The sequence below is a fragment of the Cryptomeria japonica genome, chromosome 3 (assembly GCF_030272615.1).
Source record: "Cryptomeria japonica chromosome 3, Sugi_1.0, whole genome shotgun sequence".
In the NCBI taxonomy this organism is placed as follows: Eukaryota; Viridiplantae; Streptophyta; class Pinopsida; order Cupressales; family Cupressaceae; genus Cryptomeria; species Cryptomeria japonica.
The window spans coordinates 90947570-91019658 of NC_081407.1; the positions used below are offsets into that span (position 1 = coordinate 90947570).

The 72089-nt window shown below is 36.7% G+C and overlaps 1 protein-coding gene across 1 annotated transcript; it reads right to left on the reverse strand.

Moving 5' to 3' along the window:
• Positions 1-17915: 17915 nt before the first annotated feature.
• On the reverse strand, positions 17916-41262 carry LOC131078577 (pentatricopeptide repeat-containing protein At2g30780). Its single transcript, XM_058016311.2, has 2 exons — positions 39970-41262; positions 17916-19316 (listed from the first exon to the last, which is right to left on the reverse strand). The coding sequence occupies exons 1-2, from the start codon at positions 40561-40563 to the stop codon at positions 18165-18167; spliced, it is 1746 nt and encodes a 581-aa protein (XP_057872294.2). The 5' UTR covers positions 40564-41262; the 3' UTR covers positions 17916-18164.
• Between the last annotated feature and the right edge of the window lie 30827 nt (positions 41263-72089).

Here is a 72089-nt window from a genome sequence, read left to right on the forward strand (position 1 = left end):
CTGCATCTATATCTAGTACCGCAATTGTTCACAATAATAAACTCTACATTCCTTTGCATATCTGACCAATCTGTTGTCTACTGCATCTCTATTTTGGGATACCCATCATTTGCTGCATCAACTCAACTATTGACATCAATGACAACCTCAATGCCAACAGTTTTGCTTCAATTAAGAAATAAATGGTAATAAATTCTGGAAGTTTTAGATAACTTGGTTGTGAGTGGTAAGCTATGATGAAGACTTGTTACAGATGTGCTTAAGATAACACATGAATAGGTGTCAAGAAAAAAAGCACTTCTCATATTTTATAAAATGTGCCAGCATTAGTATTTCTCATATTTTTTTGTAACAAAGAGGATTTTACGATTCTTATTTTCAAAAGTATTGACTGAAGTTAAATATAGATTCTTATTGTTCCAAATTATATAATACATCACTAATACTGACATCGTATAACAAAAATTTTGTCCATAAACTACTAAATGAAATTTTGTGGTCAACAAACCCTCTCCCATTATGCTTGTAATTTCCTTCTACAACTAGCTTAAACTGCACGACTAATGATAACATTGTACAATAAAAAAAATTGTCCATAAAGTAAACTATAAATGAAATTTTATGGTCAGTGAACCCTGTCCCATTATGCCTGTAATTTCCTTCAGTGACTAGCCAATTGTTATGTGATATAGCCCCTATTAAGGTAAAATTGTATGAAGAAATAAGTAACAGTGTAATTGCCACAGATAATCAACACAAGCTGGAACAAATAAAGAAATAAATTGATAGACAACCTTAAGATGCAAAAACTAATCATTTTTTTGGATTCAAAATTTTATGCAGTATTTGGATTATCAATAAAACTATGCACCAAAATTCCACAGACAATAGCTCTTAAAATAGGTAAATAGATGTTTCCTAGTAAGTAGGTCAAAGATATTAACCTCTACAAATATAATAACATATAATGAAATTTATATAGTGAGACAACGTTCTTGATAGTAAATCCATCCAGTGATTACTTGCTTATGTATGCATATTTGAAGTAACCTCTACACTAGACATAAACTACTATTTGGCAAATGGTAAGCTTTGGTCTAGCCACCAATTAAAGCTTAGCTTCACCATATAAGAACATTCTGAGACACCTCCTGAGACAAAACAAGATTGTTTACAATATTTTTTAGGGGTGCATATTTTGTCAAGACTATTCAAAATATTTTGTTGTGATTTACTTGAAGTGGCTTGTGTATAAAGTTGCAACACTAAAAGACAAATTTCAGAACAAATTCACTCTTCTATTGAATCACGTTAAAATAAACTAGCAACACTATGAAAATGCCAGAAGTCATCAAATGCATTTGATTTTTATTGTTTACATGAGAAAACAAACCACATCAAATATCACAAACTGAAATTCCTTTTCCCTATTGAATTACTGAGAAGATTATGATAACACATACAACACAAAACTTTTTTATACAATTTTACAATTTAGACATCCACTAGAGAATATCAACATGCATTCTTTGTTGGCAGCCTTTACTACTCAATGCTTGTTGTTTTGGTTGCTTCATTAGCAGTTGCAAAAGATTTAGTAATTCTATCATCAACTCGAAGAACTTCAATTGCCTTCTTGACTTTGCTTCTTGCACGTAATGCAGTTTGGGAAGGACTTTGTTGTCATCATATTTGATTATTAGGTTTAGAGTTAATAATGTCATATTTATAGGTGTGGTGTTGAGATTAAATAAACCTAAAACATTATTAATATATGACTTTAAAGTGTTATATGAAGTAGTAGTATAAACATGTACAAGGGTTGTTAAATTATTTATTTTCGCCAAGCAATAAGCAAGTTTCATTTATATTTAAATGCAGAGAAACATATTTGTAAGCATAAGTTAAATTGTTATTGGTATGGATATGTGATGCATAAAAATGGAACCAATTAGCTAGACCTAATCTCACTTGCATGTACACATAGTGGAATACGAAAGAGCCTGGGGAGATAGTTCACTTTGACTACTTCTTATGGTGAAGAGAGAGTCAAGGAATATCTCTTAGGGTTTATATTCCTTTGCTAAATTTGAGGAGTAGATGTGTAAAATGCAATGCAACAATCAACTAAACTAGGAGATGAAAAATAAAGCACACTAAACTGAAAATGTAGATTTGACACAAACTGAAACTGAGAGAGAAAATGAGGCTAGAAAATGAGTTCAAAGGTGCATCTGCTGCTGAAACTGATGTAGAACTGGCAGATCCTAGGGTGTTGGGTGCCTTTGTCCCTCTGTTGATAGAAAGATAATCTTATGGATCTGAGGTCCTAAGGGTCTCATATGCAAATCTGGCACCTAAAGCTGCCAAACCTTGGGGACTAGGGCACCATGCCCTAGTCCTATCTCAGGGCACCATGCCCCTGTCTCTGAGATTAGATTTTGACCCTGAGACTATCTTTGTGTATTCCACCAGTCCTAAAATTCATGTGTCCGTTGGATTCTTGTACCTGCACCTACAACTTGAAAAAGGGTGTCTAGGTGGCTATATAGGGTTTTGGCTTAGTCAAACCCCTTGTTTTGGTGATTTCCACCTCCAGAAATAGCCAATAATGTAATAAAAATGTGTGTGCAAGAATCTTGTGTGTGTGCAAGATCCTAAATGAACAAGACAAAAATCCTAGAGTTCTACCATACACTTTGGAGAGAAAACCCCAAATGATTGTAAATGTAAGTGTAAATGCTTCAAATCACAAATGCTATAATGGATCTAAAGCATGAATGCAAATTTGAAAATGAATGTTATGAAGCTCATACAAAGACATGAAAATAACATGAAACCATACCAAACCCTAAGGGAGAGGTACAAGCTAATCATCAGTTGGTGATCTCCTATTATTCTTCAATATCCTCAAAGCTCTTAAGGGATATTGAAAATGCTTGATGTATAATTGATGGATGCTTGATTTGTTGTTGTAGACTTCATGAAACTTGCACTTTCACTACGTAAGAAGCTCCTTGAATTGCTAGATCTTAGATCTTCAAATGAAGAAAGAAAAAGTTTATGTAGAAGACCCTAAATTTTTTTTGAGTCATAGGCCGACTTAGAAATGATATTTTTTGACAATCTCTTGGATTTGAATATTAAAATACTGCCAAAACATGCTCTCAAAATTCGGGGAGAAAAATTCGGGACCATATTGGTACCCAAAAACCATGTTAGGACCATGTTGGGAAGCAAGATATTGTGATTTTAAAGCTAATTCCAGGAGTTTGTGGAATTTTGCGATGTTTTAATATGCGAAATCAGACCTTGAAGGTCAAAATAGGACATAATTAGAGTATTTGATGAAATGATTAATTGGGAGAATAAAATAAAAAGGGGCACACTAAGGGTAAAGTGCCCAATTTTATGATATGTAGAGGAATAAGAGGAGACTTTAGATTTAATTAGATTAATTAATTAAATACTTAAAGGGGATTTGAAATGCAAGATGCGAACACACTAAGGTGGGTGCTAACCTAAGTGTGGAATTGTAGCACCCAATTAAGGGTGTACAATTTATGATGCTACATTTAGGCCCCACTTTAGCGGTCATATGACACTACGTGCATATTCAAGCTAAAGTACATAAAAGTAAACATTTCATGAAAAAGGATATATCCATAAGGTGTCAGACGAAGCCCCTAGTGGTATCTATAGTACATTGTTAGGAACTGCACCCTACAAAACCACATATTAGATAAAATCACAAAATAACCTAATGCTTACTAGGGATGTGATGAAATTTGTGGGTAGCTATATGCCCCTCTGTTTTAGCTTGCTAATTTAGTGAGGTGAAACAGGGTATCATGTTTACCACAACAAATTTGTGAAAAGAGGTGATGATAAATGGTCACAACAAATCTTGATACAAGATCAAAGCATATCATGGAATATTTGGTAAGGAAGAGAATTGAATCATGATTCCAATGCCACCAATGGTGCAAAAATTGGAGCTCTCTAACTCAAGATATGAGAGATTAAGCAGAAAAGCATAAATTAGGGTTTTGAGGAAAGAGGGAAACACATACCGTATGGATAGTGGAAAATGACACTTGCATTTGTTATTTTCTCATTTTTGCCTTATTTGTAGCAAAGGAGCCCACATAGCACTCATGATGCCTTGAAGATGACTCGAGCAACCTTCCTGGATGGAGATCCTACAACAGTCTGTCCTTATCGATCAACAACTTGACGAGGTGAGTGTACTGAACCACCATTGTACCTTTGGTTGACTTTCTGTTGAGTTGAATTTTGACTTTTTGGTATGAGGGAATGTCTGATTATACATGTGCACCTAGAAGGGTTCCATGGTCCCACTAGGGCGCCATGGTCACACTAGGGTGCCAAGGTCCCAACTGGGTACCTTGGTCCTACCAGGGCGCCATGGTCCAACTAAGGCGCCTTGGTCCTTCTAGAGAAACACCATGTTCCTTTCATTGCATCATGTACCATTCCACTCATGAGGAGACTCATGATAGCTACAATGGGGCTATCCATATACCTAGATGGACGAGGGAGTCACATGCATGGGGGTCTCACTTATGCTATTTGAGCAATGGAGGAGTGATAGACAATGTTCTCGACGGAGCATGTTAGCCCATGTCTGCCACGACTTAGGATATTATGTCTATGGTGATGGATGAAGCTTGATGACATGCACCCTTCTTCAGGTTTGGATGTTCGAGCATATTACATGTACCAGGCCAGTTGGAGTACCTATTGATGTTAGCTTAGATGATCCTAGAGCATATGCATACTCGCTCACTAGACCATGATGGAATGGTGACTTGTTGCATTGGAGGATTGTGATTGATAGAACGAGATCGGATGTCATTAGATGAAGACCATACCGACGCATGGCCACATGGCCAAGCTAGCACAGTCAAATTTGTCTTATATAGAAGAATCATTTCCTCGAGGGGTGCTACAACCACATTGTAGTCCCATTCTATTTTGACCGAGTCAGACGACAATTTGGGCTAGAGTTGTTGGCTTGATGATGATTGTAATGAATAACTTTATATGTTGTCATTGATGAAACACATACACAAACATATGTTCATATTGCCTACCGGTGTGACTTCAAAGTTGTTTATATTGTAACCGATATACTAAAAGTTTATATCTAACCGGTACATGGTGACAACCGATATATACATGGAGACAACTAGTGTGTATTTATATATGGATATACATAACTCGACATCAACCTGAAGATCCAGTGAAGATTATCAAAGGAGCATCGAAGGACAAACGGTCTATATGTTTAACTCAAACTGGTATTGTTGTTCCAACCAGTATTCACTGATTATGTGATGAGTTATCACTGGTTGTGGTGAGTTATCCTAACCAACAAATTTTGGCAGTATTTTTGTGATGAGTTATGATTGTTTGACAAGATACACTGCACCTAGGAAATTGTGATATGATTTCTAAAGGCCGACATGAATACTAAATTTTTATATATTGACATCACAGTGAATTATTTTGCATGAGCAAAGGAGATATGATATGGGATGATTTGATGCGAAGGCAGAAGTGTTAAGTTGCAGAGTATGTTGGTAGTGAATTTTTGAGTGCACAAAAGAGGATCTATTCAAGCAAGTTGTGCTACTACTAGATCACACCACCTGTTGTTTTCTAATCAGTACAACAGCCAAATCACCTAACCAGGTAAGCTCTAACAAGCTTCATTGTACAAATCCTCTAACCAAGTGATCCATTAGTTTGGATTCAGAAATCCTACACCAAGGTTACTCTTAACAGGATACTACCTTTAACAGGGTATATCTTTTAACTAAGCTTTGGGATCTTTAACAGGATTCGCTCCTAGCAGAGCAACTTTTTGTAGACCTTAATTGGTCAGTTATCTATTACTGTAGATAGTTAACTTGTGAGTCCCATCTCACCGTGGTTTTTCCCATTTGGGTTTTCCATGTATAAACACACGTGTTATGGTGGATGTTTTACTTATTGTGGATGCTTTTATATCATTTTGGATTGCATGCATAGTGTTTAACAAACTTGTTAAGTATATCTACTGATTAGTGTTTAAAGTAGTTTTCTTTTTGGTGTCACTGATTCACCCCACCCCCCCTCTCAGTGCTTTACAAGTCCATAAAGAGTAGGATGTTCCAGTTTTTATATGCCACTCTCAAGTGATGGCGAGGCCAAGAGAAGTTCCTAGGCCTTGCAATGATGAGATTGAACTGACAGATTCAAATGATTATGATCGAGATGTCATGGTTCCCTTTAATGATGACATGGGAGATCATCGCAATTATATCACATGGTGGGATAGGACTTTCCCTATAGCCATTTTTCATTTAGACTATCCTAGGGGGAATCCTAGACCATGGAGGCGGTTAGCTAGGGAGGATCACGAGGCATCCGAGGAGCCGAGTGATAGAGACACATCAGATCACAAGGATGAGGGAGAGGAGTAGGGAGAACAACAGGATGGAGATGATGATGAGGATGGGGGATGAGATGGATGGAGATATCAATGGGGAGGGAGGTCAAGATGGGGATGATGATGAGGATGAACAATAGGAGAGGGTAGAGGAGGAAGAGGAAAGAGAGGAGGAAGAGGAGAGAGATGAGGAAGAGGAGAGATAGGTGGCGGAGGTTCCCCATCATTCCAAAGATGATACCATAGCCTTAGATCCATTGGTAGTGTTGGCTAGAGGAGAGGAAGTCGATCTCAGGAGACCAACTTCAATCTTACGATGATCATCTCCTGCAACACCACTCATTGGAGTGCAGAGACACTAGGAGCATGGAGAGGGTAGTGGCTCTAAATGGGAGATTGCCATGACACACAATCCACACTGGCAGGCACGAGATCCCAGTAAAGGATTTTTATTTAATTTAGTTTGTTTAGAATTTTTTTTATTATGATGATCATGTGATTCGATTTTTTTCCCTCTTCTACAGTTGGAGTATAGGAGTGGTGGTCCCTTATCCAACAAACCCTATCAGACATTGTCATTTCTTCACACATACCTCAGTCTTTGTAGATCATGCATAGACCTCAGAGGAGCGTTGGATGACACGAGGATCTATTCGAATCAGTTCGAATAGAACTAGAGATCAGGCGAGAAGAGGGGGAGTGGCTACAACGTGAACTAGCAGAGTCTTGAGCAAAGTCCACCATGTATCGAGGTATATTCATGGATCCAAACCAGAGGAGTTCTTCTAGGAGTCACTCATGGTCTTCATCATGTTATACACCCATAGGACTACCATGACAGGGACCCAAGGGCTCGGGTAGTCACCAACCATAGATAGTGTTGATATAACAAAGACCACATTTTGCATGTAGTGGTCGATTTTGTTTATGATGATGTATTTAAAACTTTTGATGATGATGATAATATATATATATGATGATGATGATGATAATTATCTTGGCCTCAAATGTGTTCTTTTAATTTGCAAAACAATGAATGTATCTATTTCTTTGATTAAAAATAAAAAAATTGGAAATGTACATGTATGTCTAATCTAACTCTCATGTGATTGATTTATCAATACCTCATGGTTAAATTGATACATGTGTGATCTAATTAAATAACTAAGTATTAAATTAAATACAACATTTTTGATGTAAAGAAATGTGTTTTAAGTTATAACTAAGTATTTAATTAAATACAACATTTTTGATGTAAAGAAATGTGTTTTAAGTTAAGGACAACATAACTAATGTGATCTAATTAAAGGTGTAATCAAACACAACATGATGCATCCTAACCCAAAACACATAAAGAAAATTGCATGATTTACTAGCACAAAAAAAGGTAAATTCCTAAAAATTTACATAACGAATTCAAGACAATAAAAAATTTAGAACATGTTTGTCAAGAATGAAGCAATATAGATCAAATGTTGATAATTTAATACTACATGCTTTAAAGAAGAGATGCTATCATAGCATACAATCTTTTTGAAGAAGAAAAGAAAGGAAAAGAAGAGAAAGGAGAAGATTAGGCATAGTATCTACGAAGATGCATAGCGTTTATGGGTTTTTTGAGAGGCGTACCTTCCACATCCACTATTTTTAAGGCACCTGACCATAGACATCAGTGATGATATATGGTCCAAGCCAATTCAGGTTAAACTTTCATCTTTCTTTAGGTGAAGCATTCACGTTACGCTGATTCTCATAGAGCGCAAGGTCACCCACTGACAAGGAACGTTGAATGACCTTATCGTTATAACTTCGCTGCAAGAATTTATGATATGCTTGAATATCCTCCAGAGCGTTTATATGTCGTTCATCAATCATTTCAATTTGTTGAAGGCATTGTTCTTGATAAAAATCATCGTGGACTACACCCTTAAGAGAAATCCTTAGTGAGAGAATCTCTAGCTCTAAAGGCATAATAGAATCAACACCATAAACAAGATTGTAGGGGGTAGTACTCGTAGCTATGTGCACAGTTGTTTGATAAGCCCAAATAGAATAAGTCAACTGGGTGTGTCAGTCCTTGCCATGTTTGTTTACAGTCTTACGAAGAATTTGTTCGAGAATTTTATTAGAGGATTTAGTCTGGCCATTAGATTGAGTGTAATAAGGTATAGAAAAACAATCCTGAATATGGTATTTTTTGAGAAACTTTTTCATATCCTTGTTCTTAAATGAAGTAATATTGTCAGAAACCAAAGTGGAAGGAATTCCAAATCGAGCAATAATATTATCCAAGATGAATTGACAAATTACTTCAGCGATAGTGGATTAAAGAGGAACCGCTTCTACCCACTTCGTAAAATAATCTATAGCAATTATAATGAAAGTATGTCCTTGGGATGAGGGGGAAGAGATTTTGCCAACAAGATCCAAGCCCCACATTGAAAAGGGCCAAAAATCCACTTGTGACTTAAGTTCTTGTGCAAGAGCATGAATCAAATTGTTGTGTTGCTGACACTGATGACATTTTTTAACAAACACAAAGGAGTCTTTTTCCATGGTCTGCCAATAATATCCCATTCGAAGCAACAATTGAACTAAATTTTTACCTCCAAAATGCCCCCCGCAAGAACCTAAGTGTGCTTCCTCAAGAGCAATTGGGATTTCTATTTTGTTGAGACAACAAAGAAGCAAACCATTATAACCCCTTCTATAAAGAACATTAGAAAGGATAATGTATCTTGCATCTAACTTATGGATCCTAGCTCTAACATTTTTACTTGTAGAATCTGGAAATGTACCATCGGTTAAATATATTAAGATATGTGAGTACCATTCATCGGAATCTATGGCATGGCAATAAGCCACATCACTAGGATTATCAACAATAGCGGGAGAAGAAAGGTTATGAATAAAAAATTTAAGATCTATCGTTGGATCCTCTAAGGATCAAAGGGAAGCAACACACGCCATTGCAGGAGCATGTCGATTATCCTTTGGAGGGACAAGCTCCATGACATAGGAATTGATTTTTGTAACATGGATAAGGCCAAATATTGATATTGTGATAATTTGTCTTGTTTAGCTTGATAAACTCCTGTAACTTATATAATGATTAATTGAGATTCACCATAGATATGTATGTGCTTAACATTCAAGGCTAAAGCCACTCTAAGACTAGCTATAAGGGCTTCATACTCGACAATGTTATTAGTACATAAGAAATTAAGACGATAAGATAAGGGAATATGTTTCTTAGTAGGAGGAAATAGAACAACACTTGCACTCGAACATGTACGATACCTAGAGCCATCAAAGTACTTGACTCCCAAGTTTCTTCAGTCTCGTTAAGAAGAAAAAACTCATCAAGAAAAGATTCTTGATTAGGTAGCATGAGAGGTGAAGGAGCATCAACTAAGTGATTAGTCAACACTTGTCCTTTTATTGCTTTTTGAGAAACAAACTTAAGATCAAACTTAATTAACATCATAACCCACTTCGCTAGATGTCCTAAAAGATCTGTCTTAGAGAAAAGATGCTTCAAAGGATCGAATTTGATGATAACATGAACCTCAACATTCAAAAGGTAATGCCTCAACTTCTATGTTGTAAAAACAAGAGCAAGACATTACCTTTCTATCGTGGTATAACGGACTTCATAATCGAGAAAAGTACAACATATAATAAATCGGGCATTTTTTAACATCACTATTACATTGTGCCAACAAAGTTGCAAAAGCATGAGGAGAAGCAACTGTGTATAGAAGAAATGGTTTATTTGGGTCAGTTAGTTGTAAGATAGGAGGGTTGGCCAAATAAGATTTTAAATCCTCAAAGGCTTGATGATAATCCTCATTCCATTGGAAGGTGATGTTTTTCTTGAGCAATTGAGTAAACATTAAGGTTTGATCCGCAAGTTGTGACACCAACCTATGCATAGCTTGTACCTTTCCTTACAAGCTTCTCAATTGGGAAATACTTTTAGGAGGTGGCATATTAACAATGGCATCTATCTATTTCGTATCCACCTCAATACCACGATGCGATACTATGAACCTAATAGTTTTCCACTATCCACACCAAAAACACACTTTTGGGGGTTTAAATGCATGCTCTATTTATGAACTTTCTCAAAGACTTGGTGAAGGATCTTAACATGGTATTGACGAAGTATAGACTTAGCCAAGATGTCATCAACATAATCTTTTAAGATTTTATGCATGTAGTCATGAAAGATGAGAGTCATAGCATGTCGATAAGTAGCGCCTACGTACTTTAATCGAAAAGGTATTACAATCCAACAAAACGTACCCCAAGGACTAGTGAAGGTAGTTTTAAACTGATCTTGAGGATTAATGAATATTTGATTATATCCTGGGAAACCATCCATAAAAGATAACAAGGCATGTCTAGTGGTAGAATCCACTATCATATCAATGTTGGGAAGCGGAAAATCATCCTTTAAGGAAGCCTTGTTGATATCTCAAAAATCGGTGCACATCCTAATCTTGTTATCAGGTTTAGCCACAATGACGATATTCGAAATCTAAGGAGAGTAGTCAATAGGGTGAATGAATCCTACATCCAATAGTTTCTCAATTTCAGCTTTTACAAGCGAAGCTATTTTGGGATTCATTTTTCTAATCTTCTGCTTCATAGGTTTAGCATCAAGAATTAGGACAATATTATGAGTGACACTATTAGGATCAATGCCAGGCATGTCAGAGTATATCCAAGAAAATATTCTAGGGATCTCGTGTAATAAATCAGAATATTCTTTTTGTTCCTCATCAGTAAGGCATTTTCCTACCTTTATAATCTTGTCCATTACAAGGATCCATCTTGATGTCAATAGTATCACCTATAAGGAGATTACTTTATTGAGGGATATCCTTTAGTTGAGGGAACTCCTTAATCATCACATCATTATCTTTAGCTAATTCAACATCTTCCCCAAAATATGTTTTCACATTCAAACAATAGGGGAACCCATGACTATGATGGTAACGAGGGAGATTATCATAAGCCCCTAGAAACTCAGCTAAGGAATCATCAATAGAGAAGACATCCAAAGTGAAGATACTAGAATCACAGTCAGTATACTTAGGATGCTTTAATGAAAGAGGTTTAGAGGAAAAGGAAATGATATTAACACTAATGGATGGTCTCTTAGAAGCTTTGGTGGGTTTGAGGGGATTGTATCCAAGTCCAAATGTAGCCTCATAACATTTATTTTCTATAGGAACTTTAATCCCTTGTTCTTGAGCTCAACAACCATTGCCATTATATCCACTCTTAACTAAGATATGGAAGCTAGTACCATAGAGGTCAACCATTTTAGTAAGGGAAGGAGGGTTTTCATGGGTCTAAATGTCGAAAACAATTGAAGTGGAAATAGGTGAAGATTTAGAATCAGAAGTAGCCACAAAGTTGTTACTTAATGGTTTAGACAAAGTGGGTTGCTTTTCGGGTTCATCCTTGTCTTCCTTCTTTTTAGACTTTAGGATCTCTTGAAGGGATTTTATATTCTCCCACAAAAGTAGGGTTAAAGTCCAAAGACTCCCAATCATCATCCGAGAGTACCTTCTCAGGGGAAAAGACATACTTGAGAGGAGATTTAGATTGAGAAGAACCCTTTTTCAGGAACTTCAGGATCACTTAGAGGAATAGGATTGGTAGAGGAGAAAGTGGTACTAGAAGGAGAAGGTATAGAAGGACACCAGAGACAGTTGGAGAAGAACTAGTGGAGGAAGATTTAGAAGCGGATGTTTGTAAACAAGCTTGGAGGTTGGTATCGGAAAGCAAGTTATACATCTTGTTGTTATAAATAAATTTAACTTGCCTATGCAAAGTAGAAGGGACAACTTCCATGTTATGAGTCCAAGTTCTACCTAACAACAAGTTGTAGGTTAAGTTATCGGGCATGACATGAATAGGTGTAGACAAGGTAACTAGTTCTACCTTAACAGGAAAGGTTATAATACCCAGTGAAGACCTAGACACATTATCAAAGTCACGGATAGTAAGGGCATCAGGTTTAATAAGGGATGTATCCACATTGATCTTATGTAATAAATTAATGTTACAAACATTAAGGCCAGAGCCATTGTCTACAAGGGTTCGTCTTATAGCATTTCCTTTAATAATAACAACAATCATGAGAGGATCATATTGACATTGAATTTCACGAGGAGGTAACTCATCTTGGGTGAACACAATTTGAGCTTTAGGCGTGGTTATCGAGTTAATAAAAGAAGCCACATTATTGGATGTCACTACTGGTGGGACATTCAAGGTTTTTGAGGCATCTTGTAATATTCCATGATATGTTGAAGAGGTTTGAATCAAATCCCAAAGGGAGATCTTGGCAGGGGTGGCCTTAAGTTGTTCAATGAGATCATACTCCTTACCAAGAGCTTGTAAAATGCGAGGTGCTTGAATAAGAATGGGTTGGGGATTAGGAAGTCAAGTTGGAATAATTGGAGGAGGATTAGGCTACCTATTGTTTCTTGTGTTATTGGTATGCGCAATCGAATGATAACTCTATCTAGTTATTTGTTTAGCATACTCATAAGGACTCTTAGTGGGATATCCTCCTTGCACAGTAATAATAGGTTTGTTAGGAGTGCAAAAAGAATCATTTCCATAACCACCTTGAACCGTAAGGATGGGTTGGTTTAAGGATTGTGATGTTGGAGAAGGGTAAGCACCTTGAACCACAAAGAGGGGGTTGCTATGTTCATTCACATTTATCATGTTAATCAATCTTTTAGATGTGTGGTCTTTATTTGAAGGAGTTGGCAGAGACATAAAATCATCAAGAACATCATCCAACGTAGCATGATCATATCTATTAAATGGTTTGTCTTTAAATTTGAAAGGAGATAGGTCCTCATAAAGGGGATTGCTATAAACCACCACGTCACTAGATTTAGAGGATGAGTTAATAGGAATGTATTCATGAGAAGAACCATTCAACTTATCTTTCTCATCACTACGAAATGGCATAGTAATAAGGTTGATTAGTTTTTGACAAAATGTAGGTTTAGAGGGTTTAGGGTATAGAAACCCATCGAGAGCCTCATCGTATTCTTCCTTAATAAACTCATAATCATCATAAGCAAATGCATTGTCAAAGGAATGAAAGTCTTGCAAATAAAGATCCGACATTTTTTAAATGAAAAATGCAAACAAAACTTAAAACACACAATGCAATGAATGAAAACTTCTCTTTCTCTTTTTTTTTGGCTTTTTAATGAAAAGAAGAATGCAATAACTAGATCTAACTAAGAAATGCAAATTTAAAGAAGATTGGATTCATGTCGGGTTCACCAAGATGTGATGCATAAAAATGGAACTATATAGCTAGACCTAATCACACTCTCATGTACACACAGTGGAATATGAAAGAGCCTAGGGAGATAGTTGACTTTGACTACTTATGGTGAAGAGAGAGTCAAGGAATATCTCTTAGGGTTTCTATTCCTTTGCTGCAAATGAGGAGTAGATGTGTAAAATGCAATGCAACAATAAACTAAACTAGGAGATTAAAAACAAAGCACACTAAACTGAAAATGCAAATTTGACACAAACTGAAATTGAGAGACAAAAAGCAGGGTTGGAAAATGAGTTCAGAGGTGCACCTGTTGTTGAAACTGATGCAGAACTAGAAGATCCTAGGGCATTGGACACCCTTGTCCCTCTTTTGAGAAAAAAATGATCTTTTGGATCTGAGGTCATGAGGGTTTGATATGCAGATCTAGCACCTGAAACTGCAAAACCCTGGGGACTAGGGCGCCACGCCCTGGTCCTATCCCAGGGCACCACACCCCTGTCTTTGAGATATGAGATCAAATTTTGGCCCTGAGACTGTCTATGTGCCTTCTATTGGTCCCGAAATTCATGCGTTCGCCGGATTCCTATACCTGCGCTTGCAACTTGAAAAAGGGTGTCTAGGTGGCTATATAGGGTTTTGCCTTAGTCAAACCCCTTGTTTTGGTGATTTCCACCTCCACAAATAGCTGATAATGTAATAAAAATGTGTGTGCAAGAATCTTATGTGTGTGCAATATCCTAAATGAACAAGAAAGATAATCTAGAGTTCTACCCTACACTTTGGAGAACAAACCCTAAATGTTTGTAAATGCTTCAAATCACAAATGCTATAATGGATCTAAAGCATGAATGCAAATCTAAAAATAAATGTTACGAAGCTCATACAAAGATATGAAAATAACATGAAACCATACCAAACCCTAAGGGAGAGGTATGAGTCATTCATCAATCGGTGATCTCCTATTATTCTTCAATGTCTTCAAAGCTCTCAAGGAATGTTGAAAATGCTTGATGTATACTTGATTTGATGTTGTAGACTTCATAAAACTTGCACTTTCGCTACGTAAGAAGCTCCTTCAATCGCTAAAATCTTATATCATCAAATGAAGAAAGAAGGTTTATGTAGAAGACCCTAACTTTGTTTTGAGTCATAAGCCAACTTAGAAATGATATTTTTCGATAATCTCTTGGATTTGAATATTAAAATACCACCAAAACATGCTCTCGAAATTCAAGGAGAAAAAGTAGGGACCATGTTGCTACGAACACATAGTCTGACCAACGTTTCGCCAAATTTTTGGGGAAGCAAGATATTGTGATTTTAAAGCTAATTCCACGAGTTTGTGGAATTTTGCGACGTTTTGATATGCGAAATCAGGCCTTGAAGGTCGAAATAAGACATAATTAGGGTATTTGATGAAATGATTAAATGGGAGAATAAAATAAAAAGAGACACACTTAGGGTAAAGTGCCCAATTTTATGATGTGTAGAGGGATAAGAGGAGACTTTATATTTAATTAGATTAATTAATTAAATGCTTAAAGAGAATTTGAAATGCAAGATGCAAACACACTAAGGCGGGTGCTAACCTAAGTGTGGAATTGTACCACCCAATTAAGGGTGTACAATTTACGACACTACAGGATAATGCATGAGCATTGGGGTCCTCCATGCATGTGTTTTAGTTGCCACTTCAAAACCACTTAAGGACCTTAATGAACAGTAACAAATTGTCCCACAATCATTATTACCATCCAAAACTTAAACAATAGCTTTAAAAACCTCGCTCACATGTCGAGACATGGCAAATTTTTTGTTAAAATCCAATGTACCATTTATGAGATTGATGTGCATGAAGTTTGGGTGTGCAGTTATTGAGTTCTCTCCCCTAGACTCTTCATTAAAGATTTGGTATGTAAAAGTAGCATCTTGAAAGGTTGTAAAGTAGTCATTCAGAGTACCATATTAAATTCTCACACAATTGCAACCAATATATGTTGTTCTAATAACTAATATCCTTATGTGACTTGTAGCAACCATTTTATACGTTAGTAGATGGTGAAGTTGAGCCAACCCTAATTGACAATTGCATGCATAGTACATACAAATTTCATATGCAAATCTATATAGCAACTAATATTGACCGTCATTTTTTATTTTAATTTAAACATGGAAATGGTAAATTCAATTTGAGAGTCCATCTCATCCAATCTATAAAATATAGCTCGTCAAAAAAAGAATTGACAAGAAAGCAAGAGAATTTTAAAACGACAATAAATTTAATTGACACATAGGAAACTGAGAATTTTCAGCATATATCAAATTGAAATAACTGTTTTCCTTGCTGGTCAATACATCAGACATACAGTTAGCCATATGGCAAACTAACATCAAGTCACTTAGCATAAATACTTAAAATGTACCATCTTCCTCAGTTTATACATCTCTTTTTGTTCAATGATATCATGTCATCTCATCAAATAACATAGCAATATTCATATTTGAGAAGCACACAAAAAAAGAATAACACATACAAGAAATCATATATACAGTATTTTTATCTTTTCACTCCAAATATAATATGTGCATCAGTTGGCTAAGTTCATACATCCTAAACTTATTCTTAGGACCATTCTCCATGGCATGTAGAGTATGCCATTTTTTATTCAATTCTGTGGCATGGAAAAATCCTTGGGGAAACTGCATCATAATCCCACAAGTACAGAGCATATTCAAAAAAAGAGGTTGTGGTTTTAGAGAGATGGATTTGAAACAAATCAGTGAACATCAGTTACAGTTGTTAATACCATGGATTGACCCCAACTTGTAGGATTCGACTTTCAAGTTGAATTGATTTGTCAGATTAAAAAATGGAGCATTTGATGAATAAAATTGAGCATTTGATGAATAAAATTATTTGAATTCCCTCACCTACAGATTGGTTTTCAATGTAAAAGTCCCATTAGGCCAAGAGGGCTCTGGCTTTCACTCCGCTCTTGGGCCTAGTTACTCCCACTTTCTTATGATTGAGCTCCTATAGGGAGTTGGACCAAACCCTGGTTAAGTAAATTTATGCATAATTATCTTTCTTTACAGATTTATATTATTAGTTTCAATGGCTTCCTAACCTATTGCAAGATCTCAATAAGGTACGCATCTTGTTCCATTTATAGTTTCACATGAAATGGTGATTTAGGGCAAGAACTAGGGTTTTTACAAAAAAGCAGCAGCATGTTTATTCTACAAATGTTTTGAAAGCCATTTCATATTGAGAATCATTTTGAACATTACATGATCATTGCTTGAGGACAAGAAATCTTTAGTGGGGTGGACTGTAATGTCCCCACTTTAAAATATAATTTAAAAATAAATAATAATAATAATAATAATAAAATTAAAATAAAAAAAAATTAAATTAAAATATAATTAAATATTAATACACTTATTTAGTACAAATTAATCATCCATTTATTTCTATCAGCAATATAGTATGAATTGAATATAATATTAATTTGATTAATTAAACAATATGATATTAATGTATTTATTGATTAAGCAATATATTTATTTAAGATTAATTGAACTAATCATTAATAATATTTTAAAAGGCAACATATTAGTAAGGCTATCTTAACAGTGTTATTTAAGAAACATAATATTAGTCAAAAGGCACCGTTTGATATAAGGGGGAGACACATCCCTTCCCACGTGGCCCAACACACCAACCGCACTTATTTAAAGGGCCAGCAAAGCATTATGAGAGGGCCACGGAGGATAGGAAAAGAAACACCACGACAGGAAAGGGGAGACACAGAAGAAATTCGATTGCCTTAGGAAGGCATTCACACAAGGTAACTCCCTAACCGTAATGAGGCAGCAAGTATGTACCAATACGCTATATAATCACAGTATCATGTTAATAACTATAGTCATAGTCACAGTGCATATTCACAGTATCTATGGTAATCCAGCATTATGAAAATAGTGTTAATCCACTTCATAGTACTACTGTATTTTCACAGCACTATGATAATAATTTTAATCAGATTTATGGAATCACAGAAAATTAATATAGATACAAGATGATAATATATGAAACTGGGCATACTCTAAACACTGGAACAATTAATCAGAATAAAGATAGAGATTAATTTTAATTCATTGAAATTCTATTCATAAAGTAATAAATCTCTGCACTGTCAATCTTATTTGAATAAATGGAATTGATCAGATCAGATCAGAACTGTTATTAAGTTACAGGAAGTGGCAACCTCCTAATAGGGGACATTACAGTCAGATTATAAAATGGAAAAAGAAAAAATTGAGCATTTGATGAATAAAATTATTTGAATTCCCTCACCTATAGATTGGTTTTCAATGTAAAAGTTCAGCAAAACATTCATCCGCTAATATTTTGGAATCCTCTGGTAAATCAAAACCGGCATTTTTCATTCTTTTCAGAGTCCATTTTACCTCATCTTCCTTCCTGAATTTAATGTATATTTTGTACAAAATCAAAAATGTCTTCTTAACAGGAGAGATACCAGAGGACTTCATTTCCTCCATGACATTTTCCATGTCACGTAAACGATTTTGAAATCCATACATGACCATCCTGCCATGATACACAGAACGGCATAGCTTCCAACCTGCTGTTTTTGTTTGCTTCACAAAAGCTTCCAGTTTATCTAGTGCATCGTGTTTGAAATAAGTAGTTGTCACTGAACGAGTTACACTCGTAGTAGCAATCATTGTGCAACGGCTCAGTGCTCCAGTTATGGAAGTTTCCATTTTTTCAACAGCATCTGCTTGAGCATAGAGTACTATCAATATCACATCTATCCAAGGCCTATACTCGTTCTCAGGTATAAATTTTAGTAAATTTTCAATTTTTGTTATTTTTTCTGCATCAGTACTCTTAAAATATGCATGGATCATAGCCCGAATTATGGGCACATCCTTCTCATATATCTTCCCCTTCAAATGGTCAAACGCTTCTTCCATTTTCTTCAATTGTCCTGAGAATGCATATCCTCTAACCAGCAGAGAATAAGTGGAACAATTTGGCTCTACGAAGCATCTTTCCATCTTTCTGAAAACTTTTTCCATTTCATCCCACATCCAAGCAGTCAAGTAACCAGCAATGAGAGTGTTATAGGTATAGATATTAGGAGGGAGGCTCGACTCCTCAATTGCCTGATTGACCATTTCCATATGCTCAACAAGCATTGAACGCCCAAAGGTAGATAAGAGTATATTATAGGTCACAATGGTAGGACTACAGTCTGGATCCCTCTTCAAGTCATCAAACAATGCCAGAGTTTTGGGGGTAAGACCATTGCAAACATATGCAATCATTAGAGCATTGTATGCTGAAGTTTCCTTCTTAATTCCTCTAGATTCTATCTCAGAAAACAACTCAACAGCCAAGTCAACATTCTTTGCTCTTCCTGCAAGAATAATTGATTTTGAATACTCATGAAGATCTGTTGTCATGTCAGATCGTGTCCTCTTCCAATTGAAGACCTGAAATGAAGATACAATTAACTATAAAGTCAATCACAGCTGCTGAAATGCTACTATCACAAAAACAAAAATACAAGTTTGATGACAACTACATACATTTTATCTGAAACAAATATCTATGCAGAGTTTAAAACTTATGGATATGTTGTAGAAAGAATGGAATATGGATATTTAGAGAATCCACAAATAAAATAGTAGGAACCAGAAAAATAAATCTCACAAAATAAAAATAAAAATGAAATATCTCTGCAGAGTGCAAGGTTTCCAGCTATGTTACCTTGATAAGGGGATAAGGAAATGAAGGATTCAAAAACAAAAGCCTCTTTAAAAATTACGTGTGCTGTTAATCCGCAGCTTACTTCAATAGGGCAGCTGAAGGTAATCTCGGCCCAACTGTAGCTGGTATTGTCTCCAGAACAGTAGTGGATGAGTAATTTTGAGCATAGCAAGAGGGCTTGGATAGAATATAACAGAAGAAACAAGGGCATTGCTTCAAGGTATTACCAATAGCTGAAGAGAAAGTATGAAAGAATTAAAAGATTGAAGAAGACTCGGCAACGATTATCCAGGCAACCTCCAATGGTGTAACAGAATAAGAAAATTCAGTAAATCGTACAGGTATATGCGAGGATAATATAGTATTACAGTCTTTGAACATTTGATCTTTAAGTAATTGGAAAGGTGATAAAATTGTGGACCAGCAAGCTAAGCTACAGGTAACCATGTGTGAATAAAGGGGTCAAAATTCAAAATATTATATTGAACGTCAATGACCCCTCTCTTCAAAATTTGCCAATGTAAGATGTTGATACTGATAATGATTAAAAAAGACTTTTTAAAGAGCTTTTGTAAAATGACAAAGCATGCCACTCACTCAAGACAGCCTTGAAATCTCATTTATCACTACTGCATTAATTCTTGCAGCATTATTGTTAAAAGGCTTCTCAAACAAAGGTGGTTCTCTGAAGGGAGTGAGAAAATTTGCTTGAGTTATAGTACCTGTATGGAAACCAAGGATGACTCACCTCATAAACTAGACAGGTGAAGATGCAGCAGAGTGCCAGCTCAACCAATGTCCTAGAAGGTTTGCTAGTGTGACAGCAGAGCAGAAAATCAAGGGGATAATGACTGAGGCAGTACTGAAGAGGAAAATAATGCTTTGACTTCCAGACGCAAACCTGGAGGTCACAGTGGAGGTAGGATGTAGCCCCTATCACCAGCAACTAAATCATTGTTTATCTTCACACAGTTTGGCATTGGTAGGAGTCATATTCGGTCTGATTTAAGTTGCATTATCCTACAAGAAGAGTGCAGAGCAGAAGAATTCGAGGGGATCTGATGCAGAGCTAAGGAGGGCTCATTTTCTGTAGCAGCGAATTCACAATTCTTTCTCTTTCTGTTGTCTAATGACACAGCAAAGAAGAGTAGTTGGTAGTTCAAGAATCATTTGGTTTCCAGTTGGCAATCAACAGCGATCTCACCCTATTTGAAGCTGGAAGAGTCTGAGCATAGCAAAGGACCATGTGGGCTGAAGACAATGATGCCATATCAAGGCATTCTTCTTTAGTTATCCTAAGTAAACTCCTACTCAGCTTGGAGTAGCGAGATTCAAGGAAGCAGTTACTAGTTATCAGGTTCCTTAAATATTTGATTTCTGTATGCATTCTAAGTGTTCTAAAACTGATTTGATGTATCTATGTATCTGAGTTCAAATCTGTTCTTACCTTGAGACAAGTTTGTAAACTGAACAATAGCTTATAGTAAATATAGCTGAATTACTATCTAAGACTAAGTCTGAGTTACTGAGTTTTCAGAAAATCCGAGTTATCACAAGTTTCAGTAATAACTGTAGTTGCAAATTGAATTGGCATCATTCAATGGTATCACAGCTCTTCAACCTGCCAGCCTGTGGATTGCTTATGAGTGACAGGGAACAACACTACCAGCAGCGTGAGAACAAAAATAGAGCCACTGTGGGGCATAAAGAAAAAGAGCATCCCTAGGAGTTCATGATGAGATCAGAGATTCCATGGGGGAGATGGTCCAGCTATTGAAAAGATTGGGCCAGCATGTAATGTCCCCAATTTTTGAAGTGAGGATTTCTTAAAATAATTTTTATTAAGTTGTCAAGAATAAATAAAACATTATCAAAGGATACAGATTTAAATAAGTTGATTGATCTCTAAAGTCTCGGGTAGCCATTAAAATTATTAAGTCGGGCTTTGCATTGTAAGGTGAACCTTATTTTAAAAGATTGATCCATATGTGATGGAAGATATATTTTCTGAGCACTGCATATAGATGGTATTGAAGTGAGATATTTATGTGACTTGCTTATTATTGGGGATGATAAAGATTAATGCCGGCTGCAGTCTAATGTTGATATATTCTTATCGGGGCAAAGTTTCAGATATTTACATTGCTGTAGCTTGTATTGGCGCTAGAGAATATTAAAGTCGTGGTTTTAGATATTTAGCTGGTACTATTGTAAAGGCTCCTGAAATGGGGTTGCTAGCATTTCAATTGGATAGAAGGTCCAGACCCGATTCCTTGTTATTGAAGAAAATAACTCCTTCAAGTATGTAGCTGAATAAAATTTGTATCATTTCCGTTGATGGCTGCTATTGTTGGCGATTTTCAACGCCAAGCATAAATTGATTGTATCTCTCCAGAATGATCATTGGTGCCGATCTGTATAAGGTCAAAGTTTATTAATGTGCTATTCTGAATTTACTTCATTTTGGGTGATTCTAAGATGATATGTTTTGGTAAGCATTTACTATTTCTGTTGTGCATTATATATTATGATATGTTATGCAAGAATATCTAAAAAATGAAATTGCGGCCTTAAAAATTGTTGGATGGTATAATAGACATCAAAAAATGAAGAATTTACTAACATTTCAGGAATATCTAAGTCTGATAGGAAATATTATACCTACCTGTGAACGAGGAGATTATCAGAATCTTTGATGAATACTAAAGTGAACGTGAGGAGGTCGAGGCCACCAAATCTTTTGACAAATACTGCATAAGAAAAAGGAAAGAGTAATTGGATCCTAAATCAGAATCAAAAGAAGGTCAAACTGTGTCTAGTCAAGAGTGAGATGACGCTTGTGGAGATGGAAAGGTTAAAAAGCTTGAGGAGCTTACCAAAGACACGGGATCTAATTATGATGAATCACTTGTTTGTTACTTGCGACTCACAATTGATCATGACAACATTCAGTCAACATGTCTAGAAGTTTGGATTCCTAGCCAAACATATGGAAGCCCCAAGGAGGATGAAGCCCTGTTCACAAGTTCACTTCAGCCATATGAGTATATGGACAAGCAAGAATCAATCCAATGTTCAGATTCCAGCTAAATGCAAAGTATAAATGCCCAGAGTAAGATTGACTTCCTTTGTTTCATATACATGATTACATTGGAAGAATACTGATTAAGCTCATACGAGGCATTTTGTCTTACAGAGCTAATTGTAGAGACTAATAAATTGCCTAACAAGAAGGTCGTACAATTTGATAATCTTTGGTTTTTCATTAATACTTCACCATGGAATTGGTTGGAGGCCAGAAACATAAAAGCTAAGGAGGTGCAGGTATGGAACAGTTCAACGACAGCTAAGGCAGTTAAGAGAATATGTGACTTTTAGCTGGACACACCTCATAGACCAGCACTATGAAGAAGCAACTTACCGTTGAAGAAGATGCAATAAAGGACAACAAAGACACTTCGAAGAGGCAATGACATGATTCTGATTTTTTGAGTTTGACCAGCAGTCCTTTGTTATTGCATAAGGCTTGCATGCAGGACACTCAAGAGTGGATTTATAAGCATGAGGTAGAAGTTAGAAATTCAGATTGCTCACAGTTTGATTCCATATCAGCAGTTAAAGAAGAGCATGAGGTAACTGATTCTACTCACAGTTATGTTGGTGTCATTTGATTGAGCATGATGATGGCCTAACTTCAAAACTTGAGTTTTGTGGAAGAAATGTTGTGAACGGAGCTGTGTTGGAATGATACGATTATGAAGACAAATTAGAACATTCATTTGAAGATGTTAGAGCTCAAGAGTCCCATCACTTGGAAGGTCAATTGAGGTTAAATGAAGACATGATTATTGCATCTCTAACTCACATTGATGATACTCATAAGATAATGGCAGATTATTTGTGGAAAGCTCGAGGGGGACAAAAAGGCCTTGAAGGAGAGCTGTCTCTCGTAGGCGTACAGGTACTCAGAGAAGCTTTGGTTGTGATGAAATCAGACTACCTACACCTACTTTTGGTTAGAGATCATCTCCTCCAGCATAATGAGATATATTTTGATGCATTAAGAAGAAAAGAAGATGAAGTAGATAAGCTTACCTATGACTTAAGGCCACTATGGATTCCTTGAAGAATAGTCAAATGGCCCTTCAAGAATCTAATAAATAAGTTGATAAGCATTGATTGGAGTTGAGATTGGCACATACTTCATCATCCGTATCAGAAATTCAATCATCTGCAGCAGCCACATTCAAAGGGTAACAACTCAATATGAAGAGTAAATACATGAATGAAGAATTTGTGGAACTTTGATATGAAGTTATTAGAAGAGAAGACGAAGATATAACTTGCAACCATGGGACAGAAGTTATTACAGGTAATACATTTGGTTTATAGTTGGAGACAATTCTTGAGCCAGTACTTGTTGATTACCATCATCTTTAATGAAAGTAGAGATGATTAAGATCTATGAAGACATCACACGAAGGCATGAGCAAAGGAATGATTTACTGATTTGGAACAACAGCCCCTTACCTACACAGAATCAGGAGTTGGCAGACTGTACACATGAAGATGATAATGTTATGGTATCTTCCAGTGTTGGCATTGAAGAGTTGAGAGTCAAACATAAGGCATTTGTTATGAATCCAAGCTATAATATGCCTGAATATATGTATTATAGCAGGGAAGATGTAAAGAAGACTCAAAGTATGTGTGATGGATGGCTACAAAGAGCTAGGGATGCAAAGTTGCTGGCTGCCCAAACAAGACAGCACTTAAAAGAGGTGAAAGAATGCTGAAATCCTATAGATCAAGCAAGACAATGAAGAGAAGCCTATTTTCGATCACTATTTCTACCAAGGGAAGAAAACATGGAGATGGAGCATACACGGCAAGATCCACTTGAGTTGACCAAACAAGAAGATCATTCAGATTGATGTGAACAAGAGAAGAGGTCTTATTCAGAAAATTCTATAGGGATATCCACTTCGCATCATGAGGTTCATGAGTTTCCTCTTTTAGAGAATCCATTGAAGGCTCAAACCATAGAGGAAGATAGAATAACTGCGCACACACTTGGTGGATCGGCCACTAATGTTAAACCTACATGTGTAGAGAGAGGCATAAGTGACTTGGTTGGACCTTTGGTCATTCGTGGAGATTTTGAGGAGTTATCTCCTCTAGAGGCTTTCATGGTAGAGCTTACTTTTTCTGGACCAGCCTATGAAGGAGTGTACATGGATGGGGACATTGGTGATTCAGATTTGTTTAAGCATGTAGACAATCTTGGAAAAGCTATTGCTACTTTTCTACCTCATGATACATTATCAGAGTGTGGAGCTGCTCAATTTCAAGGTATGAAGTGTGCATAACCAATGTTCTTCATGTTGAGCCTTGATACATGGCATGATGAAACCACAAAGATTTCAGGGACAGCAGCTGATTGGAGGAGTTGGAGAAAATTATATCATCTTTCTCTTATTGGAGGTTGGCTTATTGATGAACTCCCATCATCCTTCGTCAATGAAGGTACTTATTGCTTCACTTGGCGTGAGGTCCTCAGTCAAATATATGTTGTCCTCATTTACAACAGTAGCATATGGTATATTATCACGACTGCTTATGCACTTAGGATGATCATTGTTCACATCCTTGGGAACTCATACAAACATGGATGAACATTGGGCATTGGTGGCATGATAAGGGGCATCTACGGCTTCATTTTTTGTTGGTACGAGTTATTATTTGGGATCCATCAGTCAGCTTGGTAGCGGGAATGCTACAAGATAATGGAGTTGCAGAATTCAACACTGCTGTTGCATTAAAGTGGAACAGTGGAGTGATGTACTATTTTTCATATGGCTAGTTTGGTATCCTGGTGCTGCAATAGAGAATTGCTTGAGTACGAGCTATGTTTGGGATAGGAGAACTGTAATGTCCCCAATTTTAAAAGTGACAATTTAATAAATTAATTTTTATTAAGTTGTCAAAAATAAATAAAACATTCAAACAATGACTAAATATTAATTAATTAGAGTGCGGGGAGCAGCGGAGGGCGGAGGGGAGAAGTGCGGCGGTCTGCGAGTGGGTGCAGGCTGCGCGGCTCAGCCGCCTTTCTAAACAAGCAGCGAGTTCCCGTGGGGCTGTGCACCACGGGTGGACCTCCATCCCGGGTGTGTTGGGGAAGGGTGGAGATTTGGGGGTGTTTTTCTCTTTTGGGCCCCTTTGGGGTTTAGGGTTTTGTCCTCCTTGTGTTTTATGATGAGTATTGGCGGGGATGTTTTGAAGGATCAGCCAGCCTTGGATTTTCGTGCTGCGTTGGGATCAAAACCCCCATCATAGGGCATGAAGACATTCAATAATAACCTTTATTCCTCAGATGTGGGATCTGGTAGTGCGGGGAGCTCTCGCATTTTGAAGATTAATGGTTGCTTGGAGAGATGCAGTGAGAGGCCAAAGCTGGTAATTCCTCCTGAGATGATAGTGGAGGACGTCGAATATTTTTCAAAACACTCGCTATATTGCAAATTTTTGGGAATGAGGGTTTCTTTGCAGTTTTTGGAAAACTGGGTGCAAAGGACTGGGCCACGGAGGGGGAAATGGAGATTATGCTGCTAGCAAACAACTACTTCATGGTTACCTTCAACTGCATGGAGGATCACAATAGGGTCTTTGAAGGTGGTCCATATTTTTACAACTAGTTGGGGTTGTTCATCAAACCTTGGCATGCGGGGTTTAACCCTTCAAAGGAGCTCCCGAATAGGGTTCCTGTGTGGATTCGTTTACCACGTTTCCCTGTGGAATGTTGTTGAGAAGATGTGCTCCTGATGCTTGCCGCTCTGCTTGGGAAGCCAATGGGATCCTCTACGCAAACCCTGGGGAGAAAGGTAATGACCTTTGCGCATATCTATGTTGAAATTGATCTTAGTAAACCCTTGCTAGATGCTATAGATATGTGCGCAGGATCTTATTCTTGGGTTCAGCAGTTAGATTATGAGACTTTACCTTTCCGCTGCCGGTTGTGTCATGAGTATGGTCATTTACAGCGTAAGTGCCCTAGATATAAACCGATGATGCACCAACCTCAACACTCAAAACCGAGCCAAGATAGGGCTGAAAAAGGGAAAGCTCCTATGTCTGTCGAGGCTGGGGGTACTGATGGTTTTGTCTCAGCTAGGACAAAGAACAGGAACCGAGGACAAAAGAGGCCTTTGCAGGAGAGACAGGAGGAGGACACCTTCAACAGATTTGAAGTCTTGGATGACCTTGGCCATCAGGAAGTTAATCTGGGGCTAACCCCTTTGGATCAAGGAGCGTCAGGAGGGGCCCCGGAAAGAGTAGTTGAGAACCCTATTCAGGCCCTGCTAGTGGTTGGAAGCCAGCAGATGGAGATGGATCAGCCAGTAGGGGTTCAGTTGGGACTCACTCCTGGGTTTGAGGTGAATTTGGCTGAAGGGGAGGAATCTCCGATAGCTTCGAAGTTGGAACCGGCTGGGGTCAAAAGCAATAAGTCTTTCGCTCATCTGGGTTTGCATCAGAAAGATATTAAGAAAAGTGCATCAGAGAAGAGCTCAAAGGTGGGCAGAAAGAAGGATTTGGACAAGATTAAATTGATGGGGGAGAATTTGGTGATCTCATGGAATGTAAGGGGCTTGAACAGTGGCCCTAGACAAAAAGCTGTTTGGGATTTGATTAGGAATCATTCGCTTGATGTCATATTTTTGCAAGAAACTAAACTTACAATGGAGAGTATGATGGGCCTGGTGCCGAAGCTGTGGAATTGAGGAGAAAGTCAGTGTGTTGGGGCAGTAGGCTCCTCTGGAGGGGTGGCCTATCTTTGGGACCCCTTAAGGTTTCGCCCTGTCTGGTGGGTTGCCTCTCAATCGTCATTATCTGAGGTGTTCTCCAGTCTTGAGCCTGGGGAATTCATTTTGTTTTCTAACATCTATGCCCCCACTGATCTTCTGGGTAAGCAAAACTTATGGTCTCATATTTCTTGTATGTGAAGGTTGGCCCCTTTTCATCCTTGGATTATGGCAGGAGACTTCAATGCCATCCTTGAGCTGAGTGAGAAGAAGGGGGGGGGGGGTGATGAGGTTGGAACCTTCTTCTTTCCTCTTTCAGGATAATATTTCCTTGCTGCAGCTTGTTGACATTAAGCCTAGTAATGGTTTTTTCACCTGGAACAATAGGAGGGTGGGAGAGGATTGGATTGCAGAGAGGTTGGATCGTTTCCTAGTTTCCAGTTTTTGGATTGGTGGGAGGTGGTCCACCAGTTCGGAGATTCTTGACTGGAGAGGGTCGGACCACTGGCCCATCAAGCTGGTTTCTTCTTCAGCTCGGGTTGCTCGCTCACCTTCATTCAAATTCCAACTTATGTGGCTTCGGGATCCTACTTTGCAGGCTCTTGTAGCAGAGTGGTGGAGGAAAGGGAGGCCGGCCTTTGGCACTGCCATGTACTCTTTTGCCAAGCAGCTGCAATTTGTTAAGTTTCAGCTCAAACAATGGAACCGACAGGGTTTCAGGAACATTTTTCATGCCAAAAAAGCTGCTCACATTGTGTTGAATGGGATCACCAGTGTAATCAGAGAGCAAGGTTTGTCGGAGGACTTGCTCAAGGAGAAAGACAGGGCGGTCAAGGTGGTAAAGGAATGGGAGCTTAGGGAAGAAATTTACTGGAAGCAGAGAGCTCGTATTGATTGGCTGAAGGAGGGGGACAAGAACACTGCGTTCTTCTTCAACTCAGTGAAAGCTAGAAGGCATGGAAATTCCATCCTTGTTTTAGTTAATGATAGAGGAGAGCAGTGCTTATCCTTGCAAGAGATATCTAGGGAGGCGCAGTTTTTCCGGTCCCTCTTCAGGGAGGATTCCCAGGGGGAAACAGGGGAGAAAAACCAGGTTCTTGCTTGCATTCCTTCTCTTGTCTCGGGGGAGATGAATGAGCAGCTTTTGTGTCCTATTTTGTTGGAAGAACTTGAGAGGATTGTCTTTCAGATGAGAAAAGGAAAAGCTCTAGGACCGGATGGGTTCCCAGTTGAATTCTTTCAAGAATTCTGGGATATTATCAAGCTGGGTTTACTGGAGGTGGTGCAGGAATCCCAGAGGAACAAGCAGATGCTTAGGGCGTTGAATGCGACTTTTATTGCTCTTATCCCCAAGTGTGAGGGGGCTGACCGGTTAGGCCAGTTCCGCCCCATCTCTCTCTGCAATGTGATTTATAAAATCATCTCTAAGCTGATAGCGGATAGATTGAAGAAGTGCTTGGGGAATGTTATCTTTGAGGAGCATAGTGGGTTTGTGGAAGGGCATCAAATCTTGGATGGGGTGACCATTGCTACGAAGACCATTCACTCTATGGCAACCTCCAAGGAAAAAGCTATGGTTATCAAACTGGATATGGCTAAGGCGTACGACAAAGTCTAGTGGTCCTTCCTTCAGAAGATCCTTAAGGCGTTTGGTTTTGCGGACGAGTGGATCTAGTGGGTTATGAGTTGTGTTACGACTACTTCTTTCTCTGTGCTTATCAATGGAGATCATACTGAGTTGTTTGGTGCGTCTAGGGGTCTTCGTCAGGGGGACCCCCTCTCCCCTTATTTATTCATTCTTATGGCTGAGGATCTGGGAGGTTGATTAAACATAATGTGGGCCTGGGTATTATTCAGGGTTGGAGATGAGGTAATGACTTGCAGTCGCAGTCCCATTTGCAGTTTGTGGATGACACGGCTCTTATGGGGCTTGCTAGGATCAGAGAAGCTAATAATCTGCGTATGGTCTTGGATGTTTATCTTGTGGCTTCGGGCCAACTGATCAATGAGGACAAATCTTCTATCCTCTTCTTCAACACTCCTGAAACTATTCAAAGGAGGATTGCTCTTATCCTGAGATTCCAAGTTGGCTCCCTGCCCTTGATTTATTTGGGTATTCCTATATCTCCTGGTAACCCTCTTAGGGATTCTTGGCAGGGTATTTTGGATAAATTCCGCATGAAGGTTGAACATTGGACTCATAGATGGCTATCCTTTGCTGGGAGGGCTCAGTTGATTCAGTTGGTGGTACAGGCTCTTCCGATCTATCATTGTATGCTTCAAGTGGCTCCTAAGTGGTTCTTGAAGGGTCTAGATTCTTTGGCTAGGCAATTCTTATGAGCAGGCAATCTCTCCTCTTCAAAATGGAGCCTTGTCAATTGGGACTTGGTATGTAGCCCGAAGCAGTCGGGGGGGCTTGGGTTAAGACAGTCTGTTCTTTTTGGGGAGGCGCTGGCGGCTAAATTGTATTGGAGGTGGTGTGTGGAGCAGGATCGGAGCTGGGCTAGAATTTTGGCCAACAAATATATGCAGAGGGTCCCGATGGAGGAAATCCCTAGATATCCGCTTGAGGGAAAGGGCTCTTCGATCTGGTATACTCTCAAGAGGGCGGCTTCTCTCATTAAGGCAGGACTCTTTTGGATTTGCAGGAGGAGGGAAGAGGTACTTTTCTGGAATGACTCTTGGGATGGATATCCTCCCATTCTTGATCAATTCCCTAACCTTGGGAACTTGTGCCAAAGGTTTTTGGAGGCTAGATGGTAAAGGGTGAGTGACTTCAAGGCTGTTTATAGGTGTGGACGACTGGATTTGGAGAGGTGGAAGACTCTTGATGAGTGGCCGGTTGTTGGGATGGAGGAAGAGTGTGTGGAGCTGCAGGGCATTTTGGCGAGTAGACACTGTAGCTCCCTAAAGGGTAGGGATGGGTTGGCTTGGTCTCCAAATCCTAAGGGAGTGTTCACGGTGGCTAGTGGATATCGGGAATTGTTATACCGAAGATTTGAGGGAAGAGAGGTGGTCTAGTGGAAGCAGGTATGGAGTAATGTGTCTTGGCCGAAGTGTAATTGCTTTGTTTGGACTTTGGCTTTGAATAGATGTCTTACCTAGGACAATATCCGCAAGCGGGGATTTCTAGGGCCCTCTATCTGTGTTTTGTGTGGTAATGGGGAGGAAGATTCCTCACACCTGTTCTTCAGATGCCCCTTCTCTCTGCTTATTTGGCATTATTGGTGGGAGGTATGGAAGCATCCTTGTATCCACGCGGATTCTCTGGTGGAGTTTTGGAGCAATTTGGGTAGACCTCCTATCCTGTCCTCCTTCCTTTAGATTGTCTGGTATATTGGGCCCATCTTCATTCTGTGGCAGATCTGGCTTGAGAGGAACAGGAGGATCTTTCGTGAGGTCAGATTGTTTGTTCAGCAAGTTTGGAATAGGATCATTGCAATAATCCGGGAGTTTGTGGAAGCGAAATGTGAGGTGAATTTTCCTTTGGGTAGAGATGCTGATATTGTGAGTAGGCTTGGTCTGCAGGAGTTGTCTTCGGCCTTAGCTTGTGTTAGGAGATGTAGACGGGCTATGAAGAAGGTGCAAAGGGTGGGAAGGTGGATACCCCCTCAGGATGAGTTTATAAAGATTAACACTGACGGCTCATCTAGGGGTAACCCAGGCCCTGCTAGAGTTGGTGGTGTTGGCAGGAATAGGAGGGGGGAGGTTGTTTTCCTCTTTTCGGTGCATAAAGGGTGGCAGTCTAACAACTTTATGGAGGGATTCGCGATTCTCTATGCCCTTGAGCGTGCTTGGGAGTTGGGACGAAGGAAGGTGATTTGTGAATCGGACTCACAAATTGTTGTTAACTTATTGACTGAGCAGAGGGTGAGTGGGATTCAGTGGCAATTGGCAGGGATTGTTCAGCAGATTCTCCAAATTAGCTCTTTAATGGAGCAAGTGTCTTTTGTCCACATCCCTCGGGAATGGAATAGAGCAGCTGATTGTTTGGCCAAGTGGGCCTTGGAACATGGTAGGGACTGGAAAGTTGAAGGCTGGGAGCATCTCTTTGGGGATTACTGTCAGGACCTGCAGAAGATATTTACTGAGGACATGGATGGTTATGAAGTTGGATAATCTGGGGCTGGTTTGGTGGTTCTCTACTGGGGCCTTGGGGCTCTGGGTCTCTTTGTAATTCTTGATTCAGATTTTCAATAAAGTTTTTACCCTTATATTCAAAAAAAATATTAATTAACTAAATAACAATAAAATAAAAAATTATTATTGTGTCACTTATTAATTATTTTTCTCCAAGTCAGCCTATCCTCTAGATACTTCCTAGAGACCTTTATAAGGGGGTTCCTGGTAATGGATTGCATATGCGTTTGCATTTGATAAACAATTTATGATTTCTGGATACAAAAACCTTCAGGGATTTGAATAAAGGGTTGGGCGAAAATCTGACGCCTCCTGTAGAATTGAGTTTGATTAACATTTGCCTTGAGTCAGTTGATATAATTATTTGGGTAATAAATAAAGGTGAATAGTAGAGGTGGACCCAGAATTGGTGATTAATATATTGAAGTCTTGGCGTTGGGTAATCATGTGGGTTGATCAAAGGAACCGACTTAATTAAATCGAAAACTTGATGCATATATGTCACACTTTTAAAATAAGCTGACTCAATGTGGAGTCTCATACGTGACTAACACATTGAGGTAAAAGATTTATAAGGATTCTCATTATCGAAGGAGACAAAGATTTAAATAAGTTGATTGATCTCTAAAGTTTCAGGTGGTGACTAAAACTATTAAGCTGGGCTATGCATACTAAGATGAATCTTATTTTAAAAGATTGATGCATATGTGATGGAAAATATATTTTCTAAGCGCTGCATATAGATGGTATTGAAGCGAGATATTTATGTGACTTGCCTATCATCGGGGATAATAAAGATTAATGCTTGTAGCAATCTAATGTTGATACTTGATATATTCTTATTGGGGCAAAGTTTCAGATATTCAAATTGTCGTATGGCACTAGAGAATATTGAAGTCGTAATTTTAGTTATTTAATCGGCACTATTGTAAAAGCTCCTAGAACGGAGTTTCTAGAATTTCAATTGGATAGAAGGTTCAGAGCCAATTCCTTGTTATTGAAGAAAATAACTCCTTCAAGTCTGTAGGTGAATAAACCTTTTCTCATTCCACTTCATGGCTGCTATTGTTGGCGACTTTCAACACCAAGCATAGATTAATAGTATTTCTCTAGAATGATCATTGGTGTCGATCTGTATAAGGTCGGAGTTTATTAATGTGCTATTCTACATTTACTTCATTCTAGGTGATTCTAAAATGATATGTTCTGATAAACATTGACTACTTCTATTGCACATTATATTATGATATGTTATGCAAGAAAATCTTAGACGTTTTTAGATAGTAAACATATAACCCTAAGATTCAAACAAGTCACAACTAAAAAATAAGTGTATTCAAGTGATAAGTCGAGAACATAGGAAGGGGTCTTTTCACAACTGAGCAAAGATAGGCCTATTCATAACAAAGAAGATGAGAGCCGTTCAACCTCAGCTAACACAAGGACCTTTAGGGCTAAATTCTTAGACAAAGATACAAAAGTTAACATGGAGGAAGAACAACATGAGTATGAGGAGGATGTATCAAGATTTTATGATGCATATTATGCCCTAAGCCCTACCATGCATGTAGATATATATTTCGGACTACTATGAAATGAAGAAAGCAACAAGGCATGGGAGGAAAGGGTATACAGGTAGCACATTCAACACCGGTTGGGGAAGGTTACCATCCCGACCTTTGATGGATCTAAGGACTCATCAGCAAGGGCCTGGTTGTAGAAATCAGACACATACTTCTCACTTAATCCAATGTTTGAAGAAGAAGCAATCCACCTCAGCAATGAATGGTATATCTTTGAATGTTAGGGGAATCATTGCCCCTAACAAGAGAAATCTGGTGAAAAGCCAATTGAATAAGTTGAAGTTGGATTTTGTGTTCTCCAAGAAACCAAGTTATCAATGGAAACATTATCTAAACTCTTTGGGAGACAGAAAGGTGTAGTGGTGACAGAAAATGGAGCTTTCAGTGGCACTGGTATTTTATGGGATCTGACCTCTCTTCTTTGGGGGGCTGTGAGTGTGTTCTTTGAATCGGCTATGTTGAGAGTTCAAATGCAATCACTGCAATATCTCTTTTATTTTGTTTAATGTGTACAGCCCTAATGGTTACATGAGGAAGAAAAGGCCTTGGGAGGAATTTTCTTGCCAATTGGAGGTGTTGAAAGATGTCATATCCCTGCCCTAGCTAGGCCAACTCAGCCATTTTTTTTCAAGTGTTTTTAAACACTAATAAATATATATAATAATAATATCTTTTATTTTGCGTTGACCCAGACTTTCTTTTTGGCCCCAACTTTCTGATCATTGTTTAGGGCAGATTTCAGCAGCAATTATAGAATATGTTCATCCAATATTGAGGAATATGAAGTTTTTGTTTCCTAAATGTGAAACAAAAAGTACTGCAGGCATGCCAATCTGTCTCTTCCTGTTCAAGGATTAGGGGTGAACTAGAAAAAGAAATCGAACTCTAATCATAAAATGGGCATAATAGATGAAAAGAATAAGACTCCTCTCTGGAAGGAACAATGAAACGGAACTTTGATGGTGCTACAAGGGGTAATGCAGATATTGGAGGTGGAGGATTTGTCATAAGATTTTATAAAGTTTCCTCAGATATGGCAGATCTCTATTTTTAAGTATTCACACTAACAATGAAGCTGAATGGGAGGCTCTACTATCCAGATTGGTTGCAGCAATTACACTTAATCTCTCTCCGTTGCAAGTGGAGACAGATTCAATGGTTGTAACTTGTCAAAAAAGCTCTTGATAAGGGTAGGATACTTAGTTGGGAATTCCAGAGATATGTAGAGGAGGTGCATCAAATGAAAGGTAAATTTGCTCATTTAGTTTCAAGCACTAGAAACATCACCTCAATATGACTGCTTCAGCTAATGAAGGTATTAAGTGAGAAACTGTTACTATGCTATATAGTCATGAGATTACTGTCATGTCCACTATATTCACTAAGGCCGGGAGTGTTACTTATATTGATGAAAGTGTTTATAAACACTAATTAATAATAAAAAAGTATAAATATATTAATATTATTAATTTTATTAATAATAATTTCAATATTCCTAGGGTAGACAAAAATAATAAAACCCATTTTCATGTTGGTCAGCCCCTTGAATTTCAAATTCGAACTGTTATATATAGAGCTCCCTTGTTTGACCTAAGGCATGCAAATTTGGAGGATTTCTTGAAATGCTAATTGCTTAACTGTCTGCCTGTGACGAAACCATGAGGGCAGGTGCAATAGGTAGGATGAAACCCCTGCTTATTGTTGCAATTCTAAGCAGATTCTAATTAGTGTGTATGAAAAGCCATTTAATGCAAAATACTTCTCTTTCGGGCCTACAAATTTTCTGTGAAAAGCGACTGGTAGCTTCTGAGCCGCGATCACATTATTTGGGAGCCTCAATTGAAGAAGATTCTAGGAGCTGACCACACATACATCAAAGGATAGCGATTAAAGTTGAAGAGGATGCTGTACAGGGTCAGCGCCACTCACAAGGTGCAAGCTAATCACCCATTGTGACAAGAGGGGACCCCTGAACTACCATGTCATCAGCAAACTGAGGGTAGAATGTGATTACCAGCAGCAGAGTTATCATAGCACCAGGCCAGAAACTCAACATTCATATCTGATTATGCTGCCTTACCTGTAAGACAATCTGCATCTGCAATTGCTCTTGATTGCCCTCTATAAAAATCTGCATCTGCAATTGCTCTTGATTGCCCTCTATAAACCCTGTAATCTTTATATCATATTGATTTGACCAACTGTCTATGCTGAAGAAGCTATTATTTCACTAATAGATCCCGCTGTTATTCATAATCATAACTGAGAATAGATGTTCATATCAACTGATTTGCCACGTTGCAATATGTTTCATGTTTACTGTCAGTAAATAGGTTAATTTGAACAAACAATTGTGCTGGGCCATTACAATGACATCTCAGGCACCCATGGAACAATGGCCCTCTTTTAGCCTTTGTATAGTTCAATGATATTGTTATAATGTATTATGTGGCGCATTTGCCAATTGAATTAACGAGCAGAACATATTCGTTTATACAAGAGGTGCGGAAAAGTGAGTGTTAATTAATGTCATTGGGATGAATGGTGGCAAATCAGTTGATATGTAAGTATGGATCATGATTGGTTTGGGTACAGTGAATAAACAAGTAATAGTATTGTTGGTGAGAATACAGTGTATTAAAAGATGTTGGTATTTGGTTCCCTGGTGAGGTGTTGGAGGTAAGTGTGCATTAATATTTTAGTTGTGTGTTGGTTGTTGGTAATAAGAGCATACTAAGGAGGTGCAAGATGCCGTTAAGATATAGTGGCAGAGTTGCAGATCATTGTCTTCAATGTGTCTTTGCTTGCTGTGAACAAAAGTGCTAAGGTTTATAGAGAATGTTCTCAAAGACCAAGTGTTGAGTGCAAGCCATTGCTCCAAGGTGGTGATACACAAGGATTCAACACTAACTTGGTTTATTATTTACCTGATGCTGGTACTTGCTTATGGCTCATGAAGCTCTTCATGCCATACCAATTCGATGGCTTGTCATTGGATGATGTTGCAGCTATATTAGAGCAGGAGGTGAAGGTGGAGGTGAGAGAGTCCGTTGGAGAGGGCACCGCCTCTATGCCATTGCAGGGTTTGACAGATTTATGCAAGGAAGTGTTGGTTTTGTGGTCTTACTGCAGGGATGTCACCAAAGTGTTTGCAAGGCTATACATTCACCACCCATATGACAGATTGGAGGTTGGCTGTCACTTCACCATCTCTATTATATGCGGGATGATAGCGAATAGAGCCAGGCAAGGTGTTACATTCCCCTTTCATGAACAATTTCAATTTATTTTCTTGCATAATAGTGAGAAGATGATTGTATGTGTAGCTATGTAAATACATCAGTTGGATGAGTATTTGAAGCAAATGGATTTTGATTAGAATAGACATGTGATCTAATGTTTTGTTATATAAATTTTCTTGACATGGTTATAGTTATGGCCTAACTACATCTGTGTATCTAAGTGGATGCATGAGATCTCATTACACTCCAGAAGGAGAGGGAAAGTATCATTGGGGAGAGGGATGTAGACACAAGAAGAGGTCAAAGTTGCTATCAACGCCAAATTCATGTCTTTCTGAGATAAGTTGACCTTGATAGGGTTGATTGTGGTTGGTCTAGTGTCAGTATCTTGGTGTCTCTTGTGTCACGAGACTCACGACCATGTGTTGTCCGGTTAGATCCACTTTGAGACGTCAGCGTCTTGTTAATGCTCATTATTATTTTATTTAAATGACATGATAATATACCTTATTTTAGATCATCAATACTAATATGAGTATATGATGAACTACGAATTACACATATGCATATACTCATGTGTGTGTGTGTGTATACTTAGACATAGATGTGATTATATGGGTATACCTTTTCACATATAACATCACATAAACACATTATCTTAACTTGAAGTGGATATGAAATCAAACATTGAATCAATTCTTGGCCAATGAGTAAGCCATGGCCATAAGCATTGTGCTAATATTTATACAATAATATTTTCGGGGCCGCATCTTGTTTTTACCTCTATGTCTTTCCTTTGAGACTAAGTCAACTTAAGTCGAGCTTGGTCAATCAATGGAAACAATATAACTTTGAAATTGTTGGTCACCACTAAGAGCTCGATTAAGAGCAAGTTATTTTATTGCTATGTAAATATTCCAATTAATTTTGTCATTGCATAAACTATGAATCAGAAGTGCTGTGTATATCATCCTTGCACACAAGCTAGAACTATTTCTTGATTTAGAATCATTTAAAAAACTTTTGAATCCGGGCCATATTTATCATACCAGTATTCTATTCTGGGAGTTTTTTTTTTACGATACTTGTCTGGCCGGAGGATTTGGAATTGGGTTAGGAAGAAACACCATGTGCAAGACCAGGAAGCTCGAAAGAGCTAAAGTCTGAAATATCAACTCAAGGCATAGTCTTAAACAGGCATGAACTCCGATGCTCTTCTCTCTAATTCTTTATTTGATATAAACAAAAAGCTACTATTAACTCTAGTGGAGCTCAAAGGAATTTGTTCACGTCTCAGGAAATGAATCATGCTTGAATGTCTTTCCTGATGCAATCTTTCCATAATAATCTTGATGCATACAGATTAAAGAAAGTTATTGCAGTCAGGAACTGCTTGGTTTGTATATCTTGATGCATACAAAATAAAAAATGTACTTGCAGTCATGAACTGCAAAGTTCATATATCTCATTGCTTTTATAAATAAGAGGAAATTCTTGCAGTTCAAACTGTATGGTCTGAATATTTTACTACAATCAAAATGGTCTTGAACTGTAGTGGGTAGTAAAGATAGTGAGACAAAACTAAACGTTAGCAGATTGTTAAGAAATTTTAACTTGCATGTTTAAGACTCAATCCTCTCCTCAAAGAGAACTCCTTTAATCACAAGATAAGGAATTAAACGATACATTCAGAGCCATGCATTGGCTCTTATGCCATACCGTTACTCATCCTGGAAGCCAAAGCTTAAGAATAAGAAGGAACCCGTTATAAGTAAACTTGAAGGCCTTTTTTATTATGAGGGTAAGATCAGTGCATAGAGATCTGCCGCAACCATCCAGATAAGACCAAGTAATTCAGATGGTCTGTCCGTAAATCAATTAATATTTCAGAGCTGGGAATTGCTTTTGTTTATTCCAGAAGTTGTGGAACACAAGATATTATGAAAAACCCACTGCATGTTGGAATGATAGCCTATGTTGCACATATATGCATGCATGAAGGTGCCAAGAGAGCATGTATATGCATACATGTAGGGTGCAGGTTAGCACATACGTGCATGCATATAGAATGCAGCAAGAGCACGTAATGTATGCATATAGGATACAATAAAGCTTTCAGTTAGTACAAGCTAATTAACAGATTAGCCTACTTAATTCATGTATATCAAGTTATATAAATTCAAGATTTGTCTAAGGCTACTGAACCTAGTTTGAATGCTAAGCTAAATTAGGTCGGCAATCTGTAATCTTCTCTTTCAGTTTACTTGGTCAACTAAAGAGTCAAACTATATGAAGCTTAATGCTGTGATCAATCCATTAGTATTAAATGAACCCAACCAATACCATCGGTCTAAGCAAGGAAAATGAATGTAACAGTCATGAGTCGTTCAATTGATTAATGAATGCTTGGTCTGTCTAATCCAAGGAATGATTACCCTCTAGCTGACAAGGATAGAATGTAGTTAAGCATGTCCTTGTACTAACAGTCAACTTAGAACAACTGGTCACTTGGAACCATGGGTGATCGAGAGTCTCAAGTCAAGTAGGGTAGTGAACAGATGACTGCATGTTCAACATGCTAAGTAAAACATCAAAAACCTTTGGCCAAGGTGGAACAAAGTTCTGCTTGCGCCAGTCAATTCACCTGAACCAAATATATAACCTAGTCAGTAAGTTATATAAGTTAGCAGGAGTCTATAGTGTGTGACCAACTAGACTTGTGTAAGTTTCCAAACAGCAAGCTCAGATGGCAACTAGACCTGATTTTGTGTCTGCACCCTCGTGAAGGGTAGAATCCTTTCCGTAAGGAAGGTGTGCGGGGGACCGCTAGGTCTGTGGTTGGAGGAAAAGCACCTTAATGATGCTCTCCCTCATGTAGAATAAGCCAAGACCTGATTGGAGTTCAGAATGACTTGCAAAGCACTGTAGACTCTAAACCCTTCTTAAAACCCTTCTTAACTCTTTCTTATTTATGATTAGCATGATTTCATGTGATAGTAGTAATTAATATGATAGAATCTCTTACTCTTACGCTTCTTTCAATTAGAGCTTAAAGCTTACTTGTTAGTTCATGAAAAGAAGAAGTTTCTATGGAAAACTTTTGATTATGCAATTTAGATGGCTTTTATTCTATGCACGATGCATAAAATTTCCTTTAATTCTTGTTAATGAGATTTGTTAGAGTTAGATTTCCTACGCTTGATAGATGTGGGTGTTAGGTGCAATCAGGAGAAAATTGGACTGAAGAAATTCCTGATAGTGTCTATGCCTCCCCTGTTCCTCAGGAGTACTGGGTGATACTTTAGTTAGGTCATTGGTGTAGGTTTCTAGTGGTCTGTGGACTGTGTGTTAGAGCTATTCCTGATTTTGTTTACAGCTAGTGGTTTGTTATGTCTGTTGTCTCCTTTATGAGCATCGTCCTGATAGCTTTTTGCGGCTATAGTGGGTGTGAAGTTTTAGCCAGTGTTCTACTTTGCTAGTTCGATGTAATATCCGATATTCAAGTATCTTGAAGAACAGGGGCCCTATAGAACCCCTTATATCTAATTTACTATATATATTCACGCATATATATGTATGGTATTCTTAAAAAAAGGAAGAAAGTCGCACCTCTAGAGCTAGCTGAGGCCTTGGTTCCAAAGAATTCAGCAGTCCCAGAAATATGTGAATCCCTGGGGTATTCAGTGTGGAGGCTTCCTGATTCAAAATCTGGCTGATTTCTTCAGCATTGGCCCAAGCATTTATCAATTTATTCTGCAGCTTGCCAATATACTCTCTATAGGTTAAATGACCTTCTAAGAACTGTAATCTAATTTTTCCCTCTTGCTCTGCATCTACTGACTGTATTGTATGTTTGGTCCCTGATACTTGCTCACCCGTACTTCGGGAAGTTTGAACTGATGATTGAGTCTCTAATGCTTGCTCAACTGTACTTCTGGAAGTCTGGACGGATGATTGGCTTACTTTTCTACCATTCGCACTGCATTTTTTGTTTACACTGGTTGTGTAGTAACGGAGATAGTTGCAGGAATGGAGCTCAAGAGAACCGGGCTTCAACACTGATTTGTGTATGTAGGTCGATAAACAATTAAATACCTGTTGAATAGGGCCCCTTGTCCTTGACAAGACTGGGTGCTCCGATTTTGCCTGCAACCCTGGACATTGCAAAATTAGCTTCCAAACCTTTCCTGATCCTGTGGCCATAGCCACAAACCTCTGAAAAAAACCGCCGCTGACGATGTAAATGTTCAAAGACCGAAAGTATTTACAGAAATGCTACTTATTGACAACATTGGGTGCTAAACTTATAATTCCACTTTCAAGACAGAAACATTCTTCTTTGTTTCGAACCCACGCCATTTGAATTTTAAAATTGAATATTTACTCGAAAACCCAACTGGTAACTTCAGCCAAGTACCTACTTGAATGCCCATGAAAATAATTGCATTGATAGGTGAAAAAAATACCCAGAGGATGTAAGTTGTGAATGAATCGAACTTAGCAATTGGATGATTCTATGATTACTCTAGGCCGAAAGCAGTTTAACATTTGGTTTAGCGTGCTCTCATGATAAAATTGATCGCACCATTGAAAAGCTTTAAAACCCTACTGTCCAACTGTGTAGTAAATTGATCTTCGTCCACCATTTAAGATCTCGGCTCTCTCCAGATTGCCAGTTCGAGTAAAACATAATCATTCTCGCTGCTGAAAAGAAAAAAATATATCTTATTAAAGTCTATCGCATTCTAGCTTAACCCCTGAGGTTTATCGACGTTGGTTTGAAGAAAATGAAATGGCTTCTACTTTAACAGTTCAGGGTAATTCAAACGAAATACTTTCCAAATTACTCCATCTTCTTTGAATTTTTGTAGAACACGGGGCAGGAAAAATACACTCTTAAGTTTTGTAGTTTTAAGAAAGGTTTAACAAATGAGGGGTTATAATAACGATGGGCTTTATAATAGTGAAATGAATTAATGAATGTATTTGGTGAAGGGTGAAATTTTTTGGGTTGGTTTTCATATAGTTTTTAGATGGTTTGATCATGTCATGTCATTAATAAATGTGACAAGTGGCATTGTCAGGGTACTTTTCCATTAAATTCAACATTGTGTGTCGAGTGGTTCTAATGTATACTTATCTATTTTTTTAATATCTTATTGATGAATTAGTTCACGTTGGCTCATATCACAAGGGTATCTCACTCAACCTATTAGATGGATTGTTTGGTGGAATAAAATCATTCAATGTACCTCTCACTTTGTATCTACAAATGCTAGTTGGCCATTTTCTAAAGGTGTTCATATGAGGCCACCACCTCAAATCTTTGTCGTGCCACAAAGGTGCTTGTTGCCAAATCCTTCTAAACTGACTTTCAAGTTAGAGTTGTGGTGGTGAAACAACAAAAATAAATTACAAATAATTATTATACTAGAGGTTCCTAGATCAAAGCCAAACTTCACTGGCTTAAAGTTGGTAATCATGTTTTTAAGGAGTTTTTTTAAGCTCTATAAGCTCGACATACTTCCCAAGACATAAAAATAGGCAAATAAAGGTCATTTAGTGGTCATTTTGCAGACGAATCTTGTCTCTCTCATTAAAGAGGAGAAGAATGTCAAAGAGGTGTCCTAATGTTTGGATACTTTTTGTCAAGCCTTTGGCTTGGTCATTCAATGGTGCAAAACATAGTGTTATTGACAATCCACTCTTTGCATGCCTTAGTGGCTTCATACCTTTGGTTGGAATTGGATTGATCAAGGGGAAATCTTCAAGTTTTTGTGCATTCCTTTTGCTTTTCAAGCTTCATCAATGGCCTTATGGAATGTGTTCCTTTCTAGGATTGAGGGAAAACTTACCTAATCGATCACAACGCCTCTTTATATGGCAAACAAGTTTCAATTTTGTCCTAAAATTCTTGCTACTACTCATGTCTATAATTCCTCGTTTTGCTCTCCTTCCAAAGCTTCTTACTTGAAGTTAGAGAAGCTTCTTTGAGATTTATTATGGGCCTCTTTTTAAGACCACAAGAGTTTTCATTGGGTTGTCTAGGAATTCTAATGTCTTTCCTTGTGAATTTGGAAGCCACCCAGCATAAAGGGCTAGGCTTATGTGTCAAATAGATTATTTGTGCCCTTTCTGGCAATGAATCTTGGAAGATTCTTCTTTGATGTTGCATTTCTTCAAGCTACCTAGTCAATCAACCTCCCTAGAAGGGGATTGGGTTTCAAACCCTTTTCCTCATGAAGGATGTTATTCATATAAAGGGCACTTTTTATTTCAAAAGGATTTAGCATTCCAAGGAAGATGTTAAGCCTTATCTTTGGCGAGATGGGTCTAGTTTTCAAGATGGCCTCCCTCTTAAACAACATAATCTTTGGTGATCTCCTCTTTTACAAAATCAAGGTCTCTCTTTGGATTGGTTACTAGGGGTCAAGGTATTACGATTTCATAAAAAAAGGCATTTAATGCTCTTGATATTTATTCTCCAAAACTACAAGTCTCGTGTCTCGGGATAAGCTTAAGGCTAAGTTTCATTGCTCCCTTCAAGAGTGACAGACATTTGATATAGTTATGGGGGTTGCCCCTATTGATTTGATAAATAAAATTTATGTTCATTCTACTAGGCCTTGGTAGAAATATTTGAAGTGAAGTCCCAATATAATTTTTCCTAATTACAAGTTGCTTCTTGTATATCATTAGAATTTTCTTCACCTCCCTATGACGCCCAATTTAAATCAGAGATGGCATTTGTAATTGTCAATCTTGGTTTGGTGACACGATTATTTAACATATGGTGAGCTATTGTGGAACCCAAGCTTGCCCACTTTTCTTGGTGTAGTCTTTTCAAAGGCTTATCATTAGGCTCAAGGCTCCAGCATATAGGTGTTGAAGACCCTTATGTTGAATCCACAACGTGACTAAGAGGGGGGGTGGGCGAACTAGTTTGGATCACTTCAAAATTGATGAATCAAATTATGAGTAATATTTAAACATTCTACAACAATACTAAAAACATCAACCATCAACACATGAACACCAAAATTGCGTGGAAAATCCAACATGAAAAAACCATGGTGAGAATCATGCTCACAATATAAATATAATTGATTACAATGTTTTAGGGTCACTGCCAAGGGACATCATGCACCTGATGGACTTGCAAAACTAAGGCTCACTACCATAGGGCAAGATACATGGACTTGCACAACTGAGGCACACTACTTAGAGGCAAGATACAAAGGGATGTCAAGAGACCCACTATCATTTAGAAACAAAAAGAATAGAAAAATTGATATGAAAAGAATCTCCTAATCATGAAATTATTTTTTAACCTCTGTGTCAAGCAACCAATATCATGACAAACACATCTGACACACATCGTTGTCTTAGAATACTGTCACACTAAATATATCACCTTCAAGCTCTTTACAAACTCACTTTTGCACATCTGTAGTATCAAATATGCTTGCACACCATCCACTTCCACTTCACATCAATTCACATTCCATCCTATACACAATTCATACATATGTGCTTATTAAATACAAGATAGATCATCAAAAACCTAGTTGAGGGTTGGTCATAGACAAAACAAACAATATTGCACAAAATTAGCCACCCAGACCAAAATACCCAAAGCGATCCACTCCAGGAGAAAGAGGGGACCCAAATCCATCACAATAAATTCTTCCAAGTCAAATATAATGAACTGCATGTGCACTAACACATCCTCCAAAGTTGGCACCAAATGTAATGTGTAGATAAGCAATCAAACTTAGCAACCAATTAGCCAATAAAAAATATCTTCCAATGCAAATTACCTAACACAAATCTCCACACATTACAGTGAGACCCATAACAATGTTCTAACTCAATCTCCAATGCATATCCAAACCAAAAAGGCATGATCCAAAAAGATAATCCAACCCGGCAAGCAGAAACATAACACAATTGAATATACCAAGCACAAACCAACATAACTCACTTGTGAAACATAAACACCACCATAGAATCGAACTAAAATACTGCACAAACCAAATAAACATGTCCATCGAACCACAACACAAGATTCTAGAAATTCGAAGGCCATCAAGCATTTTTTGGACCAATTTGGTATATGCCCTTATTGTCAGAAAACAACAATAATACACTTCTACAATTCGCGAACTAGAAAACCAAAGGATACAACATCCTTAGAACACATAAAATATATCTAGGAACATAAAACATGATCTTCATCATTCGGAGGAATGCAAAGTATTGTTGTGATCCAAATTGATTCTCCCATCCCCCCTCTTAGTCATGTTGTGGTTTTACCTCCACATAAAATATATCTAGTACTCTTTATTGCATATCAAACTTGCCATAACTGTAACTTCCCAGAAAAACTTCACCAACACAAATTCAACAACAACACCAGACAGAGAAGCATGCATCAAACTCAATAGAAACACTAATTAAAGAAACTTGCAATAATACAAGATCATATCTAGACCAAACACCATCTGAACCACCAAGTTTGGCATCAATGACAACACAACTCCAACAATCAACTCAGATTTTCAACACCTTATGGTTCTACCAATGAGCTTAGCAAATCTGAAAATGGATTCATTCAATTATTGACCTTTTAGGTCAAAGGCTTTCAAGGCTTTCTCTTTACATATGGATCTTCTAAGGATTATCCTTTCATTCCCCACAAATATAACCAATTTTGGAATGCTTTCAGAGTGAAAAATTCTCTTCAATATCTAGAAAGATTGAAATTCTTCTATAATTTTTTTCATTGTACTATTGAAATTGGAGTGTTTTTCTTTATTATGAAGTTATCATTTGTTCAGATGTGTTTTATAGATTCAGGAGCAACCTCACAAGGCTTCCCTAGAAGTTGCTCACCTTCAAGAGTTGCTTGAATACTAGGACAATGCCCCATGTAAATTTGCTAGACTTCCACTCTGTCAGCTAGAGTTCCTTTGTCTCCAACTTCTTCTCACAGTCATTCTCTTGCTCTTGACTATCATAGAGGGAGTATCCACTCTACTGTTCACACTCAATCTCCTCAATCCTAGCATCCTCTACGTCGTGTTGGTGGCAATAGAAGCATGTCACGGGCTAGCCAATGGTGCTTTCCCTCTACATATCTCTCTTTCCAAAGTTAATATGAAAATGTCAATTAAAAATATTATGCTTTAAGTATTTTAGTGTTTATTGAATAAAGGTCATTTTCTAAGAGACATCATATGGTCAAAGAAAATGGACTTGAAATACATTAAAACTATGTCTATACCATCGATACTTAGCCAACTAGCCTAGCAAGACTATTGAAGAGGTACTATCAATCTTTAATTTTTTTTTACAAATATTATAAACCAAATGTTGCACATTCTATAAAACCATAGAGTATAACATTTTGTTTTATCTTTAGGTATGAATTCCATAACTTTGACAGGTTTATGAGCTGGTTAAAATAGGTTTATGAGTTGGTTAAAATACTAAAGGTCAGATTAATCAAAGTCTTGAAAGATACATTCAACCTCTTAATCTTCTATTTATTGATCATCTCATTCTTCGTATTCTCTTAATTTTATTGTTCACAATAAGCTTATTAGTTTGTTTTAAACCCCAATCATTATGCCCCTTCAAATATTGCCTATATGATGGATTGGTTCATTTGATTTGTTACTTTTGACCTTGTATAAAGACATTGTCATATGAAGGTTGAGAACTTTAAGAAGAGAGAATTTAAAGTCATCTCTTAAAATTATTAAAAAATTAGGATTAGCATTCTACTTTTAGTATGTTTTAATCCTCTTAGAGATATTATTAATTATACTTGTTTCTTTTAATGAGAAAAGATGTCTATTACATAGTAGTTAATAACAAAATATTGAAGAAAGAATAATGCCTTTATATTAGTTATCATTCTTAGTTGATGAATTATAGATTATTGTTTTATTACTTATTAATATGAATTTAATGTTGAGATCATATGTGCTATTATGATAGTAAAATCATTGCAAAAGGAATAAAGTGCCAAGTTTCTATCTTTGTCTACAAATGAAATAGCTTGACAACTCTAGCAAAAATAGCCTTGGATAGTAAATGGTATATAGATAAGTAAATATGAACGTGATAACACATTTGTTTTATTGCATTGGTCATTATAATTCACGAGGATATCAATAATAAATGTCTTGTTTTAAATACTATATTATTTCAAGGAATCTTTTTATTATAAAGATTAAACATAGCTTAGCAAAAATACTTCTATATAAAAACCTACACTTGAAGAAGTATTGGTATTTTAAGACAAGAAATTTGGTTGGGTTCTTTAAAGAAATGTACTATGAAGCCTAATCTTTTAAGATAATAATATTATTATTTTAAGAATATCATTGTAAGATTTTTGAAATAGATATATACTCATACTTATCGTTAATTAGGATCAAAAAATAATTAAACAACATGAATTTGTCTTTTAAATTTCTAATTTACCTTTCATATTCTACTCACTAGTTGTATCATGACAATTTTGTTGGTTGTGATACTAAAGGTTTTCCACTTGTTGTAATTTCAATGGATCAAATAGTCATTTTATATAACATTCAGTATGTTTACAATGGTATTTAATAAATTTTACTCTTACACAAAGATTATTTTTTTGCCTTCCTTGTTTTTTCACACTTTTATGACATCTACACATTGATTGAATCTTGAAAACGGTGTTTAATGGTAAATTTAATTTCTGTGTTGCATGAGAAAATTATGCCATAACAAAAATGTTTCTAGAACCCTCAATATCTAAAAATGGATGACCCAACTTTCATATCATTACAAATAAGATCAATACAAAAAAAGCGAAGCATTTAATCCTAATTACTTAACGTTAAGTATTATATTGAAGAACCATCACCACATAATGCTACATAAAACCTTTAAATGAGTGAAAAGATCCATGTGTGCTACAATACCTCACTCACTAAAATGGGTATTTATTATAAAGATTAAAATTATTGAAAATTAATTAGTGATTGTCTATTGATTATAAATAACACATTCATCATTGCAATCATGTACATCTTTGCCTCCACACATATCTTGTAACACAAACAGGTCTAGGGATAAGCCCAAGCTCACAACTAATTCTAACTCAAACTCAAACTCATTTTGACTGGACATAATAAATTAAGTTATTCAAAATTCAAATTTAAAACTTAGTTATGCAACACCAAATAAAGAATGGTCAACTACTAGTTTTATTAGTACCAAATTATATTGGAGTTTTACATAAAGTAATTGACAACATTCCTACATTCATCTTCTCTGTTCTATTGCTCTATTTTATTGACTCTTATCCTCTGTTTTACATGCCTTACTTATGTCTCTAGTGTATCTTAGCCTTCAACATAGCTCTATAAATGAAGGTTGTACTTAATCTAGTTCCAAAAATGCTACGATTTCCATATATCACAAAGGTAAGTCAAAAATTACCGGATGGCTTAAATCACACACACTAAACTTTGACTTCTAGGCTTAAAAGTGTTAAACACTCAGAGTTGATTGACATTATCTAGGCTTAGTGTTTCTTAGTGTGTGGTTTAAGGCAGACCAAAAATTATAGATCTAGGTCATGTTCAACAGAACTAGTTGCGTCTTTTATTGTTTGGCTATGTTTGTAACACGAATGTTAATAAGTCGTTTTAGAACCAAATTAGTCGTGTCCATAAACTAACTCAGGTATTCTCTTTTCTTTCTTGACAGTGCTCACTCCCTTCTTAGTACTTAGAACCTCTCTCATGTTGTAGTCCACTTTATAGCTCCCTTGCACTGTGGTGAACTTTTTTAATTCTTCTTTCCACATCCTCCTTAGCACATAATCTTCAATCTGCAATCTTTTGGGATGAAATCATTCATATGCCCACTCTCTCTACAATAGTTCTTGTCTTCTTCCTTGTGTACTATCACATTTAATACTTCTTTCCTTCCTCCATCTCTCTTCTCTGCATTTTATTTCTAAGTATTTTTTGTTTTATCTTTCTTACGCAACCCTTGGTCAAATTTAAATCTACAATTTTTATCTTCAATTTGTTTTATGCATAGTCTCCTCTCATCACTATATGCACTAGCTTTTCTTCTCTAATTCATATGCATTTTATTCTCCTCATGTTCTATTATTTTAGCTCACCTTCATACTCCTCATTGCATCCATTCTATTGCTCTATTCTTACTTTATAATCTGCCATCCTTGCATTTGTGTCGTTTGGTCTTCTCTTTAATTCCACTGTCTTTCTCATGCTTCCTTTTGTGCATCACACATCATCCTCCTCATTCCCTATGCAACTCTTCTAATTCCATATGCACCCTTCATTCTTCACACATTCCTTATCTCTTCAACTTCTCCTACTTAGCACTGCCTTGTCTTGTCTTTCATTTCCATTTTTTTCCTAACCAAATCATATGCCTCTCTAGTTGTTCCTTATTTCAATTTTTTTTAATTTTAAATTTCCGGTGCCTATTCACCTCTTGTGGGTTGTAGCTAATCTAGCTCCAAAAATGTCACGACTTTCACATAACATGAGAGTAAGTTGAATATTACAGATCTTGGTCGTGCCTGGTAGAATTAGTTGTGTCTTTCATTTTTCGGCTACGCGTATAACATGACTTGGTTAGTTAGCCATTTTGGAACCAGATTAGCTGTGTTCAACTCTTGTGTGCCTTCCTATTCTTTGTACTTTATCCTTTTAACCTTCTAACTTTTGTATTGAATTTCTAGCAAAGCTTAATATGGGGCCTAACATTCAAAGTGATGCAAGATTATTTAATGTCTCTCACTCATGCTTCTATTTCATCTTGCTAAAAATGAGAATGAAAAAAGTTAAAAATAAAATTCAACTCTTCAAATATAGATTTTGAAATAGATATATACTCTCACCTATGGTTAAGTGGGGTCAAAACATAAAGAAACAACATGAATTTATCTTTTAAATTTTCAATTTCCATTTCATATGGTATTCACTAGCTCTATCATGATAGGTTTGTTGGTTGTGATACAAAGTGTTTTCCACTTGTTGTAATTTCAATATATCAAATAATCATTTTATCTAACATTTGGTATGTCTAAAATGGTATTTAATGAAGTTTACTCTTGCACAAGGAAACTAACTTGTCTAATTTTGTTTTCCATTCTAGTATTGACATCTGCAAATTGATTGAATCTTGAAAAGTGTGTTTTGGACCTATAGCATCCTAAAATTGCACCCTTTGCAATTTTGATCGCATTTGGGGCCCTCACTTTAGTGTTCTCATCCTCATGCTTGATCTGGACCTATTTATGCCTCTACCATGTAAAATTGGCTTTTATATCATATTACACTTTGCATTGTGCTTTAATCCTGGCCCAAATATGGGGTAGGACCAGGCCGTGGCTCCTTGTTCCTCACTGGGACCATGGCACCACACCATGGTCCTCCCTAATTAGGGCCCATTTAAAACCCTTTGCCCTATCCATAATTTGGGTAGTAATCCTCTCCCCGTGTCAGCCTATGTCGATAAATTAATATGTTTAATGATGGGAAAGTATATAAGGAGGTCTTCCCCTCTCATTTTGATATATAAGGCGAATACAAGGAGACAAGGGATAAGAGGTGGAACTATATTCAAGCAATCAAGCATTCAATCATTGAATTTTTCATCTTCAAGCATTCCTAGAGGTCTTCAAGGCTAAATATTCTTCATCTATGAATTGTGGAGCAACATTACATCATTCATTTGCAAGCATGTGTGTGTGATTAGGGTTTTGTCATGTTCATGCCATTTCATACAACATATGTGATTGCATTGAAGAAGAAAAGCATCATTATTAGTAATTGCAAATCTGAGGTATATCCTTCCATCATTTTATTTCAGTATTTGCAATATTTCATTCAAGGTTGATTCCAAACCAGGGTTTGATTTAGGCAAACCCCTATTCCCAACCTATTTCCCCTTATTTTTGTGTACAGGAAATAGGTACAAAGTTGTACTCTTCAGAATAAGCTTTATTCATAGAGAGGAATCAACCCTTTTTGGCGTGCGAAAAGTTTAGAGGACCGTTGTGACACACCATGGTCCTGAATTTTTAGGACATTTTTCAAGGGTTAGATCTGATTTGTCTTATAATGCTTAGATCTAGGTGCACACAAAATCTCGCATATGTAGCTCACTTTTTTCTTAGTTTTACCTTCATTTTTCAGCATTTTACCTATTTCACGGGGGCTTCAGTGGCTAGGCAATATTATATCACGTGCATTCATATTGGGGGGTTTAATATCCCAAAAATAAGGGTACAATATATTTCCTATCAGTAAAAATAAGGGGTTTTTTAATTTGGGCTATGAAAAAATGCAAGATTTGGTAAAAATAAGAGGCTTTTAATTCAGCCTGTGTATTGGGAAGGGGTGACCAAAAGGAGTTAAGCACAATATTTTTTGAAAATAGGGGGATTCTTCAGTATGCCATGAACGCACGTGCTATAATCTAGGTTCACTAAGTGAAGCCCCCGTGACCTATTTCATTATTTCAACTTACAAAAGAGGAAACCCAAATCAATTCAATCCATTTAGTATTCAATCCTTATATGATTTGTGCCTGAATCTAGTGGATTTTAACCCTCTTTTGAATGTAAAGGTTCCAAAGTGAAAATTGATTTAGTGATTTCTCCCTTCTACGTTGCAAATTGCTAAATCAAAATTTCCCCCTTTACAAGACCATCTTTGCTTCACCACAAACCATTGCACATCTTCAATTCAACTATTTTCAACCACTTTGATGGTAAATTTGGTTTCTATGTTGTATGAAAAAATTATGACATAACAAAAATGTTTCTAGAACCATCAATATCTAAAAATGAATGACCCAACTTTAATATCATTGCCAATAATATCAATACAAGAAACATTTAAATCCTAGTTAGTAGAATTTTAAGTGTTTAATTTGAATAAAGTAAAGCCTAACCTAACCATTTTTAATTTATAAACATAATAGTGAGATTAAAATTACTATACCATTCACTAAAAAACTTAAAATAAATCACTTAAAACCTTATTAATTCTCAAAATTAATGAAAAATAACTCACCAAAAAATGTCACAACTATGATACAATACATGATTCTTTAACCAGTCTACCAATGAAAAAAATTCCTAAAAACTATTTACAATAACCAAATTCCATGAAAAACAAATAAATGTTATTAAACAAAATTATCTTGATTCCATTTATCAAATGTGTAAGTAATAAATGAAACAAGCTTGAATTCATAGAAAATTATGAAGGGGAGGAGGATGAGAAGTCACCACCAAAAAGTGTAACTCTAATGGAATGAGCCGACACTTCAATATCCAAATGAGATAAGTGTAACTCTTATGGAAGAAGGTGAAATTTAACACTCTCAAAAATATATAACTCAACCTAAATATGATTCCACCTAGGTAATCAACCTAAAGTATAAAAATGTATTATTAATACATAAACAATGCAAATACTCTAACGTATTTACTTTAGTGTTGTAGTGCCCCTCCTTGATTTACCTTTCCCTTTTATGCATCGATAGACTATTTTGATATAGTATAGACTATCTTGTGGTACTTTAGATAGATGTTTATAGATTTGCTCATGATTTAGATGCTTCATTTTGGATGATACACATACTATATTTACATTTGATATCACGATTTTATGTTGATGGTGATATTGTGGGTTATTTTGTGGATTATTATGATGGTAGACTCTTATTTGATGATCTATATGTATTCATTCTATATGTGTGGTTATGGTAATTTGATGGTATCTTATGTTGTACTAACCCTATATCATGATTATATTGGATGTAATGGTGATTATGATAGTGTTTGTTGATTGTGAGTGTCTTCTATAGCATTCGTGAAAGGGATGATGTTATACCACTCATTCATGAGTATGATATGACATTGTGATTCTCCTTCACTTGTCTGCCTATTTTATGATATATGTTATGGTATATGTTGTTGTATTTATGTTGGCAATGATAGGGTTGCAAGTACCAGACATTGACTCCACCTAGCTTCACAACTCTGAGCATGTCTTCATCCCAATGGCAAGTTGATCAGAGATGACATGATAACCCATCCTACACTCTAGGTTTAAGTTGATTACCCTTGTCAGTTTAGTGTCTTGGTGCGAGGTGTTGTTTAGCATCAAGTGGTCTCTTGAGTTATCCTTTGTTGGATTGCTTGGAGTGTTATGATTATTGATTGATTTAATTATTAATTAATTAATTAATCTATATAGTTTAATAATGTTAAATTAAATTAATGAGTTTACATAGTTTATAATAATAAAATAAATAAATAAATAAATGATATTAATATTTAATATTATTTAGAAAATGATATTGAATTTATGTCTGATAAAGGATATTATATCATTGGATATTTATTATTCATTTATGTAGTTAAAGGCTTTAAGAATAATTTGGAATATTTAATTATATAACCTTTGGTTAATTTATTTATTGGGCCTTTATATTTTTTTTGCCCATAGAGATTATTTTATGATTTTGATTTATTAATCCTCTTTTATTATTGTTTGAGTGACTAAAATATTAAATATTAAATATTATAATGGTTACCTACCCTTTTATCTGATTGGTCGATTTTGAGGGGGTAAGTAAATAAATTATTTTTATAATATTTACCTTGAACTATGTGAGGTAGGTATTAGATAATATTTTTGGGAATTTTTTGATTGGCTGGTATTTTTTCATAGTTTTGGGTTTAATTTTTATTTATTGCCTTCTTTGTGCGTTGTCGGGGGTTAGCTTCTCTGCAAATTTTGGATTAAGGAGTTTGGATTTCTGATTGATTGAGCTTGGAATTGGATTGGATTGCTATCTCTTCTTCGATTACCTTTCCCATCACTTCTAGATCTAGGTTGGAGGATATGATCATTTTGTAATTTGTTTTCCGGAAAGGAGTGTCTTCTTTGTGTTTGCATTCTGTATGCGAGAATGGGAGTAGTAAATTTTTATATGGGAATGGAATTATGTTTAAAACATTTATGTACTTATGTAATTGAAAGATTGAGATTGGTTTATTTGTTACCTTTTTTTTATAGGTGGTTTATTTGTTACCTTTATTTTATCTGCATTGGTTTATTTACCTCGGAGATTGTCATGAAAGACACTTTGCTAACTGTATATTTTCATGGTTGGTTGGATGCAATGTTTGGGGTCAATTGATGGTGTTAAATGGTTTTCCACAATCCCTTATGAGTTTTAGGAGTGATTGTATCCTCAATATGTGATATCATTTGTTTGATTTGAGTATTTGCTCCCTGTGTGACGTCAGGAAGTCTCTCTAGTTGTTTAAGTGCCTTTTGAGTCTACGGTTTATTTGTTACCTTTTTTTCATTGATAGGTGGTTTATTTGTTAACTTTATTTTATTTGCTTTGGTTTATTTATGTGGGAGATTGTCATGAAAGACACTTTGCAAACTATATATTTTCATGGTTGGTTGGATGCAATGTGTGGGGTCAATTGATGGTGTTAAATGGTTTTCCACAATCCCATATCAGTTTTAGGAGTGATTGTATCCTTAGTATGTGATATCATTTGTTTGATTTGAGTATTTGTTCCCTGTGTGACGTCGAGAAGTCTCTCTGGCTGTTTAAGTGGATTTTGAGTCTATGGTTTATTTGTTACCTTTTTTTTTGGTTGATAAGTGGTTTATTTGTTAACTTTATTTTATTTGCATTGGTTTATTTATGTGGGAGATTGTCGTGAAAGACACTTTGCGAATTGTATATTTTCATGGTTGGTTGGATGCAATGTGTGGGGTCAATTGATGGTGTTAAATGGTTTTCCACAATCCCTTATGAGTTTTAGGAGTGATGGTATCCTCATTATGTGATATCATTTGTTTGATTTAAGTATTTGTTCCTTGTGTGATGTCAGAAAGTCTCTCTAGCTGTTTAATTGGATTTTGAGTCTATGGTTTGGTTAATTGATTGAATTTCTCTTTGATTGGTTAAGTGATGTCCTTGAGGTTCTTGGCTCTATGTATTACCCTAATTTGGTTGTTTCATGATTATTTTGAGCTCTGGTAGGATGGTTTGTGCCTTACTGTTGAGGATTGTGTCTATGCATTACTTAGCTCCAACAAGAGGGAGAATGCCTTGTTGTTGAGGGATGTTTTATGTAATCTCCAGTGAGAGGATTATGCCTCATTGTTGAGGATTTATTTAGTTATATTTGATTAAGAGGAATGTATGTCTTTCTCTTGTGTATTGTTATGATTGGATTGTTGAAGGCTCTTGCTTTATGTGTTGACCGTATGGTTCATATTGTGCTTCAGTTTTGTAACAGAGATGTTGTGGCTATGGATTATGTTCATGTTAAGCCTTCTTGTTGTTATTTTTCATTCTTTGTGCTTGAGTTTACCCTAAGCTCTAGGTGCATGTTAGGGGGAGTGGGTTTCTAAGTGGGTGAATGGGGTCATGAGGATTAGATTGCTAGGTTATTCGGGGTCTAGACCGCTAGAATAACTCATTGGAAGTTTACCTTGTAATCAAGTGATAACATAAATAACATAAGTAATTAATTGTACTTCAGTTTTGTATCAGCGATGTTGTGGCTATGGATTATGTTCATGTTTAGCCTTCTTATTGTTATTTGTTGTTCTTTGTGCTTGAGTTTACCCTAAGGTCTAGGTGCATGTTAGGGGGAGTGGGCTTCTAAGTGGGTGACTAGGGTCATGAGGATTAGATTGCTAGGTTATTCGAGGTCTAGACCGCTAGAATAACTCATTGGAAGTTTACCTTGTAATCAAGTGATAACATAAGTAATTAATATGGGATGGGTAGAGGTAAATCACTATAATAAGATAAGAAATGGATTGTGGCCTCAACTCATGTCCCTAGGGTGGTTATATGGAACCGGGAATGGTTGAGTAGACCTTGGTGATCCAGGTAATTCGAACTCCTTTGATATCCTCAAAGGTTGAGATGACTTCGCATGAGTATCACGGACATCAAGAACAGGTTCCCAGGTTTCGATGGTGGCTCCATGTGATGCCACTCTTTCCCTGTATGTAGGTCCTAAAACCTTGAGTCTTGGATTGCGAGTTGCCTCTAGAGATTTTATGTTGAGGTTTTATGTTTGTTTGAGCTTTGAGATAGCCTTGTCATGTGGTTTGGTTGTATCCTTTAGATGTTAGGTGTTAGCCTAGATCTAGAGTGAGTGGGATCTTGTGTCATCTCCTAGCATGGGGGATGGTTCCTTATGGTTCTAGATGGTCAGGTAGTTGGATGCCTTCTTCCATTGGGATGTTCTTCATTGGATGCTTTTGCGTGGTAGTGGATCTGTTATCTTTCCAGCTTATGGATAGTAGATGGAAGTTTACGATTCACATGGAGTGTATATATATTTTTATTTGAGAGCTATGCTCCTTGATGTAATGGATATTATATTCATGTAAAGTGGTAGTTGATAATAGAGAGTATAATGATGTGTCATATAATATCTTGAGATTGATTTATTAATGGAAATAATGGATTGGTTCTATGGATATGCATTTAGTGTTATACATATGTTTAATATGATTTAGGGAACTGGTTTAGAAATGTGGTAATTGGTAATGGAATGGATTAATGTTGATAGAATGATGAGTAGATAATTGGGATTAGGAACATTTGGAATTGGTGCTTAAAATGAATCTTAAAGGGGTTTAATATTATTTGTAATATTAATGGATGGAATTATGAAGATAGACTGGAAGGGCATATTATGCTTGCATCGAAAGATTAAATGTTAGTAAGATAGAATGCATTGGATTATGGAAGTAACTAAGATATTGTGCTTATGATGGGATGTTCTTGGTAAGGTCATGTTATATGCTTGGATTAAGTAATGACATTGATATACCCTAAGGAATGTTATCGATGTATTATGTTTAAATCTGCTTGCATATCATGTTTGGAGATTATGTTCATGATGATTAATTGTTTATCGTGTTAGTGGATGTTTATGCATATGAGTAGTTAGTTGTTTATGTTGCATTAGTACATGTTTAATTTTTTTTTCTCTATAATTTGCACTTTAGTTTGTTAATTCTCTAGGGTATTTTGGTGGGCATTACATCTGGTATTAGAGCTGATGTTAAAACACTAGGTACTGTATGCGGGAAAAGTGGGCTGATAGAATTCAATATGTGAAAATATTACTAATACTAGTCCACACACACACACAGGACTTCTTGGTGCAAGCTATGGAGTAGCGTAATATTACTCAGCTTCCCAAGGAGGGTCCCATGGTTCTCTATCTCACAATGTCCCTCAAACCAACGTTTTTGCTCTCAGATTACTGAGCAAAATGGTTTAGGGATGGCAAATATGAGAACGAGAGATGCTTTTTTTTAGATTTTAGTATGAGATGGATGTTAAGCTAGGTATGATTCCCAAATGCAGTAAACTAGATGATAAGATGACAAGATTAGTATGAATACTATCCTAGCATACTATATTTCTTCTATGATTGAGCTAAAATGATAAATAAATTACTCTAAACATGCATATTAGTCTAATTTATGATCTAAAAGAGGCTAAATGATGAGCATAAAGATGATATGAAAGCTTGAAAGAATTTGAGCATAAGTGTGATGCTTCAAATTTGAAAGATGATTGTTGAAAATGGAGGAATGAGAGCTCTATTTATAGCACAAACAGGGCAATGGATGGTCAGGATTGAAAGGTTTAATCAAGGGCCAGGTTTGAAAGTTGGGGATCCATGTGCACAATTTGTACCAATGAAATGGTGACAAGTGTCAACATAGGATTGGGTTGAGAGAAGAGGTTGGAGGCATTAAAGGCCTGAGAAGACCTCATGGTTATCTAAAGGCTAAGGGTCAAGTCTAAGTTAGGTTTACCCACTGGATTAGGAGTTAATCCAAGGATAAACCTTTGTGCAAATGATTAAGAGATAATCATGGTCAAAGCATTAATGGCCTGATGAGACCCTTGGGTTGGGTAGAGGTTGAGTCAAAACAAATGTTTTAACCATGTGGGAGGGTTTGAAATAACCATTAATGGTTATTGGAGACTTTGGGGATTAAGTGGTCGAAGGTTGGAAGCCTTTAATGGTTTTCAAAGACTTTAAGGGTTTTGGTGGTTGAAGGTTGAAAACCTTCAATGGTTATCCAAGACTTTGGGTCATTTTGAGAAGTGACCTCCCTTTGCTTAGGGATGTGACAAAGTTTAGAGGAGGGTTAGTTTAATTAGAATCGATTAGAAGATTCTAGAAGGGATTAGGAAGGGGTTTGGGATTTTGCAAGTGGATGGAGGATAATAGGATTTAATTGAATTATTTGATTTTCATTCAATTTGGTTGTAATTAAATAAATTTGATTTATTCAATTTAGGATAACTATTTAATTAAAATTAAAAAGTGGCTAGGGGGATTTAATTGAATAAAATGATTTATTCATTAAATGGGTATAGTGAATTTAATTTAAATAAATTGAATAATTTATTTAATTAAATAGAAGAGTGTGGATAATTTAATTAAATTAGATTTAATTAAATAGAGAAATGAACATAAAATATTCATTTAGGAATATGGTCATTTTTATACGTCTACAGGTACTATAGTTTCATAGGAGTCCATTGTGCGTATTAGCACTTTGGCATGGAGTTAGACACATGCTTATCCCTGCTAGTTGTTTTCTTGCATTTGGTTGCCCTAGATTTTAGCTTATAGTATTTTGCATCTTTCTTAGACAAGATGCCTGCTAGAGGTGGAGGTGGAGGTCATGGTGGTCGTATGGGTGCTCGATGGAATCCTCATCTAAAGGTTTTTGAGTGGTCATGTCATGAACAATAGTAGTAGCAAGGTCAGCAAGGTGGCGATTCAATTCCATAGTTGATCGATGTGCTTTAGGAGATTCTTGGTCGTTTGGGGCTGAGACAGGAGGAGAATCATCAGGAGGAGTTTCAAGAGCGTATGAGGGAGTGTTCATGTTCACCTCGGAGGAGAGTTGAGGTGGATCAAGATGCATTTGTAGTTGGTCACATGAGAGATCTCCTTAGGTCTCGCCCTCCTACTTTTGATGGTTCTAGTAGTGGTTTAGAGGCAAAGACTTGACTCTTGGTTTTGGGTAGGTATTTTGCTATGTAGCCATATAGTAGAAACACCAAGGCTAGGTGTGTGATCATGCATCTTTGCGACTTTACTTCAACATGGTGGTGTATAGAGGAGAAGAAGTTGCATTTGGACATTTCTATAGTTTCGTGAGAGTTGTTTCTTGAGCAATTTCTGATAGTTCTAATACTTAATGTAAGTACAGATCCAATAGCCAACAAGATGAGAGGGGGGGGTGAATCATACAAACTTAATCTTCTCTAAAAACATCAAATTCAACCTCGGTAACATAAACTTTAGTAATATAACCAAAACTGCTAAACATGCAAACTCAAAAGCATATAAACATCATAAACCTCATAACACCATATTTAACGTGGAAACCCAAATAGGAAAAAACCACTGTGGGATTTCAGACCCACTAAGAAATATACTCTTCTAGAGTATGCTCGGTTAAAAGAAAATCCTGTTAAAGATTACAAACACATTGCTAGATGTGACCCGGTTAAGGGATTTCCCTCAGATCTATTAGGATCTTCACCTTGTTAGAAGTGACCTTGTTAAAGGATTTCAAACACTCAATCAGAATGTCACCTTGCTAGAGGGTTTTACAAATAAGACTATTAAGTCCACTTGGTTAAGAGATTTTCTGTCACTTTCACAAAATAACAGTAATAAAAATCTATCTGCAACTTCACATCTAAAATGCTAAAGCAGATTCTTATTTGCTCAATACAATCTAGACATAGAACTAATCTTGTCCATTTGCTGGGCTTCTATACTTTGTTATTCAAATAGGTCTTCAAGCTTCTGTACTTGGTAATCACTATGTAGCATCCTTGTGCATACACTTGCCCGCATACATTGTTTATCAACAGTTCCCTATTTATAAACAATTAACTAACCACTTAATCTCCTTGATCACATTTCCCATGATCAATCATAGCCATCAGATCTTCAAACTTGTCCAGGTTCAATGCATCTTTTGATCTGAAAAATGATTTACCCCGCCTTGAAACTTGCATATATTTCTTAGAACTTGTGCTAGGGTAATGCAGTTCAATCTGCGCTATAGATCTTCATGCCGATTTTCCTTTGCCATAGATTCATTAACAAACTTCATGCACGACATACCAATCATTTAATCAGTTCCAGCTCATCAACTTCCTTCATTAAATAACACATGTAATCATTTAATGCATTCTGTTACAGCTTGGTTACAACTCGGTTATAATGCGGTAAATACTAAACTTCACTCGGTAGACATTCTGCCTTCATTAACCGATAGCGATAACCTTAGGGTTTACCGACTAGGTTCTTTGCTCGGTAACAAAGTATAGTATTTGTTTATGGTGAAAATGGATACAACAATGATGATAATATTGAAAGACTCAATAGATTCAACCACAAAACCCTAGCCTAACAACAACAAAGATCCACCATAACATATGAAGATTACCTAAGACAATGCAAATCAAATGAAATCACAAAGATTATACCATCACATGTCCAATAGGGTTTGGATCTCCATTCTTCCTATCTCCATTGATCTTGCTTGATATATTTGCTCTCAGATTTGATGTGCACAAGAGCTCAACAAAGAACAGAATGTGGTTGCAAGTAGGATCGCATATGAAAGTGCCAAGCGTAATGTAGTCAATTGATCCAATAGTTAGGGTTGATAATGAAGGAAGCATCTCCTTATATAGAAGACACCACAAGAAATGGAGGGATAAGATTGAGAGTTGTAAAAGAGGTCGACTATGATTAGAGGGTAGGTAAAGAAAATAATAAAATAATGAAAGGGGTAGGTAGTGTATGAATTAAGAGATGAATGACATGTGTCATGGGTAGAAAAGGCTAATGAATTAATTAAATAAATACAGATTTATTTAATTAATAGAAGAAATGGGATCAATTAAATAAATAAGATATTTATTTAATTTAGGAAAAGGATAATTTAAATAAATAAATGTATTTATTTAAATGAGAAATAAGGCTAGAAGAGGATAAATGAATTAATTAAATAAATAAAGATTTATTTAATTAATAGAAGAATTAGGCTAAAGTAATTAAATAAATAAAGATATTTATTTAATTAGACATGACAATTTTAGGTGTCTACATTTTGCCCCTCTTTGAGACAATGCAACTTGTTGCGTTGTTTCAAAGAAGATAATATGAACTGCTACAAAGTTGCCCCAAGATGGGAATGATATGCCCCCTCGAGAGATTGGATGAATATGTCTGAAAAGATCACAGACAATCTCTCGATAAGAAAGAAAGGCTAGAATGGACTGACCGGATAGAGTGACAGAGTCACGGGATAAAGAAGACTGACTCGAGAAACGAGGGCTAGGGCAGTCTATAAAATAGACCATGAGGGGAATACATCCTCATTGTCATCCACACACCTAAGAGATCAGAGTGCAGAGAGAGAATAGAGCAGCAACAGTCAACAGCAATGGCATTGGTGCACAGATTCGATTGCATTCGCCGATTTCAGAGGCCAGTAGAGGCAGGATAGCCGATAAGTACCACAAAACCTCCTTGTACTTTGTCGCAATAAATGTTGTCATTAATGCATCTTAGGTAGTGCAATAAATGCGCTTTTACATCTTCTAGGCTGAATCAACAATTCTGTGATGAACATACACTGTCGATTGGATAAGCTACTGAGAGGATACACTCAAGCAGGTCCTCTAGGGAAGACTAGAATAGCAGATAGGGCTAGGATTGACAATTCTGTGATAGAACATACGTTGCCAATTAGGAAACTACTCAAGAAGAGTCACTCAAGCAGAGGCCCTAGGATAGGATAGATCTAGTCACTTTGTGATGAACAGGGAGTACTAAGACATAGTACTTTGTGATGAACAGGGAGTACCAATAGGAGCAGCACTTTGTGATGAATAGGGAGTGCAAGACACGTAGTACTTTGTGATGAACAATGAGTACCACTAGGATAAATAGCAACACTTTGTGATGAACAGTGAGTGTCACTAGGATAAATAATGCCATATGATAAATATAAGCACTAGGATAAAGAGCAGCATTTTGTGATGAATAGGGAATGCCACTATGACTGACACAATTGATTTGCTTGATTGCAGGAGTATTTGCCTATGCTGGAGTCACGAGAGAGATTCCCATTGACTCAGAGGTTGTGACCAGAGTTGACATTTGAGGACAGAGCTACCATTGAGGGTATGGGTTTGCGATATATCTTGTATGTGCCTAAGTTTTGGGCGAACATGGGTTTGCTGATTGCGCTTGCTGAGAGATGGCACTCTGAGACATGTACGTTCCATTTGTCGATGGGTGAGATGACAGTCACCTTGGAGGATGTGTACAGGATTTTGAGGATACCGATCAATGGGGAGTTGATACCCTATGATCGAGACGGAGACAGGGATGCACTGAGATGAGTGTTCCAGGACCTGAGACTGGAGATGAGGGCTGGACACGTGGCTTGGGACACGATGACATAGACAGGATTAGCGCTAGTGGTGATGCTGGTAGGAGTGATGAGTGGGTTCCTTTGTCCAGATAGGGCGACACGAGGATTGGCAGTGTAACCATATGTATTTTGACATCATTATATCATGACACTTATGATTTTTGATATATATATATATATATATATATATATATATATATATATATATATATGTATGAGATGATTCATCTTTGCGGCAGCTATATGCATGTGTACCTATGTGATGCTTCTATATGTCTTATGATGTATGTTTCTATGTGATGCTTATGATATGGATGCAAATATGTACATGATGGAATGCAATATTTTTGTTCTTTTATGTTTTTAATATGTTATGCCAATGCAAATGTGAATGTATGAAATGCAGATGGATATGACGATGCAAATAACTATTTACATGATGAAAATGTAAAATGTGCTAATATGTGTTGTGTGCAGGATGTGATGCAATTGTGATATCTATATGTATGTATGAAATGCTTAATATGTGATAATGCAGGTGCAACTACATGAAATGTAAATGTTTTTGGTGTGTCATTATACGCAGTCGTGTGATAGCGGGCTACACGGACTCAAGAAGGATGATGGAGGTCAATCAAGAAAGGGGGATGGAAGATAGAAGATATGAAAGTGAAAGAGCTTCTTGTGTGTTATCATCATTGAGCTTTATTATGGCAAGTAGGTTATGACAATCGAGGCATATGTTTGACCTAGAAAGTCATTGTACCCGTTTGCATGGAGATAAGACAGTCACAAACAAGGAATGCCCTAGTTCATACTAGACTCTCAGTGCCCTCATATCCTTGGACAAGTCATAGAATTACTAAGAGACAATCCACAGACAGCAAAAGAAAAATAGGTGACGATACCCCATCCTCGCCTTTCTAGTCAAAGACATCCTAGAGATAAAAATCCCTAGTCAGAGACATCCCGGAAAAGCTAAAAGACATGTCACCAAAAAGATAAAAATCAAAAGAAAACCAAGACTCGACACCAACATTCACTGTAGTCCTCAAGTTTAGTGTCTCTTGTCACTTGTATAAGTCTTATTTGATTGTGGTCACAATGTTTACTTTCACAAAATGATAGATAGCACTAAACCATAATGTTTTTTGAGTCTGTTGAAAGATTTGATTTGTTGAAGCCCATTTTTGTTGTTGTGTCTCATTTGAAACTGACTGAATCCATGCAATTGATACCATATTGCGGAGAAGACGAAACTTTATTGCGGATTGGTGATACAAATGTTTCTTTATTGTAGATTGTGCGCGGATAGACTGAAGAAAAGTAGAAGAAACTGTACTCCTCAAAACGTGTGATGCTCTCAGTTCCACACCCATCACTAGACGTAGGATTTTTCCTTAGCCACAGATAGGAGTTGATTTATTATGGATGGAAAAGGGGTGAAAAGGGAGGTTTATTATGAATGGCTAACCAATCTTGGGTAGATCAATAACAAGCCATGATGGGAATGGGTAAGTTTATTATGGATGGATAGGCTGTGAGTGTGCGCAAAGTGAAGGATGAAATAGAATCCTGAAGGAGGGAGGAGCAATGTCTCTACGCATGGCGCTGGTGACCCAGTTTTCACCATGGTACTTGCCCAGAGCGCCACTAAAGTGGTTTTCACCGTTGGCTGAAATGTTTTTCTATTTTTCAATTTTTTTTGTGTCACAAGGCGCCTGTTTGCCAGGTTTTCACCAAGTAACGATTTTTATGTTTTATGATTTTTTTTGTATTTTGTATTTTTGGAATTTTTTTTTATTTTTTTGTATTTTTGAATTAGGATACTCTAAAGAGCTATGTGTAAAACCTGCGAAGGTGCATGTTGTTGATAGGATCCCCAAAAGGTTCACCCTCTGTGGTTGAGAGCTGATACGCACCAGATCCATGTGCTGCTGTAATGATGTAAGGACCAAGCCAGTTTGGTTCAAACTTGCCCTTCTTCTCTCTGTCTTGCTGATTCTTAAGATTTTCTCTGAGAACTAGGTCACCCACCTCAAATGTATGAGGCTTTACCTTGTGATTATAACTGCATTGTTCTTTGATTGAATGATGTGTAGCTTGAGTGTGTGTCTTCCTTGATAAAGGAACTGAGAAAGAATTACGAGTGTGTGGACTACACAGGACCGTATGCTTGTCACCTAAAGAAGTTTGGGCATCACTGATAACAAAGTCCTTTGAGGAAGTTCCATTAAAGATCCATGATGTATCACCAAAAGGAGATGGATGTGTGGAACAAGTGGATGAGTGATGAAGGCTTATGATTGTGAAAAGAAGTGAAAGTAGGATATCATGATGGAGACATAGGATCAACAAGTATGCTTTTTGACTTAAAATTGTAGAACTTTTGCCCCCAGTTATTTTGATATTAGGGGAGATCATCTCTTGCTCTTTTTCTTTCATAGGATTTTTATCTTTGACCTTGATTTTTTTAGAGTCCAATAGCTTTTGATTTTGATTTGTACTAAAGGATTTTTTTTTATTTTTGACTTTTAGATTTTTCTTTTCAAGGCTTGATTTTTGATCCCCAATGAGTACGGGTTTTTGTAATTCTTGTTGATCCAAGTCTGGAAATGGAGTGAAAATGGAATGAGTGGATGAAATGGTAAAGCTATGTGATTTCTCAAGAGGGTTGGTGATACGCTCAATAGATTCTTTGTTGGATCCACTCTTAGGACTATTGATATCAAGGGTTGCTTGCACCACTAGAGGAGATTTGCATTCAGACTTAGTAGCCACAACACTAGGTGGTTCATACCCAATTCCTTGGCATTGAAAATTGTTTGTAGGTTGTTCTTGTCGACAAAATGTGTTAGGAGATAGTGGGAGTCGATCAACATGAAAGATATACTCACCACATCCCATGTCTTTAAACTTGAACTTTTCTTTGATCTCTGCTTGTTTTGATGTAGAAACTTTCAAGGATTTTGGATCCACATATGTTGAAGATGGAATAGCCTCTCGATTGAATGGTATTGTTATTTCTGATCTAGGTCATAGATTGTTGCAATATATGAATGGATTTGGATCCGCTTTGACGGTCACTTCAACTCCATTGTGTGGAAACTTGATACATTGATGATATGTAGATGGGACTGCGCTCATCTCATGAATCCATGGACGTCCTAGCAATATGTTGTATGTGAGATCAAGGTCTAGGACTTGACAAACCACATCCTTTGTAACTGGCCCAACTCTGAGAGGTAAGGTGACTGTGCCTTTGGATGAATGCTCTTCATCATCATATGCCTTGATGGTAATTTTGTTTGTAGAATTCACAACTTTATTAGAATATCCCAATTGTTTAATAGTGCTCAATGTACAAATGTTCAGACTTGCTCCTCCATCTATCAGGACTCGTTTTATTCGATTTTTGTGTACGAAGGCTTCAATGTGTAACGGTGCATTATGTGGTTGACTTTTGAAGGCATCGTCAGCTTCCGTGAATGTAAGGAAGTGTGGAATGGAAAGGTATCTCACCATGGCTTGAAACTAGTCCACGTTCAGATCAGTAGGGACAAAAGTGTCTCTCAAGATTTTGTCAAGAATAGCTTTATGTGCGGGGGATATGCGTAAAAGCTCAAGGATGGATATGAGCGCGGGTGTCTTCCCTAACTATTCTACAAGATCGTACTTAGGCTTGGTTGATGAGGAAGTGGTGTTTTTAGCTGGAGCACCTTGCAAAGTGAATTTACCTTGATGAATTGTAACATTACATTCAAAGGTAGGTTCAAAAGAAGATCCAATGCCTTTTAGGACAATCTTGGGTCTCTGGGTAGAATTCTCAGGTGTTTTGTCCTTGATGATAATGGTAGAGACATAATTGTCCATTGAAATATGATTGATAGTTGAATCATAGTTATAGGATGCTCTAGTATAGTTGGTTTGATCATCTGTGGCTTTAGACTTTCCCTTGTCATGCTTTGGGAATGGTTCCTTAAACATCTCATGTTCTTGATTGGAGGAATGTCCTTCAATCTCAATGTCACCTCTATCAATAAGATCTTGTATGATGTTCTTCAATCGATGGCAATTTCCTATCTTATGACCTTTTCTCTTATGAAATTCACAATACTCATCATCATTCCACCAATTTGGTTTAACCTTTGGCTCATATGGAGGCAAATCTGGAATTCTTATTATTTTGTTTGCCACTAGCTTCTTGAAAACTGACTCAAGTGGTTCTCCCAATGGAGTGTACTTCCTTCGTGATCTTGAAAGTGTTTGAGTATTCACTTGATTGTTTGTAGAGCTTGATCCAGAAAAAACAATTTTTGGTTGTACTGTATTAGCATCAACAACACCATCATTGACTGTGTTCTTGTTTTTGTTCCAAAATCTTGGCTTATCTTTTCCTTTAAAGTCATCTTTGTTTTCCTTGAATATCTTAATGACTCCTTGTTCAATTAGGACCTTTTTTGTCGCTAAGCCTTTTTCAATGACGTCCTTGAAAGTGGACAAACAAGCTTTCCTTAGATCATAGCCAATGTCTTTGTTAACATTCTGGGTGAACATCTCCACCATTTGTTTTTGTGGAATTTCACAAGAGCATCTGCTGGCTAGATTTCTCCATCTTTGTAAAAATAATGAAAAAGATTTTCCATCCCTTTGCTTGGTGTTGCACAAAGTAGTGACTGATATGTCTGTCTCTATGTTGTAGGAGAAATGTTGGATAAATGCCTCTGCTAGATCACCCCAAGACTTAATTCCAGGTGGAAGTTGGGAGAACCATTCCATAGCTTGATCACCTAGGCTTTGTGGGAATCGTCTCTTCAGCTGCTACCTCAATGCAAGCTATAAAAAATTGTCTTATGTGTGCCTTAGGATCCCCTTTGCCTCTGTACTTATCAAACTTAGGTGTCACAAAGTGTGTAGGAAATGGAGGCATTGGAATTCTCTTGTCAAATGGATAAGGACATATGTCCCTCATTGTGTATGTTGGCTTTGGTATATTTATGTCCTTCATTTTCTTTTGTAAGTCCTTAATTTGCTGCTCCAAATTGTTCTTAGGTGGAGATCAACTTCTTGGACCATACCCCATGCTTGAGGCACCAATTGGAGGAGGAGCATGTTGCATATATGGATGATATTGATCATACACATGTTCATATGGAGGAGGTTTATAATGATGTTGCGTATGCGTATAAGGACCACTTGGTATAGAGTCATGTTGAGGAATGAAATATCTGCTTTGTCCATGTATACCATACTCTACAGGCAAGTCATGAGTTTTTTCTAGTGTGTTGCCCCCAAATTTGACATAGGGTTTCCTTGTATCCAAATTTTGAGCATGCCTTTTAATATCCAATTGCTTTGGTGGTTGATCCTTAGCATTGGTATGTGGTTGAGCATATTTCTCTGCATAAGACTTCCATAATGGTCTGCGAAGGTGAGTATCATATGCTTGACCATGTGTGTATGGGACCTCTGGTTTTTGAAACAAAGATGATGGTGATTCACGCACAAGATGTGGTCCTCTATTGCCTCCACTATTAGGCCTCCTTTGATCCATGTTGGAGTGAGTTTGTTGCAAAGGTCTATGTTCCATTATTTGAGACATGTCAAAATCATGAGGGATCTTGGTTCCACTTTGTGCCATCACTTGTAGAAAATATTGTCTATCTCTCCTCATTATTTCCTCAACCAATCGATTGAAATGGGGATTCATAATGGTGTCTTCCACTTTTGCTGAATGTGCGGAGAAGCTGTCCATATTGTCATTGTGTGTATCATTGTTGTTTGTAGTGTCCATGTTCTCAACATTTGGAACATTTCTATAAGCATCCATGTCAGGTAATGTAGTATGATTAGTATTGAAAAAGATATCATTGTCATACTCATAGGAGCTCATGTTTGCGGACTCTTGAGCCTCTTTAGTTTCTCTCCTAGATTTTTGGGAACGAGTTTCAACCATGAACTAGGTATTGACCAAGATGTATGAAACTAGATGAAAATGGAAAAGAGTATGGAAGACCAAGAGTTGGATGGAATGTAAATGAATCTAAGGTGTACTTGCAATGTCCAAAGTGTAAGACCAAGTATGTATGTAGTAGAGTAGGTGTGGCTTCCAAAGAGATGATAGTTTCTCTTGATGAGGGAAGTTGACCTTGACTCTAAGTAAGACCAAATGAGACCCAAAGGTGATAGACCTTGATGAGGGACCACTTAGCAAAATGTTGTTGTATGTAGTGTGTTGACAAAGTATGACGAGGACAAGCAAGTGACCTTTTGACTCAAGTCTAGACAAATGTGAATGTAATGTAAGGTGTAAAGCAATGATGGACTTTGTGAGACCCGAAGACAAGTTGAATGCTAGATGAAAACCTGGAGAAATAACCTAGGAAGCTCAAGAATTCCGAAACTGATTGCTCCTGTTTGTTGGACTGTAAATTTTTCCAATTTGTGAAGTTGTTATTGTGACCAAATCTGAATGTTTGACTATTTTTTTGTGACAAGAGGACATAATGTTGATGAGGACTCAATGTTTGCAAGTGTTTAGACTCAAAATGACTCAAAGAAAAGTGTGTTGTTTGATGTAAAATTTGTTTTGCATACACTTGAAGACACAAAAGACACAATGTTTTTTATGTTTGGTCTTGAATGTTTGATTTTTCAAAATAAGACAAGCACAATTTTTATGGTTGGCCAGGACAATAGTTGTTGATCCCACATGGAGTTTCCCCCAAGGCTATGCTATTCAGAGCGGATACTTAGATGCTTGACCTCACTGGCTCCACCCTCGACACTCACTTCTCGGGTCAGCCAAGCATTAGTCCCCATGAAAACTCCCCATGGCAAATTTTGTATCTCTACTAAGAACTGTATGTGTGTGGGCCGCTACCAGAGGTCCGACCTCCTGCCCTAACAACTAGAAGGATTTTGGCTTCTAAAACAAAAAGGTGCTAGTAAGGGCATCTGCTCGTGTGGCCATACATGCAACACTTTCAGCTCTGTAAATACAGAAGACTCTCAGCCGGTATGGGTTATGCCCTACAATTGATCAAATAAATTTGATCAAACGGGTTTATGGGGAGACATAGTGTCAGTATGAACTAATCAGCACACATTATCCATAGTTTTCACCATGAATACAGTTGTTTATAGTGGTTCGGAAGAGGTGGGTTTTCCTCACTACCACTTGGGTCATTCTCTTCTCACTAGTAGTCCTAATGACCACATGGGAAGACAGACCCTCTAAAGATTAAACAAAAAGAGCCTATTGCTCAAGACACAAAAGACAATGATTCAATTTTAGTGCACCAATTGAAGTATTTGCTAGTCTATGAAAACAAGGCACACAATAAAAATCCAAAAACCCTTGCCAAGGACCTACAACAAAGATTTATTAGTAGTTTGGATTGTTTGAAATAATCACCCCTTCCTGCAAGCACACAAGTTAGGTAAATTTTAGATCCAAAAGACTTTGTGAAATAGGGGCCTTCAACAATGCATTTTGTTGACCAATTCAAAGATCCAATTCATCATAAAAAAAGACCACTTGTAAAATTTCAAGAGATTTCCAGAAATGTAAGAAAATCCAAAAAATTTGCTAATTTGCTCCAAAAATTAATTTTTTATGAAAAATCATAAAAAATTCATATAAAATGCAAAATCGATCCAAAAAATTTGAAATTTTTACTGGAGAGTTCTGATGGTCTTCCAAACCTGCATAAAAAAATATCTGCAACAAATCCAAGCAATTTGTGAGATATGAGTAAAATAATGCAAAACTTTAATTTTCAAAGATCTGATTTTTGAGGAATGATTTTGCATTAAATTTAAAATCACAAAGAACAAATATTGTGTATAATTTTGAGAGATTTCCAAAAATGTAAAAAAATCCAAAAAATTCGCTAATTTTCTCTCAAAATTAAATTTTTATGAAAAATCATAAAAAATTCATATAAATTGAACAGATGATCCAAAAAATCTAAAATTTTTACTGAATCCTTTTGATACATTTCCTAACCTGTGCAAAACATTTTATGCCAAAATTTGAAGCCGTTTGTGAGATCTAATCAAAATAAGGAAAAACCCTAATTTTTAAAGATCCGATTTTTAGGGAAATATTTTGCATCAAAATTAAAATCACAAAGAATAGATCCTGTGTATAATTATGAGAGATTTCAAAAAATTTAAGAAAATCCAAAAAAATCTCTCATTTTCTCTCAAAATTAATTTGTTATGAAAAATCATAAAAAAATCATAAAAAACGAAAATGCAATCCAAAAATTCTAAATTTTGGATTGAGAGCTCCTGATACTTTCTTCAAACTGCAAAAAACATTTGGTGCAAAATTTCTAAGCCGTTTGTGAGATATGATCAAATCTCTCCAAGATCTTAATTTTGTGTCCAAAACCCTAGCTGCACAAGGTTATTCTCCAAGTTGTTTTACAAAACAACAATATAGGGTTAGAAAAATCTGCAAAAAACACAGATCTAACAAAAATCCATGTCCCACCGGGTGTGCCAAAATGTTTATGGTGAAAATAGATACAACAATGATGATAATATTGAAAGACTCAATAGATTCAACCACAAAACCCTAGCCTAACAACAACAAAGATCCACCATAACATATGAAGATTACCTAAGACAGTGCAAATCAAATGAAATCACAAATATTATACCATCACATGTCCAATAGGGTTTGGATCTCCATTCTTCCTATCTCCATTGATCTTGCTTGATATATTTGCTCTCAGATTTTATGTGCACAAGAGATCAACAAAGAACAGAATGTGGTTGCAAGTAGGATCGCATATGAAAGCGCCAAGCGTAATGTAGTCAATTGATCCAGTAGTTAGGGTTGATAATGAAGGAAGTATCTCCTTATATAGAAGACACCATAAGAAATGGAGGGATAAGATTGAGAGGTGTAAAAGAGGTCGGCTATGATTAGAGGGTAGGTAAAGAAAATAATAAAATAATGAAAGAGGTAGGTAGTGTATGAATTAAGAGATGAATGACATGTGTCATGGGTAGAAAAGGCTAATGAATTAATTAAATAAATAAAGATTTATTTAATTAATAGAAGAAGTGGGATCAATTAAATAAATAAGATATTTATTTAATTTAGGAAAAGGATAATTTAAATAAATAAATGTATTTATTTAAATGAGAAATAAGGCTAGAAGAGGATAAATGAATGAATTAAATAAATAGAGATTTATTTAATTAATAGAAGAATTAGGCTAAAGTAATTAAATAAATATTAGACATGACAATTTTAGGTGTCTACAGTATTAACCTTTACAATTTATAACATATGTATGATGTCAAAACAATCTAAACATCATGATCTCATCATTGTTTGACTCAGTAATAGTTGCCCATTGAATACCTTATTCATCATATTCTTCCTGTGTCTTTTACCGACATCTTTATACTCTTCAAATCATACTTCTCAAGATATGGCAACATCATAATGAATTAGAATATCAATTTCTTGACATCAATGACAAAATAATAATATTAAGACAGTAAACATCCTTAATCAGTTATATCCATAATCATCAACAACCTTCTCAATATCCTTATTGAAATGCCAACAATCTCCCATTGTTTGTTATAATGCCAAATGCCAACAATCTCTCCCTTTGGCATTGATGGCAAAACCAATTGATTTGACCTTAAAAAGATTCGAATTGCTGTGATTCTGAAATGTTGAAATGCTCTCTTGCTGTCAATAGACTTCTCCCCCATACATTAGACTTCTCCTATTTTCTTCAGTCTTCTCCCTCCTTTTAGATCAGTTTCAGTCTTTTCAATCAATCTTCTCCCCCTTTGACAACAATGCCAAAAAGTAAAGAACTAAAACATAATTTCTTCCTGTATAAAGTGAATTCCTGTTGTAATGTGTCAACTTAGTCTCGGTCAGATATTTTGTCTTCAATTCTTGTTTCCTGTATCATTTCCTGTATTGTTTCCTGCACACCTTTAGAAAAACCTCCTAAAGTGTGTAAATCAGCATCGACTCCTAAAAGATATTCAATAGAGTCATTGAATTGATGCTTTCACCGAACTCGGTCAGTGAGTAGAAGATAGGGGTAGGACCCCTAACTTACTTCTGAGATATTC

Coding starts and splice junctions, on each gene's coding strand:
- LOC131078577 (XM_058016311.2), bottom strand. CDS start 40,563: ATGGCCACAGGATCAGGAAAGGTTTGGAAGCTAATTTTGCAATGTCCA. Junction 19,317..39,969: donor GGCCTCAGCTAGCTCTAGAG/GTGCGACTTTCT, acceptor TCTTCATTTCAG/GTCTTCAATTGGAAGAGGAC.